Source organism: Ranitomeya variabilis, chromosome 2, assembly GCF_051348905.1.
Source record: "Ranitomeya variabilis isolate aRanVar5 chromosome 2, aRanVar5.hap1, whole genome shotgun sequence".
In the NCBI taxonomy this organism is placed as follows: domain Eukaryota; kingdom Metazoa; phylum Chordata; class Amphibia; order Anura; family Dendrobatidae; genus Ranitomeya; species Ranitomeya variabilis.
In genome coordinates, this window is record NC_135233.1 from 375,789,661 (window position 1) to 375,861,749 (window position 72,089).

Sequence of the window (72,089 nt, forward strand, 5' to 3'; positions counted from 1 at the left end):
GATAGGGGGTGAAATTTGTCTCCAAGTTATGGAGAGCATTTTGCAAGAAATTGGGGATTGATTTGTCATTTTCTTCTGCTTACTACGCTGGAAACAATGGTCAGACAGAAAGGACGAATTAGTCATTGGAACATATTTTAAGGTGTTTTGTTTCGGCTCAGTAGAAGGACTGGTCCTTATTTTTACCTCTTCCTGAGTTTGCCGTTAACCAATTTACTGGAACCTCACCTTTTTAAGTAATTATGGTATTCATCTCCATTTAGGTGAATTCTCCAGGATGAGCTCTGGGTGTCCTGGAGTAGAGGTTGCTATACTGAGACTTGGGGATGTCTGGAGGGAGGTTCAAAAGAATATTGGGGTGACTCAGCTTTGCCAGAAGTAGAAGGCCGATAGGAAACCTTTGGCTGGTCCCATGTTCAAAGTAAGTGATAAGGTTTGGTTGTCATAAAAAAAAAATTACATTGAAAGTGCCTTCAGTGAAGTTGGATGAGATTTTGGAGATAGTTAATACAGTGGCCTTTAGATGAAAACTCTCTCCATCTTATTGCATCCTGAATGTATTCCATATATCACTACTAAAGGAGTTTGTCCCTTTGGTTTTGCCTCCCTCATCCCCACCTTCTCTGGTTTCTGTCAAAGATGGTTTAGAGTACGAGGTACAAAAGATTGTTGATTCTTGGAGAGTCCATAATTCCCTCCAGTGGACCTGAGTAGAGATCCTGGGTGCCTTCTCGAGCATTGAAGGTCGATTGTCTGGTCAGAGCCTTCCATCGTAGGTTTCCTGAGAAGCCTGGGGGTCCTGTCGCCCCCTCAGAAGAGGGAGTACTGTCATGATTAAACCACTCACGGAGTCCTATGGATGATGTGAATGACAGCTCTGTCACCCTATGGGATCAAGGGCTGGCTGAGTTGTCACTATTGTGAGTGACAGCTCTACTGCCCAATCTGAGGCTGAAGTGCGAGTATTGTGATTGACAGCTCAGCCATCCTATCTGGCTGGGTCCGTGGGATCTTTTCCAGGTGTCATTTATTCTGGGAGATTACAGGGCTATTAAGCACTTTGACAATTGTCAGACCTTTGCCAATTGTAGCTTTCTCAAGTGGTGTGTGTGCGTATCTATTCTGTGCTCTGAGTTGTATAATGATCTCCATTGGCTACATTAGACTTACCCCTTTGTCTTGATCTGCTACCTTCCTGATACTCTGACCTCAGACTGTTACCTGACTACGCTTTTTTTGTCTTTTCCCTTTGTCGGTTACAAGCCCTCTTGGTACTGACCCTGGACCTCTAGACTATTCTGCCTAATGGTAAGTCTGTCAAAGTAAGGTTTTAATAATAGAGGTTTGGACCGTCCAAATTGGGAACACCTTGGCGTTGGTGGGATGGCTTTCATGCTTTTTTTTTTATAATCAAAAACCGTGTTTACTAAGCAGCCTATGTTATTTATATGCACTATTGCTTTTTGCTACTTACAGGAAGTTATATATTCATTTTGTTTTTAGCTTAGGTTTTGTTGAGTAGTAATAAGTCTGTTGTCTGTACACAATGCAGCATTTGTAATCGGGATTTATCAAATTCATAAAAACCCTTAAAGAGCATGTTAAATCTTAGGCCTTATTTATGCCCCAATGAAGACATGTGGTTGTCATAGAGGGGAAAAGTTTAGGTAGTGGTCTAAAATCAATTTCCAAATTTGCTCTTCCTCTGGGCATCATAGCTGATTGCCAAGGAAAGTCTTTTACACAGTCTTTTATACAGTAAAAATAAACGGCATATAGACACCTATCTACCAGATGGAAGTCGAAAGAAACACTTTTGCACTCCGTCTGGTTAATGGAACCTATGGGAACGTTACTGTCTACATCAGGAAAAGTTACCAAAGTATTCTGCATGCTAAATGTACAGATGCATTTTCACTTTGGGCATGTGCACGCAGCATCTTATAGTGTGTTTTTTACTGAATTTATCTTATCTTTTTGGTAAATTTTGCAGCATCTTTGCCATCAGCATCTTTTTTTTCTTTGTCTTTAATATTACATATAAATTAGTGGTGGCTTCCAATTGAAAGTTGTCTGAAGAATTGTCAGGTCACTTCTTTTAGCCTTCAAAGCATTAAATAGTTAAATAAAAAAGTTTAAAAAGATGGAAAAAAATGTATAGCAATTAGTTCTGTGCATAGGTTCATTATTTTCAATGTTTCTCTGAGCGCTTTTTCAGGCAGGTTTGAAAGGGTATCCACCTGAAAAAGTCATTTTTGGCACATATCCTTAGACTGATGGGAGGAGTGATCAGCCATCTATGAGAGCACTCGCTACCCCTGAATGTGCAGCACAAAGGTTAGACTAAAGAAAACAATGATTGCAGTATTACATGCAGAAGGCACAATAAGAACGAAGACACAAATTATTGCTTGATGTGATTGATGTTTTAATCAATCATGATTCTGATCCTGTCATTTATTGTATCGAATGTAAGATTTGCAATTTTAAAAATGTTGGAAGAACCAATAGAAAGCTTAAAAAAATGGCTGGGAGTGAGAGCAATGCCAAAAACCCTTTAGGAGTTTTATTTACCTTAAGTCAGGTATTTCATGTGGGCTTCCTCGGGGGCTGGGAGTCTGCATTGGGGCTGGGAGTCTGCAGTCACACTGGGATCCACTTGTAGGTAAGGACTACTCCTGAACCAGCTATTGTACTTTTGGCCTTTTAAAAGGCGTACTAACACATATTTTACCTGAGTATTTTTTTGGAACATGTTTCCCCGGATCCTCTTATTATAGTGTTATGTGTTGACTTCCAGACCCATTTTGCTGGAGTCCTTTACAATCTACCTGATGCCGTGTATTACTATTAATTCTGGGTGAAAAATATTTTATTAAATGTTGCTGTATTATGTGGTAATAAAAACTTTTGGACTTGCTATAGACAGGCTTTTTTACTCCATCTCCTTCAGTTTTTATGGGGGATGGGACAATACCTTCTCAAAGCCAAGTACAGATCGCAGGGGAAGACCAGAAATGAGACCATGGCAACCAAGTGGCAAAAAAGAGGTTGATTGTTGTAATCAGATTTGATCTCCTCCATGCGCATTACTGCATCAAGAGCTTTGACACACATTCATTTAAAAGGTAGTGGACACAGATTTTCAGAAACTACATATGAATTGCATTTGTAGTTATGATAAAGTATCTAATAAAGAATGACTTTTATCTATGAGATGATCTTGTAAATATAGAAAAGAAAGCTAGCACCAGTGCTATGTGAATATCTGTTTCACGTAAGGTACCGCAGTGGGTGTAAACATCACCCCATATATTGTAGGTGAGAAGTGTAGGCACTCACACTACATGTGAAGCATTGTGCAGATGGGATGGCTGATGAGCATCTCCAGGACAGTGAAGATTAATTAAGGTACATTTTATGCAATTTGTCGATGGTTCAGTACCATAAATTCTAAAATAAAGTGAGAATTTATGATCAGTAAATGAGTTTTGTACCAAATATCTGGGGAACGAGCTTGACCAAAATCATTATCCCACATCTGAATGAAATGGGGAGAGGAACTCTTCAGCCCTTTAGCTATTAACAAGCTGTAGACCAATCCTTCTGTTTTAAAGGGATCCTTTTTAAAGTTAATGTGTCATTAGAAATTGACTCATTATTTAAGTAAGGTTTTCTTGTTACATGTATTTAAAAGAGAAAAGTTGTCAATATTTTACTTTTCATATTACTATCTTTATTAAAAAAAACAAAATTCATAATCTTGCAATTTTCAAACTGGTCAAGGGGGCCCTTTTTGACTCATACTTCCAATTCTATTAGTATGAGTTTTATGCAATTTCCTTATAATCAGAGGCAGGATTATAATAGCAGGTAACACCTCTAAGCACAGCTCATACCACAGGTACCACTAATCACAATAGTCTCTGTTGCAGCTCACCTCCACCTGTACAATGTCTGATAATTCTATTCACAACTAATAACACAGAATCAACCATTCACAATTCCCTGTCTGACTTCACAATGAACTTTTCAGCTGCTCATTAGATGCTTCAATTAAAAAAATAGTCTGTGTCTGATCATTACTACTAATGTACATGTGCATTTCCTGAAACAAGAAATTGGTACAAAAAAGTTAAAGTGGCCAATGTGAAAATTGCAGGATTCATCATTTTCATTGTCACTAAATTTGTGATATAAAAATCATTGCCAAAAAATTGAAACAAAAATATGATAATAAATTTAATAAATTGGTCATTTTCTGATGACATATTCCCTGTAAAATAAACTGGTTATAGGATGTCTTACTACTGGGACCAGTAATCAGGTGTAAGCTATGGGAGAAACTTATGGGCTGATGTTGGGTGGATATGAAAGGAACTATTTGTAGATATTATTTGCTCTGGCTAACTGATGATATTGAATCCTCAACCCTAATTTCCAATACACAACACAGCATAACATATTTAGAAAAGTTTTTTTTCCCCATTTTTAGTGCCCCACTTTAAATAAGTTTTACAGCTGAAGGAGTTGACCATCATAATCTTGAAAGGAGTTCACCAGGACCTAGGATCTTTTTCAAAGCCCTTTTCACATCTTTATTCTTTAGGCTGTAGATTACTGGATTTAGCATAGGAACAGCAGCCGTGTTAAACAGAGCAAAAACTTTCTTGGACTCCAAAGTACTACTTAGGTTTGGTGTCAGATATTGTCCAAAAAGTGTTGTGTACAGCAATATGACCACTGCTAGGTGTGAGGAACATGTGTAGAAGGCCTTCAATCTTCCAGAGCTGGTACGTATCCTTAGTATAGCATGTATGATAAAAATGTAAGACACAAATGTTAGGAGAAATGGTGTCAGAATTATGGGAAAAAGTCCTTCTATGAAGAAGAGCATTTCAACAAATGTGGTGTCTTCACATGAAATTCTTATCACAGGGATTATATCACAGAAGAAGTGATTGATCTCAATGGAAAAATAGCAAGAAAAACTATAAATTGTCCCAGCAGGAGGAAGAACTTGCAAAAATCCCAAAATCCAACAGACGGCAGCCAAAATTCCGCACGTCCTAGAGTTCATAATCAACTGATATTGTAAAGGTTTACAGATGGCCACATAGCGGTCATAACTCATGGCTGTCAAGACTGCCAGCTCAAGACCTTGTAAGGACCCAAACATGTACATCTGAGCCATGCAAGCAAAGAAAGAAACTCTTTTATCCCCAACGATAAAATTTGTAAGGATCCTATGCAAGGAAACTGTAGAGCAACAGATATCTACTATGGACAAGTTGCCCAGGAAGAAATACATGGGGGTGTGGAGATGAGGGTCTCTGCAAGCAATGAGAATGGTCAAGTTCCCAGATATAGTGATGAGATAAATCAGGAGAACCAGTAAGAAGATCAAAAGCTCCAAATGCGGGTCATCCGATATGCCCTTAATGATGAAATATGTGACTGATGTCTGGTTTGTTTGCATTGTGGCCAAGCTCACGTCAAGTATCTGATGAATCAATATTTCATGTTTTTATTCTTGGATACTGCTGTTAGATCATGACATTAGAATTCCTCTGTTAATAATATTACCAAAGTATCTTTCATTTAATTTGTTTTCTGTCTATGTTATTATATTACGGTAAGTGAAAATTTTTGCTCAAATTACCAATAACTTAGCAATAGGCAGTAACCAGCAAGATCTAGTACCATTCAGCAAGGACGAAGCCACATCCTCTACTTACATCGGTCCAATCTGCTTTTTTCCTTTATTGGATATAGGGATATTTAGAATTCTGCGGCACCCCCTGTAGCCTCTTCTGTAGTCGCTGATCAAATAACCCAGATGCTTATAAATATCTGCCTACACTTATAGCATTTATTTTGTGATAATTACTCCCTGGCGTTTACTCATGATTAACCTTACACTAAGTCCTCAATGGGCAATTAAAACGTTACATGAATTTTAGATACAGTCCTTTTTCGTCTGCCATGATAAATATTCAGGTGTCTATTCTCTTGGGACTGTGACATTGCAGCAAAGAAAACCATCTGTAAATTACAACTGAAATCGTAATAAATATATATATTTTCACAATTTTGAATAGGTCAAATATTCTGTGTTAATCAATATACACTGCTCAAAAAAATGAAGGGAACACTAAAATCTCACATCCTAGATATCACTAAATGGAATATTACAGTTGTAAATCTTTATTCATTACATAGTGGAATGTGTTGAGAACAATAAAACCTAAAAATTATCAACGTAAATCACAACTAAAATACCATGGAGGTCTGGAGTTGGAATGATGCTCAAAATCACAGTGGAAAATGAAGTTACAGGCTGATCCAACTTTAGTGGAAATGCCTCAAGACAAGGAAATGATGCTCAGTAGTGTGTGTGGCCTCCATGTGCCTCTATAACCTCCCTACAACGCCTGGGCATGCTCCTGATGAGGCAGCGGATGGTCTCCTGAGGGATCTCTTACTAGCCCTGGACTAAAGCATCTGCCAACTCCTGGACATTCTGTGTTGCAATGTGACGTTGGTGGATGGTACGATACATGATGTCCCAGATGTGTTCAATCGGATTCAGGTCTGGCGAACGGGCGGGCCAGTCCATATCTTCAATGCCTTCATCTTGCAGGACCTGCTGACACACTCCAGCCACATGAGGTCTGGCATTGTCCTGCATTAGGAGGAACCCAGGGCAAACCACACTAGTATATGGTCTCACAAGGGGTCTGAGGATCTCATCTCGGTACCTAATGGCAGTCAGGCTACCTCTGGTGAGCACATGGAGGGCTGTGCGGCCCTCCAAAGAAATGCCACCCCACACCATTACTGACCTACTGCTAAACTGGTCATGCTGAAGGATGTTGCAGGAAGCAGATCTCTTTCCACGGCCTCTCCAGACTCTGTCACGTCTGTCACATGTGCTCAGTGTGACCCTGCTTTCATCTGTGAAGAGCACAGGGTGCCAGTGGTGAATTTGCCAATCCTGGTGTTCTGTGGCAAATGCCAAGCATCCAGCACGGTGTTGGGCTGTGAGCACAACCCCCATCTGTGGATGTCGGGCACTCAGACCATCCTCAAGGAGTCGGTTTCTAACCGTTTGTGCAGACACGTACATTTGTGGCCTGCTGGAGGTCATTTTGCAGGGCGCTGGCAGTGCTCCTCCTGTTCCTCCTTGCACAAAGTTTGAGGTAGCGGTCCTGTTGCTGGGTTGTTGCCCTCTTACGGCCCCCTCCACATCTCCTGGTGTACTGGCCTGTCTCCTGGTAGCGCCTCCAGCCTCTGGACACTACGCTGACAGGCACAGCAAACCTTCTTGCCACAGCTCGCATTGATGTGCCATCCTGGAGGAGATGCACTACCTGAGTCACTTATGTGGGTTGTAGAGTCCGTCTCATGCTACCACGAGTGTGAAAGCACAACCCACATTCAAAAGTAACCAAAACATTAGCCAGAAACAGTAGCGTAGCTACTAGGGGGTAGAGGGGGCAGTCGCCAAGGGCCCCGCGCTCTGATGGGGGCCCACACAGAGCTACGCTACTGCAACTGCATCGGCGCTCGCAGGGCGCCGTTACAGTTACATTCTGCGGCAGAGCAGGGAGAATCGATCTCCCTGCTTTGCTGCTATGGGGCCTCTGAGCAGGCGGGAGGGCCCGGTACCAGCAGTGAGCCCCCCGCCTGTCATCGCAAGGTGAGCTGTATCGGCATCTAGCCGATACAGCTCACCGCATTGATGAGAAAAGGAGCATTATGCTCCTCCCATCATCCCCCTGTCAGTGTCTGGCATCGCCGACACTGACAGCGGGTGCGATGACGTCACTGCCCGGCGCCCACTGTCAGGAGATGAGCAGGAGCGGGAGCTCAGAGCACCGCTGGAACAAGGAGGAAGAGAAGTGAGTATTTATTTATTGTTTTTTATGGCGGCTGCCTTATACTTACAGGGTCTGCCTATCGGGTACTGTCTTATAATTACCGGGTCTGCCTATAGGGGTACTGTCTTATACTTACAGGGTCTGCCTATAGGGTTTCTGTCTTATACTATAGGGTCTGCCTATGGGGTGCTGCCTTATACTTACAGGGTCTGCCTATAGGGGTACTGTCTTATACTACAGGGTCTGCCTATGGGGTGCTGCCTCATACTTACAGGGTCTGCCTATAGGGGTACTGTCTTATACTACAGGGTCTGCCTATGGGGGTACTGTCTTATATTACATGGTCTGCCTATGGGGGTACTGTGTTATACTACACGGTCTGCCTATGTGGTGCTGCCTTATACTTACAGGGTCTGCCTATAGGGGGACTGTCTTATACTACAGGGTCTGCCTATGTGGTGCTGCCTTATACTTACAGGGTCTGCCTACAGGGGTACTGTCTTATACTTCAGAGTCTGCCTATAGGGGTGCTGCCTTATATTGCAGGGTCTTCCTATAGGGTGCTGTCTTATTATAAAGGGTCTGCCTAAAGGGGTACTGTCTTATACTAAAGGGTCTGCCTATGGGGGTACTGTCTTATACTTACAGGGTCTGCCTATAGGAGTACTGTCTTATACTACAGGGTCTGCCTATAGGGGTGCTGCCTTATACTCCATGGTCTGCCTATGGGGTACTGTGTTAAACTACAGGGTCAGCCTATGTGGTGCTGCCTTATACTTACAGGGTCTGCCTATAGGGGGACTGTCTTATGCTATAGGGTCTGCCTATGGGGTGCTGTCTTATACTTACAGGGTCTGCCTATAGGGGTACTGTCTTATACTTCAGGGTCTGCCTATGGGGGTACTGTCTTATACTTACAGGGTCTGCCTATGGAGGTACTGTCTTATACTACAGGGTCTGCCTATAGGCGTGCTGCCTTATACTACAGGGTCTGCCTATAAGGGTGCTGCCTTATACTACAGGGTCTGCCTATAGGGGTGCTGCCTTATACTCCATGGTCTGCCTATGGGGTACTGTGTTATACTACAGGGTCAGCCTATGTGGTGCTGCCTTATACTTACAGGGTCTGCCTATAGGGGGACTGTCTTATGCTATAGGGTCTGCTTATGGGGTGCTGTCTTATACTTACAGATTACAGATTCTATGTCTTTAGTTAGATGGTGGAATTTTTGTATTATCTGCTGTGGATATTTTTAGGGTTTTAATACTGACCGCTTAGTATTCTGTCCTATCCTTTCCTATTTAGCTAGCATGGCCTCTTTTGCTAAATCCTGATTTCTGCCTGCGTTTGTCTTTCCTCTTATACTCACAGTCAATATTTGTGGGGTGCTGCCTATCCTTTGGGGTTCTGCTCTGAGGCAAGATAGAATTCCCATTTCCATCTATAGAGGTATTTAGTCCTCCGGCTGTGTCGAGGTGTCTAGGATGTGTTAGGTACACCCCACAGCTACTTCTAGTTGCGGTGTCAGTTTAGGGTTTGCGGTCAGTATAGGTTCCACCTTCTCCTGAGAAAGTCTCATGCGGCTCCAAGGTCATCCGATCATAACAATAGGGGTACTGTCTTATACTTCAGGGTCTGCCTATTGGGGTAATGTCTTATACTTACAGGGTCTGCCTATGGAGGTACTGTCTTATACTACAGGGTCTGCCTATAGGCGTGCTGCCTTATACTACAGGGTCTGCCTATAAGGGTGCTGCCTTATACTACAGGGTCTGCCTATAGGGGTGCTGTCTTATACTACAGGGTCTGCCTATAGGGGTGCTGCCTTATACTACAGGGTCTGCCTATAGGAGTGCTGCCTTATACTACAGGGTCTGCCTATAGGGGTGCTGCCTTATACTACAGGGTCTGCCTATAGGGGTGCTGCCTTATACTACAGGGTCTGCCTATAGGGGTGCTGTCTTATACTACAGGGTCTGCCTATAGGGGTGCTGTCATACTACAGGGTCTGCCTATAGGGGTGCTGCCTTATACTACAGGGTCTGCCTATAGGGGTGCTGTCTTGAACTATAGGGTCTGTCTATGGGGGTACTGTCTTATACTACAGGGTCTGCCTATGGGGGTGCTGCCTTGTGTTATATTAAGGACTATCTGGCACAATTTATTATATGAAGGCTATCTAGGTTGCCATCATACAGTGTGGGGATTACAGTGAGGTGGCTATCATACAGTGTGGGGATTACAGTGCAGGGGCTATCATACAGTGTTGGAGCCATCAAACAATTTGGAAGCTACTAAGGGGTCAGTATACTGTGTGGGTGGTACTATACAGTGAGTGGGCATTGTACTGTGTATAAGAGAGCATCATGCTGTGTATAGGGGAGCTGTACAGGGGGAGACTCGGGACATTATTCAATGTAAAGTGGGCACTTATTGTTATAGGGGATCTCAGGTTACTGTGACTATTAAAGGGGCACACAGGGCATTATTACTTTCTAGGGGCAGTGTTTTCTAGGGCACTTGCGCCCAGCATTACTATATTTTAGATGGTTGCTTTAGAATATAGAGGGCACAGAGAACCACACAGCAGGTGCAGTAATAGGGGCACATACGGCAGCAGCGGCTCAGTATTGGGGTATCAGGAGCAGTAATAGGGACACATACGGCAGCAGCGGCTCAGTATTGGGATATCAGGTGCAGTAATAGGGACACATACCGCAGCAGCGGCTCAGTATTGGGGTATCAGGTGCAGTAATAGGGACACATACGGCAGCAGTGGCTCAGTATTGGGGTATCAGCAGGATGAGGAGTTTGTGCAGGTTGGGAATAGATGGTGATGGGGCTGGAATATGAGAAGTGAAGCGTGTCTTTGCGGCATCCTCTGCAGCCGAGTCCTTGGTGGAAGAAGTTGTCATGTTGGTCTGGGCCAGATGGAAAAGACGGGAAAAGTGAACGATTCCATCAGAAAGGACTTCAGCGGTAAGACATTATCTGTAACTGTGCTGTGATCTCTTATATGTTTTTTAGGACTGGTGTCTACCACTGACCATATGGCGGTAATATCAATATTGGTCTTTATATAGAGATTATCTTCAGTAACAGCGCGGTCATCTGCTGATGTTCTCCACTATTAGGGTGCGTCACCCAGTTGTAATAAAGGTTACCTGGTTAGGGGCCCACTCAGAAGTTTTGTCCCCCCGTGAACAAAACCCTAGCTACGCCTCTGGCCAGAAAGCATTGGTACTGAGATGTGGTCTGTGGTCCCCACCTGCACCCCACTCCACTCTTTTATTGAGGGTGTCTTGATAATTGTCAATAACACTGGTCAGCGCAATTTTACTGGCCAAAGGTTTTAAAACATATTTTAAGGCAATTTTGGCTGCTGATTACAAATATGATCTCCGTTTTTGGCTATCACATCAGGATTTCGAGATATTTTCAATTTTTGATGAAAATTACTCCTAATGTTTTATGATAAAAACACATGATTTTCGGTACTAGATTTTGTATATGTTTAATCAAGGAATAACAAAGATTACAAAGTCTATGTACAGCAAATCAAATATACTTACAGAATTAAACTACAAAATATAAAGACACATATATATGACACACAGATGAATGGCAAATGGCAGTTATTTGAACTTTCTTTTCTTGGCTGATCTGTGATGTACAGCTTCAGGGTTGTCTTTCATCAAGCTCCAGCAATAGTCAGCCATCATTTGTGAGTCCCACCGGCCTTAATACCGTTCTTCCATTGTTTTAATGTCCTGATGAAAACGCTCCCCTTGTTCCTCGCTCACATCCCCAAGGTTCTCTGGAAAAAAGTCCAAATGGCTGTGTAAATAGTGAATCTTGATACTCATTCTACATCGAAGATTTCGCAGACTCATTAGTAGCTCTTCCACAATATCTTCATAGTTGTCTGCTTTCTTATTCCCTAGAAATTTCTGCTCCACATTACAAAATGCATTCCAAGCTCTTTCTTCTTTCTCATTCATTGATGTGATAAAATTTGGGTCTCTCATAAGTGTTCTTATTTGAGGTCCATCAAATATTCCAACCTTTTTCTTCTCTTCACTAAGACCAGGAAAAGTTTAACATGTATAGTTAAAGCATTCTCCACTGTGATTGAGAGCTTTGACGAACTGCTTCATCAATCCATGTTTTATGTGTAAGGGAGGAAAGACAATATCCTTCCTATCCACTAGAGGATCATGGATGACATTCATATCGCCAGATACCAAACTCTGTCGCTGAGGCCATTCAGTTTTCACCCAATGCTCTGCTGTAGCTCTACTGTCCCAGTAGCACAGAAAACAAGGGTGTTATCATAACAAATGGGAATTATGCATGTTCCAAGAAAACAAAGATATTCACACATTTATTGGGAGACTAAATGAAAACTAAATTTACCTTAGTGAACCGTATAAACCGGCACTTTTCATACACTACTTATATTTATCATGGAATTCATGAAAATGGGCTATATACCTATAGCACAAAAACGTGATGCGATAGAGAAATTATAAGATCAGATTTGAATTCAGCACCCTCAAATTAGTCTAAAACTGTTCTTAAAGTCCATGCCAGAAACTTTTTTTTGTAGACCAGTGTAATTTCCATCTGCTGTCTATTCCATTTGCACAACAGCATGTGAAATTGATTGTCAAACAGTGTTGCTTCCTGAGTGGACAGTTTGATTTCACAGAAGTTTGATTTACTTGGAGTTATATTCTGTAGCTTAAGTGTTCCCTTCAGAGCTCTGTTTTTCTGATAATGAATCCCAAATTTTATTGAGTTACCAGCATACTGACTGCCGGCAGCCTCTGCGAGGTTCTAAATCTTAGCTTCCCTTCCACCCCTCGAAATAAGCACATAATTCCCAACAGTTCCATTTTTCGTAAGACTGTCCCATAAATTGAATTATATAACCATGAAAGGGGGTATGTTTTTTGAAGTTTTCTTTAAAGGGGGACCTGACCCCTGGTTATTTATTTATTTTACTTGCTTGTACAGCACCATTAATTCCACAGCACTTTACAGACATCATTGCTGTCCCCAATGGGTCTCACAATCTAAGTTTCCTTTCACTATTTCTTTGGCGTGTCGGAGAAAAGTAGAGGAAACCCACACAAGTACTGGAAGAACATACAAACTCCTTGCAGATGTTGTCGTTGGTGAGCCATGACTCAAGGATCTCACTGTTGCAAAGAAACAGTACTAACAACTGAGCCACCATGCCATCTGTGGTTTGACTAGAGTTATAAGTATCCAATCAGTTGGAATTCAAGATGATTAAGTTGGTTCAAGGTGAATTCAATTTGCCTCAAACTTTAGAGAGAATTCTGATTCACCCTAATACAAAATTTTTCTGTGATTCTCTTAGTTTGAAACGAGCTAAATGACAACTGTCTGGCCATCATATTGCGAGATTGTAGAGGGCCAGGAAAGACAGACAACGTCTCCTTATGCATTTTCCTACACTCTGCGCTGGCTCTTCCTACACTGATGAAGGTTCTTATGACACATGTTGTGGAGTAGCTACATCTTCATACAAGCTGTTATTCTGCCGCCACTGTCTTTGCTAAAGCATGGTGCATGCTATCGCTTCTATTCCAACTCTTGTTGGTCCAGGTGACATCATTTTTTTTTTCGTCTTTTCCCTTTGTCTGTTACAAGCCCTCTTGGTACTGACCCTCGACCTCTAGACTATTCTGTCTCATAGCAAATCCGTGACTAGGGACTAGTGCCACAGTAAGGTTTTAGTACTAGAGGTTTGGACCGTCCCAATTGGGAACACCTTGGCGTTGGTGCGATGGCTTTAATGCCTTTTTATCAAAAACAATGTTTACTAAGCACCCTATGTTATTTATATGCACTATTGCTTTTTGCTACTTACAGCAGGGCATATGTTCACTTTGTTTCTATCTTAAGGTTTTGTTGAGTAACTAGTAATAAGTCTGTTGTCGGTAAGCCATGCAACATTTCTATTCGGGATATATCAAATTTATACAAATCCTTAAAGAGTATGTTAAACCTCATTGTGGCAGGCCCTAGGTATGCCCCAATGAAGACATGTGGATGCCATAGAGAGGAAAAGTTTAGGTAGTGGTCTAAAATTAATTTTGCGCTTCCTCTGCGGATCATAGCTGATTGCCAAGGAAAGTCTTTTCCTATACAGTAAAAATAAACGGCATACAGATGCCTATCTACCAGATGGAAGCCGAAAGAAACACTTTTGCCCTCTGTCTGGTTAATGAAACCTATGGAACGTTACTGTCTGCATCAGGAAAAGTTACCAAAGTATTCTGTCTGCTAAATGTACAGATGCATTTACACTTTGGGCATGTGCACGCAGCATCTTATAGTGTTTTTACTGATTTTTGTCCTTTTTTTTGGTAATTTTTGCAGCATCTTTGCCATCCCATCGTCATCTTTTTTTTAAAATATTACATACAAATTAGTAGCTGATTCCAAGTTAAAGCTGCTTGAAGAATGGCTCAGGTCATTCTTTTAGATTTCAAAGCCTTAAATACTGTACTTAAGAATTTTTTTAAAAAAGGTGGAACAAATGTATAGCAAGTAGTTCTAACATTTCTGTGCATAGATTCATTATTTTCAACGTTTCTCTGAGCGTTTTTTCAGGCAGGTTCGAAAGGGTCTCGGCCCGAAAAAGACCTTCTGGGCACATATCCTTAGACTGATGGGAGGATCTATGAAGGCACTTGCTACCTTTGAATGGTCAGACTAAAGATAACAATGATTGCAGTATTAGCCTAAGTTCACACGTTTTTGTGATGCATTTTTTATGCTAATTTTCAGCTGCGTTTTCAAGTACCTGGTGCAGTGCATACAAAGTCTATAAGATTTCAGAAATCTTATGCACGCACATCAGTTTTTTTGTCATCACCAGTATTTTGCACTTTGCATGTTTTTTTTGACGTAGAGCATGTCACTTCTTTCAGCGTTTTTTTTTTTCAACTTTTTTTACCCATTGAAAGTAATGGGTAATGAAAAAAAGCAAGTACAACAGTATATGAAACCCATTTATTTTTGTGAGTTTTCCAGGTTTACATCTTCTCTTGATCACCTGAGAAAGCAGTTTGGATTAGTACAGTTTAATTACATTAGTGATGTATACAAAGTGAACATTGGCCAACAAAGGTGTGAGACTGAACAATGCCCGTGGCTGACCAAGGTGTGAGATTGCACAATGCTTGAGCAACTCAATGGCAGACCAAAGTGTGAAAGTTAAACAGTGTCCTACAAACTCTGTGCACTGCCAGTGTCTTAGGTAAATTATTCCAGACCAGTTCACCTCCCAAGGCTGTTATATTTGTAGGTGTATTTTTTAATGAATATATGTCTTCGTTACCTGTGTTCATGCTGCTGTGGTGGAAGCAAAGCTGAACTTTGAGATCATGAAAAATGTACCAAAAACTGCTTCTTTTCTGCTGCTTCTTTTCTGCCAAGAGTGCAGGTTTTGCTGCAGAAAAAAAGCAGCAAAAATGCCTAGTGTGAACTTAGCCTGACATGCAGAAGGCACAATAAGAGCAAAGAAGGAGAGATGGGTAAAACACACATGATTTTTTCAGATAAAAGCAATATGGTGACTTTCAGTACTTGCCGGCAGCATAAGGAAATGAAGACTATTGTAATGTGTGTTACCACAAATTATCGCTTGATCGTTTTTATCAATCAATCATGATCCTGATCATTTATTGTATCGAATGTAATATTTGCGATATGAAAAATGTTGGATGAAGCAATATGAAGCTTAAAAAAGAAAAAAAAAGGTATAGCAGAACATCTCCAGAACATTAATAGTAAGAAAAATAGAACATTCTCCAGTGCGGTAAAACACATTGTACATGAACATGATGGCAGTACAGCTAGTCTGATTTCTTTTAAAACGTGTTTCTTTAAACATATTTTACTGTGATACCTTCTATACTCTATGGTTAGGAGTGACAGTAATTCCAGAAACGCGTTAGAAGTAGTGATGAGCAAATATACTCGTTACTCGAGATTTCTCGAGCACACTCGGGGGTCCTCCGAGTATTTTTTAGTGCTCTGAGATTTCGTTTTTATTGCTGCAGCTGAATGATTTACATCTCTTAGCCATCTTGATTACATGTGGGGATTCCCTAGCAACCAGGCAACCCCCACATGTACTTATATACACAGGAGAACATAGAGTTTTTACTGAATACATAATTTATTAAATTCCAAATACATGAAAAAAATATCAAATTTACATAGTAAAAGATGGATAATATGTATCAAATGTAACAAGTGAACTACCCAGGTGAGTATAAATGACCTATGGGCCACACAAAAAGCCACAATAACACCTGCTAATAACAAGAATTACTGACATTCCAACATTAAATATAGCTAGTGTGCCTGGACCTCACACCTGTGCTGCAGCATATTGCTGGTGGGCCATTATTGACAACACTGCCATCTCATTAATTACCCTGGTTAATGTCAATGAATGAACAGGTTAAGTTCTCTCAATATTTACCCATGTGGTCTCTGTACGCTTCCTGTGTGGGCCTCAGTCACCCCAACGCGCGTTTCGCGTGCTAAAAATAGCCTCGCTTCCTCAGGGGGCGTGGCTTAATCCTAATCCTAGTCCCATTTAAATAGTGTGCCGTGCCAGTCACCTGTCCCTACGACCTCCAATCAGTGATAATCTAAAGTGCGCATGCGTTTGTATGGTGTTCTATTACCATGGTAACCCATGGTCACCCATGGTTTAATTTACCACCCCTGTGTTGATATATATATATCTCTCCCTTGTCAGCAACTATCTAACGCGGTGAGTTACCGTTTTGGAGACAATCATCAGTGTTTCTCCGCCCAAGTTAAAAGTAATTATTAAACACCGATCCTATATGTCTCCGCAACTTCACCTAACACACCGCAACTCCACCCCCCTAGGTCACGTGTGCAAGCCAAATATACAACCATATCTACAGAGATCCACCATGGAGCGCTGATCTTGCCTGCCTCCGCATTCTCACTCCACACGTCGTAACCACGCCCCTCAAGGTCACGTGAGCGAGTCGACGTCAGACTAGCAACACGCCCCCAGAAGGACAGGGATTCATAACATGCGAAGAGACCAGCGGTTGGAAAAAAAAAGGTATAGCAGAACATCTCCAGAACATTAATAGTAAGAAAAATAGAATTTTGTGCTAAAAATCTCATGTGTTTTTTCATAAATTTCCCAAGCCATTATGCTGTTCACATTTCATGTATTGCACATTTCCTTGCTTTAGCACAATAAACTTGAGTGCAGCCATTATCTATTTGCTATGTAAGACTTTTTGGTTATGCACCAGTTCAGACTAGATGGCTGTTCAGTCAGTTTTTCTATATTTACTATGTATTGCTTTTTCTGACTTGAACGCCCCGCCCTTCACCATGCTGTGATTTTAACTACATCCAAACACAGTTGGTTCCAACCTCCTCTATAAATACAGGCTTTACCATTTTATTAGCCATAGGTAAGTGTTCACACTAGGCAGACAGGTTAGTTACCCATTCGATCTGAGATTACCTTGACGTTTGGTGAATGGGCTCACAATATTTGGCCAAATTTTGTGCTAAAAATCTCATGTGTTTTTTCATAAATTTCATAAGCCATTATGCTGTTCACATTTCATGTATTGCACATTTCCTTGCTTTAGCACAATAAACTTGAGTGCAGCCATTATCTATTTGCTATGTAAGACTTTTTGGTTATGCACCAGTTCAGACTAGATGGCTGTTCAGTCAGTTTTTCTATATTTACTAGGTACCTAATGGCAGTCAGGCTACCTCTGGTGAGCACATGGAGGGCTGTGCGGCCCTCCAAAGAAATGCCACCCCACACCATTACTGACCTACTGCTAAACTGGTCAAGCTGAAGGATGTTGCAGGAAGCAGATCTCTTTCCACGGCCTCTCCAGACTCTGTCACGTCTGTCACATGTGCTCAGTGTGACCCTGCTTTCATCTGTGAAGAGCACAGGGTGCCAGTGGTGAATTTGCCAATCCTGGTGTTCTGTGGCAAATGCCAAGCATCCAGCACGGTGTTGGGCTGTGAGCACAACCCCCATCTGTGGATGTCGGGCACTCAGACCATCCTCAAGGAGTCGGTTTCTAACCGTTTGTGCAGACACATGTACATTTGTGGCCTGCTGGAGGTCATTTTGCAGGGCGCTGGCAGTGCTCCTCTTGTTCCTCCTTGCACAAAGTTTGAGGTAGCGGTCCTGTTGCTGGGTTGTTGCCCTCTTACGGCCCCCTCCACATCTCCTGGTGTACTGGCCTGTCTCCTGGTAGCGCCTCCAGCTTCTGGACACTACGCTGACAGGCACAGCAAACCTTCTTGCCACAGCTCGCATTGATGTGCCATCCTGGAGGAGATGCACTACCTGAGTCACTTTTGTCGGTTGTAGAGTCCGTCTCATGCTACCACGAGTGTGAAAGCACAACACACATTCAAAAGTAACCAAAACATTAGCCAGAAACAGTAGCGTAGCTACTGGGGGGTAGAGGGGGCAGTCGCCAAGGGCCCCGCGCTCTGATGGGGGCCCACACAGAGCTACGCTACTGCAACTGCATCGGCGCTCGCAGGGCGCCGTTACAGTTACATTCTGCGGCAGAGCAGGGAGAATCGATCTCCCTGCTTTGCTGCTATGGGGCCTCTGAGCAGGCGGAAGGGCCCGGTACCAGCAGTGAGCCCCCCGCCTGTCATCGCAAGGTGAGCTGTATCGGCATCTAGCCGATACAGCTCACCGCATTGATGAGAAAAGGAGCATTATGCTCCTCCCATCATCCCCCTGTCAGTGTCTGGCATCGCCACTGTCAGGAGATGAGCAGGAGCGGGAGCTCAGAGCACCGCTGGAACAAGGAGGAAGAGAAGTGAGTATTTATTTATTGTTTTTTATGGCGGCTGCCTTATACTTACAGGGTCTGCCTATCGGGTACTGTCTTATAATTACCGGGTCTGCCTATAGGGGTACTGTCTTATACTTACAGGGTCTGCCTATAGGGTTTCTGTCTTATACTATAGGGTCTGCCTATGGGGTGCTGCCTTATACTTACAGGGTCTGCCTATAGGGGTACTGTCTTATACTACAGGGTCTGCCTATGGGGTGCTGCCTCATACTTACAGGGTCTGCCTATAGGGGTACTGTCTTATACTACAGGGTCTGCCTATGGGGGTACTGTCTTATATTACATGGTCTGCCTATGGGGGTACTGTGTTATACTACACGGTCTGCCTATGTGGTGCTGCCTTATACTTACAGGGTCTGCCTATAGGGGGACTGTCTTATACTACAGGGTCTGCCTATGTGGTGCTGCCTTATACTTACAGGGTCTGCCTACAGGGGTACTGCCTTATATTGCAGGGTCTGCCTATAGGGTGCTGTCTTATACTAAAGGGTCTGCCTATGGGGGTATTGTCTTATACTTACAGGGTCTGCCTATAGGAGTACTGTCTTATACTACAGGGTCTGCCTATAGGGGTGCGGCCTTATACTCTATGGTCTGCCTATGGGGTACTGTGTTATACTACAGGGTCAGCCTATGTGGTGCTGCCTTATACTTACAGGGTCTGCCTACAGGGGTACTGCCTTATATTGCAGGGTCTGCCTATAGGGTGCTGTCTTATTATAAAGGGTCTGCCTATAGGGGTACTGTCTTATACTAAAGGGTCTGCCTATGGGGGTATTGTCTTATACTTACAGGGTCTGCCTATAGGAGTACTGTCTTATACTACAGGGTCTGCCTATAGGGGTGCGGCCTTATACTCTATGGTCTGCCTATGGGGTACTGTGTTATACTACAGGGTCAGCCTATGTGGTGCTGCCTTATACTTACAGGGTCTGCCTATAGGGGGACTGTCTTATGCTATAGGGTCTGCCTATGGGGTGCTGTCTTATACTTACAGGGTCTGCCTATAGGAGTACTGTCTTATAATTCAGGGTCTGCCTATGGGGGTACTGTCTTATACTTACAGGGTCTGCCTATGGAGGTACTGTCTTATACTACAGGGTCTGCCTATAGGCGTGCTGCCTTATACAACAGGGTCTGCCTATAAGGGTGCTGCCTTATACTACAGGGTCTGCCTATAGGGGTGCTGCCTTATACTCCATGGTCTGCCTATGGGGTACTGTGTTATATTACAGGGTCAGCCTATGTGGTGCTGCCTTATACTTACATGGTCTGCCTATAGGGGGACTGTCTTATGCTATAGGGTCTGCTTATGGGGTGCTGTCTTATACTTACAGGGTCTGCCTATAGAGTGTTGTGAATTTTGCTCTTGGGTTCCCCCCGGTGGTTGCTGGTGGTAATGCAGTTGTCCCTGGGTTGCAATCCTGGGCAGGTGTTCCTGTTGATTGCAGCTCTGACTGGGGTATTTAGGTGTGCAGGATTCATTAGCCCTTGCCAGTTGTCCATTGTTCTTGGAGGTTATGCATCTCTGTCTGGTTCCTCCTGCCCTGCTGCCAACTCAGCCAAGATAAGTGTCTGGTTTTGTTTCTGCTGCACACATGCGGTGTGCTTTACAATTCAGTGCTATTCATTGTTTTTTCTTGTCCAGCTTAGACTGTGTTTGGATATTTTCAGTCTAGTTGGATTCTCAGGAGATGCAGAGATACATTCTATGTCTTTAGTTAGATGGTGGAATTTTTGTATTATCTGCTGTGGATATTTTTAGGGTTTTAATACTGACCGCTTAGTATTCTGTCCTATCCTTTCCTATTTAGCTAGCATGGCCTCTTTTGCTAAATTCTGATTTCTGCCTGCGTTTGTCTTTCCTCTTATACTCACAGTCAATATTTGTGGGGGGCTGCCTATCCTTTGGGGTTCTGCTCTGAGGCAAGATAGAATTCCCATTTCCATCTATAGGGGTATTTAGTCCTCCGGCTGTGTCGAGGTGTCTAGGATGTGTTAGGTACACCCCACGGCTACTTCTAGTTGCGGTGTCAGTTTAGGGTTTGCGGTCAGTACAGGTTCCACCTTCTCCTGAGAAAGTCTCATGCGGCTCCAAGGTCACCCGATCATAACAGTACAACTGGCCAACAATGAGTTAAATGCATCTCAGAAGAAGGGAAGAAAGGTGTTGAGCCATTTTTTTTCTGTAGTCTGCTTGGTCTCTTCTTCCCTCTTTTTCTCTGGGTGGCTGAGGAGTCTTGTGCTAGCATGGATGTTCAGGGATTGGCTTCTCGTGTGGACCAGCTTGCTGCTAGGGTACAGGATATTTCTGATTATATTATTCAGACTCCAGTTTTGGAGCCTAGGATTCCTACTCCTGATTTGTTTTTTGGGGACAGGTCCAAGTTTTTGAGTTTTAAAAACAACTGTAAACTGTTTTTTTGCTCTGAAACCTCGATCCTCTGGTGATTCCATTCAGCAGGTTAAAATTGTCATCTCCCTGCTGCGTGGCGATCCTCAGGATTGGGCATTTTCCCTGGAATCTGGGAATCCGGCCTTGCTTAATGTAGACGCCTTTTTTCAGGCTTTAGGATTATTATATGATGAACCAAATTCGGTGGATCAAGCGGAGAAGACCTTGTTGGCCCTGGTTCAGGGTCAAGAAGCAGCAGAGTTGTATTGTCAGAAATTTAGAAAATGGTCTGTGTTGACTAAATGGAATGATGATGCTTTGGCGGCAATTTTCAGAAAGGGTCTTTCTGAATCCGTCAAAGATGTTATGATGGTGGTGGTTTCCCACGCCTTCCGGTCTGAATGATTCTATGTCTTTGGCCATTCAGATTGATCGGCGCTTGCGGGAGCGCAGAACTGTGCGCGCTGTGGCGTCCTCAGAGCAGATGCCTGAGCCAATGCAGTGTGATAGGATTCTGTCTAGAACGGAACAACATGGATTCAGATGTCAGAATAGGTCGTGTTTTTATTGTGGTGATGCATCTCATTGCATTTCAGTCTGCCCTAAGCGTACCAAGAGGATCGCTACTTCATTTACCATCAGTACTGTACAACCTAAATTTCTGTTATCTGTGTCCTTGATATGCTCATTGTCATCATTTTCTGTCATGGCGTTTGTGGATTCAGGCGCCGCCTTGAACTTAATGGACTTTGAGTTTGCCAGGCGTTGTGGATTTCCCTTGCAGTCTTTGCAGAACCCTATTCCTTTAAGGGGCATTGATGCTACACCTTTGGCTAAAAATAAGCCCCAGTTCTGGACACAGGTGACCATGTGCATGGCGCCAGCCCATCAGGAAGATTGTCGATTTCTGGTGTTGCATAATTTGCATGATGCTAGTGCAGCACCCCAGAGTCCTGGTTGTTGCAGTGCTGTGGCTCCGCCACTACGGGGAGCTATGGTGCGTCTGATTGCACTAGGGAGTTTCTCTGATCAGGTACACTCACACCACACTTCACACTCCGGCCACCAGGGGGGGTGGTCCTATCTAGTAGGCCACTCCTCACAACTCTGGTAAAACTGGGGGTTGGACAGGAAGACAGGGAGAAGTAGCTGGGAAGAGCTAGTGAGAGGACCTGTCAGGGATGGGATCCTGGCAGACTCCTCAGAGCAGAACTAACCAGTAAACAACGGGAATACAGAAAAGGAGAAATACCAGAAGGGGTCTTGCTGTTAGACCGAGGCAACATCCTTCTGAGGCGCAAACAGTCGGTGGCCGGAACGCCGAGCAAGTAAGAGACTTTAAGTACATTGCAAACCACGGCAGGGCAGCTAACTACAGGTTGGCTGTCTCACTTAACACCTAAGCAGACAACGGAGGCAGCTGTGGGAGAGGGGCGACTCTAGGGTCCCGGAAGAACTCCAGGCCTACCCCGTCATACGGGTGCGTCCTACCATATCAACTGGAGGACGGAGAAGGAACAGTAGAGACAGAAAGAAACAGTTGTGAGGACTATCCCGGGAGCTCAGCAGGGAAGAACTACAACACACAGCGCTAGAAGGTAGATACTGATTCCCACCTGTAAAGAGAGCTCCTGATGTGTCGTTGGACCGGCCGGTCTCTAAAAACCCAGTTAACAGCGCTCTGGACTGAGGTCTCCCACATCTTCAGTAAAGAGGTAAAGAGACTGCAACCTGGTGTCCTCGTTATTTACCGCGACCTGCACCCCACAACTGCACCGCTATACCACCGTTAACAGCACCTATTTGCAACGGACGTCCCCCACTGACAGACAGGGCCACGGACCGGGTCTAGCCACCGTGACAACCCCAGGACTGAGATCCCAGAGGCCCGGCTCCGGGTACCCCTCGGCCCTGCGGCGGTGTGGGGGCGCTCCGCAACTTGGCGTCACGAACAGGATCTACTTAAGCCTGAAGAATCAGGTCATGTGTGCCTAGAGACTGTGATTTGTCGTGCTTGAACTGTACTTTATTGAGAGAACTGTGTGCTACTGCTTGCCGCGGAAAGTTACCGCCAAAATTCGCCATTGCCGCGCGCGGAGGGAGGAGCCTTAGCTACGTGGGCGGGATCGGCCAAAAGAAGCGCGGAACGGAAAGCGCGGTGAGACGCCAATCCCGGAAGAGGAACTCCGACCTCCAGCAGGTTAGTGGGAGGAAGGGACGGCCATGTCCGAGTCGGGAGGAGAGGAGGTGGCGGTCGCAGCCGCGGACGCAGGGGCAGCTCCGGTCCCCGCAGCGGGCGAAGCCGCGGCCCTAATACCGCCACTGGCTGCCGCAGAGCCCGCTGCCCCCATCAGCCAGTTGGACACCGCCGCTAACGCAAAAGCCATAATGCCCTTCTCCATGCCCTACCTGCCCGGAGCGACCTGGCTCCCACGATACTCTGGGGAGGCGCATACATTCACTGACTTTAAAGAAGGGCTCTGCAGCCTACTCGAGTTCTATCCCCTAACCGAGCCTCAGAAGGTCCATATGATAACCGGTCAACTCTTTGGGGCGGCTCTGAGAGAAGTGAAATCCTGGCCCGCTGAGGATAAAGGAACTGCACAACAGATTTTTGCCAAGCTTAAAGCCACCTTTGATACTCGCACTGCCACAGAGATTAAACTGACTTTCTATGGATGCAAACAGAGGTCGCAGGATAGCTTACGGGACTATGCCCTTAATCTCCAGGAAGCGATGCGGGCCATTAAGCAGAGTGACCCCGGCAGCATGCAGGATGAGGATAAAATCCTGAAGGAGCGGTTCATCGAGGGGCTCCTGTGCAGTCACCAGCGGGGCCAATTGCACTTCCTGGCCATGCAAAATCCAGACTTGACTTTTGCGCAGTTTAAAGATAAAGCTATCCAGGCATTGCAGGAGCGGCAGCCCAGCCGCGTAGTGCCACCCAGGCGCCCCGCTCTCACCTACCACCAGGAGGTGGCATCGGATACCCCAGTTGCCGCGGAGGCCGACGCCCAGAGCTTCGAGGACGACTCCCCTGCAGGACTCCGTCTCCAGATGCAAGAGCTAACCAAGAGCGTTGCTGCCCTGGCCCGGACGGTGCAGTCCCTACAGGAGGCCCCCAAAGAGAAGATCCAGTTGGCTTCCAGCCCGGAGGATGTCCCTTGGATGCGACGGAGGAGGACTCCGCCGACCAGGAGCCGGCCCGACGATCGCTTCCACCAGGATGGACGACCCATCTGCCGCCGCTGTCATCAGGTGGGCCATCTTGCAAGGTACTGTCCTTTAAACGAGCAACCCCTGGGGCAAAGGGCCAACCCCCAGGAGTAGGACGGTCAGGCCCGCAGCATTGGAGAACCAAGTATATTGGAGGACGACCAGTTCTCCCTGTAGTGATTGATGGAATCCCCTTGAATGCTTTGCTGGACACCGGTTCTCAGGTGACGACTATACCTTACGTGCTCTACAAACGGTATTGGGAGGACGCTGATATTACTCGTGGCCCTGACGATGATTTCACCATAATCGCCAGTAATGGTCAGCCGTTGCCACAAGTGGGGTATAAGGAGGTCACCATCAAAGTGGGGCGGGTGGAATTGAAAGCCCAAGGGATTGTGATTGTAGATATTGATCGTCGAGAATGTAATCCCATGATGACTCTTGGTACTAATGTTATAGAAAATTGTCTTGCAGAAGTGATTGTTTTGTTGCAACAGGTGGCAGAAAACGCTGGCCACAGTGAGCAACGTGCCCTGCAGAAGGAAATCAGAGCTCTGATGCAGAGACAGCAGGTAGAGCTGACTGGTGGTGAGATTGGTCGTGTCACTGTAAGTGATTCAAACCCCATCGCAATACCTCCCAAGAGTGAAATGTTAATATGGTGTCGAGCAGCCATAGGCCTCAGGGGTAAGGACTACCAGGCCTTGGTGGAACCTGTATATTCAGACAATAGGCCTACTGTTCTGACAGCCCGGGGGGTGGTTGACGTCCGACAGGGGAGAGTGCCCGTACGTGTCCTCAATTGTGGGGAGGAAGAGGTCCACCTAACCAAGTATACCACGCTCGCCAAATTGTTCACTGTCAATAATAGTGTAATACAGACACCTGAACCCTTGGTCCCGTCAAACGTGGCGGAGAACAAAGGTTCTGCAGAGCACTCGAAAGACTGGTGTCGGGAACTGCATGTGGGCACTGACTCCACCCCGTCTCATCAAATACAGGGGGCTTACAGGGTGGTACACGAGTACGAGCAGGTATTCAGCAAACACCCCTCAGATTTTGGGCAGGTGAAAGGGATCCAACATCACATCCCCACGGGAGATCATCGACCCATAAAAGAGAGATATCGCCCTGTACCCCCAGCTCATTACCAGTGTGCCAAGGACATGTTGCGGGAAATGAAGGAGGCTGGGGTGGTGAGAGACAGCTGTAGCCCCTGGGCAGCTCCGTTAGTCCTCGTTAAAAAGAAAGATGGTACAATGAGGATGTGTGTTGATTACAGGCAGTTGAATCGCATTACACATAAGGACGCATACCCACTGCCCAGGATAGAGGAATCTCTGGCTGCTTTAAAATCTGCTAACTACTTCTCTACCTTAGATCTCACCAGTGGGTACTGGCAGGTTCCTGTAGCGGAGGCGGACAAGGAGAAGACGGCCTTCACGACACCAATGGGTCTCTGCGAGTTCAACTACATGCCCTTCGGACTGTGCAATGCTCCAGGAACGTTCCAGAGGATGATGGAGTGCTGCCTAGGACACATGAACTTTGAAACTGTGCTGCTGTATTTGGATGATGTCATTGTCTTCTCTAAGACCTACGAAGACCATCTGAAGCACCTGGCCGAGGTGTTCGAAGCCCTGTCCAAATTCGGCTTAAAGGTGAAACCGTCCAAGTGTCATCTGCTCAAACCCAAAGTGCAGTACCTGGGCCATGTGGTGAGCGCTGAAGGAGTGGCCCCAGACCCCGACAAGGTCACAGTGATCAAGGACTGGCCAAAGCCTAGTGACCTCCACGAAGTCCGGCAGTTCCTCGGGTTGGTAGGTTACTATCGGAGATTCATTAAGGATTTCACCAAGAAGGCCGCACCCTTGCAAAATCTGCTGGTGGGCCAACCAAAGAAGACCAAGGGGAGGAAAACCCCCTTTGATTGGAACGAAGAGCTGGAGGAATCCTTCACCTGTTTGAAGTCGGCACTGACGGGAGAAGAGATACTGGCTTACCCCGAATACGATCAACCGTTTGTGCTGTACACAGATGCCAGTAATGTGGGATTAGGAGCCGTGCTGTCCCAGGTTCAGAACGGCAAAGAAAGGGTGATCGCTTACGCCAGCAGGAAACTCCGTCCTATGGAAAGGAACCCTGACAACTATAGTTCCTTTAAGCTGGAATTCCTGGCCCTCGTCTGGGCAGTGACAGAGAGGTTTAAGCACTACCTGGCCTCCGCGAAATTCACCGTCTTCACGGACAACAATCCGCTAACGCATCTGGGTACTGCCAAACTCGGGGCTTTGGAACAGCGGTGGATGGCCCGGCTGTCCAACTATGATTTCACCATCAAATATCGGGCAGGACACCAGAATGCCAATGCCGATGCTCTGTCCCGAATGCCCAATCTACCAGAAGTGGGAGAAGACCCGGAGGCACTTGAAGAGGTGGAGCTGCCTGCCTTCCATCGCCCCAAAGCCACTCAGAACTCTCACCATGTGAAGAACAGGCACAAGAACCAACCGGATGCCACGCTGAATCCCCTGCCCCACCACGGATGGGCAGAAACCCAGGATAGTGACCCCGCGGTCCGTCAGGTGAAGGAACTCTTGACGCAGGCTGGGTTGCACCCTGGCCCAGATGATCCACAAGAAACTCAACAGCTGTGGAAGGGGAGAAGCAAACTGTTTATCCATGATGGCAAGTTGTGCAGGAGGAGCATCGACCCACGTACTCATGAATTGGTGTGGCAGATAGTGGTGCCAAGGCGAGATGCGCCCATGGTTCTGGGAGCCTACCATGATGGAGCCGGACACTTCGGATGGAGGAAGCTGGAGAAGCTGCTCCGAGGGAGGTTCTATTGGATTGGCATGAAGAGAACCATTGAGAAGTGGTGTCGAGAGTGTGGTCCGTGTAGTCTGCGAAGGAAGGACCGTGACAGTCAACGGGCTCCCCTGCGGCCTATCATCACCAAACGGCCGCTCGAACTGGTCGCGCTGGATCATGTGAAGCTGACGCCTAGCCGGTCGGGCTATATCTACGCCCTTACCATCGTGGACCACTACTCCAGGTTTTTGGTGGTTGTGCCTGTCAAGGATCTAACAGCTAGGACTGCCACCAGGGCCTTCCAGCAGCACTTTTGTAGACCCCATGGCTACCCAGAGAAAGTACTGACCGATCAGGGGCCTGCATTCGAAGCGGAAGTGTTCCAAGAATTCTGCCAGTTGTATGGGTGTAAGAAGATCAGAACTACACCGTACCACCCCCAAACCAACGGGATGTGCGAGAAGATGAACCAGGTAGTAATCGATTTATTGAAGACCTTGCCTGTGGAGGAACGGAACCTGTGGCCGACAAAGTTGCCTGACTTGGTGGATATGTACAACCACATCCCAGTAAGTTCCACCAACTGTACTCCAGCGTACCTGATGCGAGGAAGGTCTAGTCGGTTACCCGTTGATCTGGACATGGGGGTCCTAGTACCCGAAGATACCTCGCCGGAGGCAGATTGGGATACAGAAAGGCAGCGAAGATACCGCGAAGTACAGGAGTGTGTGGAGAGAAGTCTCGCCCAGGCTAGACAGAAACAAGAAAGGGACTACAATCAACACGCTCCTGCGATTCCCCTGTCACCTGGTGAGCAAGTGCTTAAACGAAAGAGGAGGTTACACAAGCTTGATGACCAATGGGAAGCGGAACCGTATACCATCTTGCCATCCGACTTCGACAACACTAAGGTCTGTCTCATCAGCAAGGACAGAGGGGAGACCTCGACAGCGGTATCCAGGGATCACCTTAAGGTCTGCCCCGATAAGTTGAAAGAGAGGGGCCCGGCCCCAGAAATCTCCCCGCCGGTGGAAAAGGAGAAGATGTTCCATACTGTCCTTGGTGACTTTCCCCAGTCCTGGACTCAGATAAATCAGGCCATCGCGGTACCTGTTCTAACGTTTCCACAGCCGGACCCACCAGAAACAATGGTGGTACCAGATCATCCGGTCCCGCAACCTCAACAAGCCTTGCCTGAAGAAGCCATGCCAACCGTTGAACCGGCAAATCCTCCCTCTGTTATCAGTGAGCCTGCCGTACCCACTGTTGATAGCAGCAGCTCTGAGAGCCCCAACCTGCCAGTGCTACCCAGACTCACTAGAAGTGTAGTTAGAAAACAGCGCACTACACCAGCGGTAGCAAGCATAGCGGGCCCTGTTAGACCAATAGCAACCCCTGCGCTGCGAAGGTCCACACGCAGCACTCAAAATCAAACTCCCCTCCGCTACAAAACTTGGAGGTATTGATAGGGCTGCTATGTAATTGAAAATGTTTGTATGCATATCCTTTTGTTACAGGTTTTTAAATGGACACTAGAGTAATGGACGGTGAATTGCTCAAAAACTTCCACAAGGGGGGCCCCTTTGTTTACCCGGGGTCCCCGCTGTTTCAACCACTGAACTGAGAGTCATAAACTGTGCATGACCAAACTTTCGCAACGTTCAAGAATCCTCACCTCCCGTAAAGGGAAGCTCTGTTATGTTCAATTGTTATGCTATTTCAAAAATTTGTGTGTTTTCTGTTAACATGTATTATTGTTCTTGTTTTCCCAGTCCCGGAGTACTGGATTTAACCGGGGGGGAGTGCAGCACCCCAGAGTCCTGGTTGTTGCAGTGCTGTGGCTCCGCCACTACGGGGAGCTATGGTGCGTCTGATTGCACTAGGGAGTTTCTCTGATCAGGTACACTCACACCACACTTCACACTCCGGCCACCAGGGGGGGTGGTCCTATCTAGTAGGCCACTCCTCACAACTCTGGTAAAACTGGGGGTTGGACAGGAAGACAGGGAGAAGTAGCTGGGAAGAGCTAGTGAGAGGACCTGTCAGGGATGGGATCCTGGCAGACTCCTCAGAGCAGAACTAACCAGTAAACAACGGGAATACAGAAAAGGAGAAATACCAGAAGGGGTCTTGCTGTTAGACCGAGGCAACATCCTTCTGAGGCGCAAACAGTCGGTGGCCGGAACGCCGAGCAAGTAAGAGACTTTAAGTACATTGCAAACCACGGCAGGGCAGCTAACTACAGGTTGGCTGTCTCACTTAACACCTAAGCAGACAACGGAGGCAGCTGTGGGAGAGGGGCGACTCTAGGGTCCCGGAAGAACTCCAGGCCTACCCCGTCATACGGGTGCGTCCTACCATATCAACTGGAGGACGGAGAAGGAACAGTAGAGACAGAAAGAAACAGTTGTGAGGACTATCCCGGGAGCTCAGCAGGGAAGAACTACAACACACAGCGCTAGAAGGTAGATACTGATTCCCACCTGTAAAGAGAGCTCCTGATGTGTCGTTGGACCGGCCGGTCTCTAAAAACCCAGTTAACAGCGCTCTGGACTGAGGTCTCCCACATCTTCAGTAAAGAGGTAAAGAGACTGCAACCTGGTGTCCTCGTTATTTACCGCGACCTGCACCCCACAACTGCACCGCTATACCACCGTTAACAGCACCTATTTGCAACGGACGTCCCCCACTGACAGACAGGGCCACGGACCGGGTCTAGCCACCGTGACAACCCCAGGACTGAGATCCCAGAGGCCCGGCTCCGGGTACCCCTCGGCCCTGCGGCGGTGTGGGGGCGCTCCGCACTATCGTGCTGGGTTTTCCGTGGTTGCAGGTACATAATCCTGTGTTGGATTGGAAGTCTATGTCTGTGACTAGTTGGGGATGTCAGGGGGTTCATAATGATGTTCCTTTGATGTCAATCTCCTCTTCTTCCTCTTCTGAAATTCCAGAGTTTTTGTCTGATTTTCAGGATGTATTCGATGAGCCCAGGTCCAGTTCCCTCCCACCGCATAGGGACTGTGATTGTGCGATTGACTTGATTCCAGGCTGTAAGTTTCCTAAGGGCCGACTTTTCAACCTGTCTGTGCCTGAACATACCGCCATGCGGAGTTATGTTAAGGAGTCTTTGGAGAAAGGGCATATTCGGCAACATCTTCTTCACCGTTGGGAGCGGGGGTTTTTTTTGTTGCTAAGAAGGATGGCTCCTTGAGACCCTGTATTGATTATCGCCTCTTGAATAAGATCATGGTCAAGTTTCAATACCCTTTACCTCTGCTTTCTGATTTGTTTGCTAGGATTAAGGGGGCTATTTGGTTTACGAAGATTGACCTTCGGGGGCATATAATCTTGTTCGTATTAAGCAGGGTGATGAATGGAAAACTGCGTTTAATACGCCCGAAGGCCATTTTGAATACCTTGTGATGCCATTCGGGCTCTCTAATGCTCCATCTGTTTTTCAGTCCTTCATGCACAATATCTTCCGGACTTATCTTGATAAATTCATGATTGTATATTTGGATGACATTTTAATTTTTTCCGATGATTGGGAGTCCCATGTGGAACAGGTCAGGATGGTATTTCAGATCCTTCGTGATAATGCCTTGTTTGTGAAGGGGTCTAAGTGTCTCTTTGGAGTGCAGAAGGTTTCTTTTTTGGGCTTCATTTTTTCTCCCTCATCTATAGAGATGGATCCGGTTAAGGTTCAGGCCATTCATGATTGGATTCAACCCACATCCGTGAAGAGCCTTCAGAAATTTTTGGGCTTTGCTAATTTTTATCGCCGTTTCATTGCTAACTTCTCCAGTGTGGTTAAACCCTTGACCGATTTGACGAAGAAACGCGCTGATGTGACGAATTGGTCCTCTGCGGCTGTCTCTGCCTTTCAGGAGCTTAAACGCCGATTTACTTCTGCCCCGGTGTTGCATCAACCGGATGTTTCTCTTCCGTTTCAGGTTGAGGTTGACGCTTCTGAGATTGGGGCAGGGGCCATTTTGTCTCAGAGGGATCCTGTTGGTTCCTCGATGAAACCGTGTGCATTCTTTTCCCGTAAATTTTCGCCTGCTGAACGCAATTATGATGTCGGCAATCGGGAGTTGTTGGCTATGAAGTGGGCTTTTGAGGAGTGGCGACATTGGCTTGAGGGAGCTAAGCATCGTATTGTGGTCTTGACTGATCATAAAAATTTGATTTACCTCGAGTCTGCCAAGCGGCTGAATCCTAGACAGGCTTGATGGTCTTTGTTTTTTTCCCGTTTTGATTTCGTGGTCTCGTATCCTCCGGGTTCTAAGAACATTAAGGCTGATGCCCTCTCTAGGAGTTTTTTGCCCGATTCTCCTGAGGTCCTTGAACCGGTCGGCATTCTGAAAGAAGGGGTGGTTCTTTCTGCCATTTCCCCTGATTTACGACGGGTTCTTCAGAAATTTCAGGCTGACAAACCTGACCACTGTCCAGCAGGGAAACTGTTTGTTCCTGATAGATGGACTAGTAGAGTGATTTCTGAGGTTCATTGTTCTGTGCTGGCTGGCCATCCTGGTATTTTTGGTACCAGAGATTTGGTGGGTAGGTCCTTTTGGTGGCCTTCTTTGTCACGTGATGTGCGTTCTTTTGTGCAGTCCTGTGGGACTTGTGCGCAGGCCAAGCCTTGTTGTTCCCGTGCTAGCGGGTTGCTTTTGCCTTTGCCGGTCCCTGAGAGGCCTTGGATGCATATTTCGATGGATTTTATTTCTGATCTTCCGGTTTCCCAGAGGATGTCTGTTATCTGGGTTGTTTGTGACCGGTTCTCTAAGATGGTTCATTTGGTGCCTTTGCCTAAATTGCCTTCCTCTTCTGATTTGGTTCCGTTGTTTTGTCAGCATGTGGTTCGTTTGCATGGTATTCCGGAGAATATTGTGTCTGACAGAGGTTCCCAGTTTGTTTCCAGGTTTTGGCGGGCCTTTTGTGCTTGGCTGGGCATTGATTTGTCTTTTTCTTCTGCATTTCATCCTCAGACAAATGGCCAGACCGAGCGAAGTAGTCAGACTTTGGAAACTTATTTGAGATGCTTTGTGTCTGCTGATCAGGATGATTGGGTGGCTTTCTTGCCATTGGCCGAGTTTGCCCTTAATAATTGGGCTAGTTTGGCTACCTTGGTTTCGCCCTTCTTTTGTAATTTTGGTTTTCATCCTCGTTTTTCTTCGGGGCAGGTTAAGCTTTCGGACTGTCCTGGTGTGGATTCTGTGGTTGACAGGTTGCAGCAGATTTGGGCTTATGTGGTGGACAATTTGGTGTTGTCCCAGGAGGAGGCTCAACGTTTTGCTAACCGTCGTCGGTGTGTTGGTTCCCGGCTTCGGGTGGGGGATCTGGTTTGGTTGTCTTCCCGTCATGTTCCTATGAAGGTTTCTTCCCCTAAGTTTAAGCCTCGGTTTATTGGTCCTTATAGGATTTCTGAGATTATTAATCCGGTGTCTTTCGATTGGCCCTTCCGGCCTCTTTTGCTATCCATAATGTCTTCCATAGATCCTGATTGCGGAAATATGTGGTGCCCGTTGTTCCCTCTGTTGATCCTCCGGCCCCTGTGTTGGTTGATGGGGAGTTGGAGTATGTGGTTGAGAAAATTTTGGATTCTCGCTTTTCGAGGCGGAGGCTTCAGTACCTTGGTCCGTGCCTTTCATCTGGCTCGTCCTGATCGGCTTGGGGGCTCTGGTGAAGGTTCGGTGACCCCTCCTCAAGGGGGGGTACTGTTGTGAATTCTGCTCTTGGATTCCCCCCGGTGGTTGCTGGTGGTAATGCAGTTGTCCCTGGGTTGCAATCCTGGGCAGGTGTTCCTGCTGATTGCAGCTCTAACTGGGGTATTTAGGTGTGCAGGATTCATTAGCCCTTGCCAGTTGTCCATTGTTCTTGGAGGTTATGCATCTCTGTCTGGTTCCTCCTGCCCTGTTGCCAAATCAGCCAAGATAAGTGTCTGGTTTTGTTTCTGCTGCACACATGCGGTGTGCTTTACAATTCAGTGCTATTCATTGTTTTTTTTTGTCCAGCTTAGACTGTGTTTGGATATTTTCAGTCTAGTTGGATTCTCAGGAGATGCAGAGATAGATTCTATGTCTTTAGTTAGATGGTGGAATTTTTGTATTATCTGCTGTGGATATTTTTAGGGTTTTAATACTGACCGCTTAGTATTCTGTCCTATCCTTTCCTATTTAGCTAGCATGGCCTCTTTTGCTAAATCCTGATTTCTGCCTGCATTTGTCTTTCCTCTTATACTCACAGTCAATATTTGTGGGGTGCTGCCTATCCTTTGGGGTTCTGCTCTGAGGCAAGATAGAATTCCCATTTCCATCTGTCTTATACTTCAGGGTCTGCCTATAGGGGTAATGTCTTATACTTACAGGGTCTGCCTATGGAGGTACTGTCTTATACTACAGGGTCTGCCTATAGGCGTGCTGCCTTATACTACAGGGTCTGCCTATAAGGGTGCTGCCTTATACTACAGGGTCTGCCTATAGGGGTGCTGTTTTATACTACAGGGTCTGCCTATAGGGGTGCTGTTTTATACTACAGGGTCTGCCTATGTGGAGCTGCCTTATACTTACGGGTCTGCCTATGGGGGTACTATCTTATACTTCATGGTCTGTCTATAGGGGGTACTGTCTTATACTTACAGGGTCTGCCTATGGAGGTACTGTCTTATACTACAGGGTCTGCCTATAGGGGTGCTGCCTTATACTACAGGGTCTGCCTATAGGGGTGCTGCCTTATACTACAGGGTCTGCCTATAGGGGTGCTGCCTTATACTACAGGGTCTGCCTATAGGGGTGCTGCCTTATACTACAGGGTCTGCCTATAGGGGTGCTGCCTTATACTACAGGGTCTGCCTATAAAGGTGCTGTCTTATACTACAGGGTCTGCCTATGGGGGTGCTGTCTTATACTACAGGGTCTGCCTATAGGGGTGCTGCCTTATACTACAGGGTCTGCCTATAGGAGTGCCGCCTTATACTACAGGGTCTGCCTATAGGGGTGCTGCCTTATACTACAGGGTCTGCCTATAGGGGTGCTGCCTTATACTACAGGGTCTGCCTATAGGGGTACTGTCTTATACTACAGGGTCTGCCTCTAGGGGTGCTGTCTTATACTACAGGGTCTGCCTATAGGGGTGCTGCGTTATACTACAGGGTCTGCCTATAGGGGTGCTGTCTTGAACTATAGGGTCTGTCTATGGGGGTACTGTCTTATACTACAGGGTCTTCCTATGAGGGTGCTGCCTTGTGTTATATTAAGGACTATCTGGCACATTATATTATATGAAGGCTATCTAGGTTGCCATCATACAGTGTGGGGATTACAGTTAGGTGGCTATCATACAGTGTGGGGATTACAGTGAAGGGGCTATCATACAGTGTTGGAGCCATCAAACAATTTGGGAGCTACTAAGGGGTCAGTATACTGTGTGGGTGGTACTATACAGTGAGTGGGCATTGTACTGTGTATAAGAGAGCATCATGCTGTGTATAGGGGAGCTGTACAGGGGGAGACTCGGGACATTATTCAATGTAAAGTGGGCACTTATTGTTATAGGGGATCTCAGGTTACTGTGACTATTAAAGGGGCACACAGGGCATTATTACTTTCTAGGGGGCAAAATATGAGCAGTGTTTTCTAGGGCACTTGCGCCCAGCATTACTATATTATAGATGGTTGCTTTAGAATATAGAGGGCACAGAGAACCACACAGCAGGTGCAGTAATAGGGGCACATACGGCAGCAGCGGCTCAGTATTGGGGTATCAGGTGCAGTAATAGGGACACACGGCAGCAGCGGCTCAGAATTTGGGGTATCAGCAGGATGAGGAGTTTGTACAGGTTGGGAATAGATGGTGATGGGGCTGGAATATGAGAAGTGAAGCGTGTCTTTGCGGCATCCTCTGCAGCCGAGTCCTGGGTGGAAAAAGTTGTCATGTTGGTCTGGGCCAGATGGAAAAGACGGGAAAAGTGAACGATTCCATCAGAAAGGACGTCAGCGGTAAGACATTATCTGTAACTGTGCTGTGATCTCTTATATGTTTTTTAGGACTGGTGTCTACCACTGACCATATGGCGGTAATATCAATATTGGTCTTTATATAGAGATTATCTTCAGTAACAGCGCGGTCATCTGCTGATGTTCTCCACTATTAGGGTGCGTCACCCAGTTGTAATAAAGGTTACCTGGTTAGGGGCCCACTCAGAAGTTTTGTCCCCCCGTGAACAAAATCCTAGCTACGCATCTGGCCAGAAAGCATTGGTACTGAGATGTGGTCTGTGGTCCCCACTTGCACCCCACTCCACTCTTTTATTGAGGGTGTCTTGATAATTGTCAATAACACTGGTCACTCAGCGCAATTTTACTGGCAAAAGGTTTTAAAACATATTTTAAGGCAATTTTGGCTGCTGATTACAAATATGATCTCCGTTTTTGGCTATCACATCAGGATTTCGAGATATTTTCAATTTTTGATGAAAATTACTCCTAATGTTTTATGATAAAAACACATGATTTTTGGTACTAGATTTTGTATATGTTTAATCAAGGAATAACAAAGATTACAAAGTCTATGTACAGCAAATCAAATATACTTACAGAATTAAACTACAAAATATAAAGACACATATATATGGCACACAGATGAATGACAAATGGCAGTTATTTGAACTTTCTTTTCTTGGCTGATCTGTGATGTACAGCTTCAGGGTTGTCTCTCATCAAGCTCCAGCAATAGTCAGCCATCATTTGTGAGTCCCACCGGCCTTAATACCGTTCTTCCATTGTTTTAATGTCCTGATGAAAACGCTCCCCTTGTTCCTCGCTCACATCCCCAAGGTTCTCTGGAAAAAAGTCCAAATGGCTGTGTAAATAGTGAATCTTGATACTCATTCTACATCGAAGATTTCGCAGACTCATTAGTAGCTCTTCCACAATCTCTTCATAGTTGTCTGCTTTCTTATTCCCTAGAAAATTCTGCTCCACATTACAAAATGCATTCCAAGCTCTTTCTTCTTTCTCATTCATTGATGTGATAAAATTTGGGTCTCTCATAAGTGTTCTTATTCGAGGTCCATCAAATATTCCAGCCTTTTTCTTCTCTTCACTAAGACCAGGAAAAGTTTAACATGTATAGTTAAAGCATTCTCCACTGTGATTGAGAGCTTTGACGAACTGCTTCATCAATCCATGTTTTATGTGTAAGGGAGGAAAGACAATATCCTTCCTATCCACTAGAGGATCATGGATGACATTCATATCGCCAGATACCAAACTCTGTCGCTGAGGCCATTCAGTTTTCACCCAATGCTCTGCTGTAGCTCTACTGTCCCAGTAGCACAGAAAACAAGGGTGTTATCATAACAAATGGGAATTATGCATGTTCCAAGAAAACAAAGATATTCACACATTTATTGGGAGACTAAATGAAAACTAAATTTACCTTAGTGAACCGTATAAACCGACACTTTTCATACACTACTTATATTTATCATGGAATTCATGAAAATGGGCTATATACCTATAGCACAAAAACGTGATGCGATAGAGAAATTATAAGATCAGATTTGAATTCAGCACCCTCAAATTAGTCTATAACTGTTCTTAAAGTCCATGCCAGAAACTTTTTTTTTGTAGACCAGTGTAATTTCCATCTGTTGTCTATTCCATTTGCACAACAGCATGTGAAATTGATTGTCAAACAGTGTTGCTTCCTGAGTGGACAGTTTGATTTCACAGAAGTTTGATTTACTTGGAGTTATATTCTGTAGTTTAAGTGTTCCCTTCAGAGCTCTGTTTTTCTGATAATGAATCCCAAATTTTATTGAGTTACCAGCATACTGACTGCCGGCAGCCTCTGCGAGGTTCTAATTCTTAGCTTCCCTTCCACCCCTCGAAATAAGCACATAATTCCCAACAGTTCCATTTTTCGTAAGACTGTCCCATAAATTGAATTATATAACCGTGAAAGGGGTTATGTTTTTTGAAGTTTTCTTTAAAGGGGGACCTGACCCCTGGTTATTTATTTATTTTACTTGCTTGTACAGCACCATTAATTCCACAGCACTGTACAGACATCATTGCTGTCCCCAATGGGTCTCACAATCTAAGTTTCCTTTCACTATTTCTTTGGCGCGTCGGAGAAAACTAGAGGAAACCCACACAAGTACTGGAAGAACATACAAACTCCTTGCAGATGTTGTCGTTGGTGAGCCATGACTCAAGGATCTCACTGTTGCAAAGAAACAGTACTAACAACTGAGCCATCATGCTGTCTGTGGTTTGACTAGAGTTATAAGTATCCAATCAGTTGGAATTCAAGATGATTAAGTTGGTTCAAGGTGAATTCAATTTGCCTCAAACTTTAGAGAGAATTCTGATTCACCCTAATACAAAATTTTTCTGTGATTCTCTTAGTTTGAAACGAGCTAAATGACAACTGTCTGGCCATCATATTGCGAGATTGTAGAGGGCCAGGAAAGACAGACAACGTCTCCTTATGCATTTTCCTACACTCTGCGCTGGCTCTTCCTACACTGATGAAGGTTCTTATGACACATGTTGTGGAGTAGCTACATCTTCATACAAGCTGTTATTCTGCCGCCACTGTCTTTGCTAAAGCATGGTGCATGATATCGCCTCTATTCCAACTCTTGTTGGTCCAGGTGACATCATTTTTTTCTTCGTCTTTTCCCTTTGTCTGTTACAAGCCCTCTTGGTACTGACCCTCGACCTCTAGACTATTCTGTCTCATAGCAAATCCGTGACTAGGGACTAGTGCCACAGTAAGGTTTTAGTACTAGAGGTTTGGACCATCCCAATTGGGAACACCTTGGCGTTGGTGCAATGGCTTTAATGCCTTTTTATAAAAAACAATGTTTACTAAGCACCCTATGTTATTTATATGCACTATTGCTTTTTGCTACTTACAGCAGGGCATATGTTCACTTTGTTTCTATCTTAAGGTTTTGTTGAGTAACTAGTAATAAGTCTGTTGTCGGTAAGCCATGCAACATTTCTATTCGGGATATATCAAATTTATACAAATCCTTAAAGAGTATGTTAAACCTCATTGTGGCAGGCCCTAGGTATGCCCCAATGAAGACATGTGGATGTCATAGAGGGGAAAAGTTTAGGTAGTGGTCTAAAATTAATTTTGCGCTTCCTCTGCGGATCATAGCTGATTGCCAAGGAAAGTCTTTTCCTATACAGTAAAAATAAACGGCATACAGATGCCTATCTACCAGATGGAAGCCGAAAGAAACACTTTTGCCCTCTGTCTGGTTAATGAAACCTATGGAACGTTACTGTCTGCATCAGGGAAAGTTACCAAAGTATTCTGTCTGCTAAATGTACAGATGCATTTACACTTTGGGCCAGGGCTGCCACTAGGAATTTCAGGGCCCCATACTGGCAAAATTTTCAGGGCCCCCTTAAGACTCCGCCCAGGCTCCACCCCTGCCCCGCCTCCACCCCTCGAACTGTCCATAGCCCCACCGCTGTCTCTTGGCAAAACTCCACTTCTCACAAATCACACATTAACAGTTCCCATCACCAGATCAAAGACATAGTTTTGTTTGTTTTGGCCAAAAGGTTTTTTTTAATCTAAGACGACAACAAGGTAGACTCTTTTGGCAGGGCCCTACTCTACTCTAACCTATTAGACATTTGTTAAAATATGCAATACAATTTAGGTGTATTTTTATTTATTTTTCAATTTTTCAAATGACCAATAATGCCACATACAAGGGACAAATACCACAACACCATGACCAGACACCATATTATCACCACATAGTGACCTATAATACTATCTACAAGGAACAAATACCGCCACACCATGTGCAGACCACATTGACCGAACAATATCACATACAAGGGACAAATACCACCGCAGCATGTCCAGACCACATATTGCCATCACATGGTGACCAACTACATACAAGGAACAAATACCAACACAACATGAACAGACCACATATTACCACCACACTGTGACCGAATAATAGCACATACAAGGAACAAATACCGCTACACCATGGCCGGACAACATATTACCACCACATTGTGACTGAATAGTACAATACTGATCATTAATTTAAAAAAAATACTATCACCATAAGTGCCATTATACACAGGAGATCTGTACTTAGTATGCAGTGTGTGTACAGGTAATACAGTGGTCACTTGAGCTCTTATATATAGTGTCAGTGTACAGGTAATACAGGGATCACCAGTGACTTTATACACAGGAGCTCTGTATATAGGGTACAGTGTACATGTAATACAGCGATCACTAGTGACATTATACACAGGAGCTCTGTATATAGTGTATAGTGTACAGCTAATATAGTGATCACCAGTGACATTATACACAGGAGCTCTGTATATAGTATACAGTGTATGGTGTCAGTGTACAGGTAACATACTCACCAGTGACGTATCTAGCTAAAGTCCTTCATCTTTGCGTTTCTTTTTAATCCAGCGCAGACCGCTATCACTTCTTTCTGCCAGGACTCGTCTCTGCATAAAATAACACAGTTATCTAGAGCACCGCTTCCAGAGCACATTCCCCATTTTTTCCCTTTCTTCTACACTACACATCTGACTACAGACGTTCACCCACCATTAATATATACTGTAATTGGTTATTATGCAACCCACCATTCCAAATATAAATTATTGTTCAAAATGTTTTTATTCAACAAGAAGGAGAAATATACAAACATTGTAACAGTAACCATTAATAATAATGTCAACATTTTACTCCCCTCTTCCCCATCTGTAGCTCCACCACCTTCCAAATATAAATTATAATCCGCCACTGTGCCCCCACTATCTGTATATAGCCACTTTCCCCATGTAATATATAAATTAATTAACACCTGTATTCTTTCTCCCAATTTATTACCAGTCACTTTATCCTCAACGATCCCACTATTTACCTCCCGCTCTAACCCTTACCCCAATTCATTATAGTTACATGCCCCTTCTGCCTCAATTCATTGCCATGTCTTCTCTCTCTCCCACCCTCTATTCATTATGAATTGCTCTTCCCCACCCTCAAAATTCATTATTTGCTCTCCCTACCTTCAATACACCATTGGCTCTCCCCAACCCCACCTTCAATTCAATTGCTGTCCACGTTCCTCACACTCACTTCATGTGCAGTCCCCATCACCCCCACTTCATCATTTAGTCCCCTATCATCATTTAGTCCCCTATCCCCCCGTCACTTCATCTGCAGTCCCCCTTACTTCATCATTTGAAGCCCCCTATCATTTCATCATGTGCAGAACCCCCTCAAACACACTTCATCATCTGCAGTCCCTATCACTCCCACATCATTTCCTGTCCCCATCACCCCCACATCATTTGCAGTCCCCATCACCCCCACATCATTTGCAGTCCCAATCACCCCCCACATCATTTGCAGTCCCCATCACCCCCACATCATCATTTGCAGTCCCCATCACCCCCACATCATCATTTGCAGTCCCCATCACCCCCACATCATCATTTGCAGTCCCCATCACCCCCACATCATCATTTGCAGTCCCCATCACCCCCACATCATTTGTAATCCCCATCACCCCCACATCATCATTTGCAGTCCCCATCACCCCCACATCATTTGCAGTCCCCATCACCCCCACATCATCATTTGCAGTCCACATCACCCCCACATCATCATTTGCAGTCCCCATCACCCCCACATCATCATTTGCAGTCCCCATCACCCCCACATCATCATTTGCAGTCCACATCACCCCCACATCATGATTTGCAGTCCCCCCACATCATTTGCAGTCCCCATCACCCCCACATCATTTGCAGTCCCCACCACCCCCACATCATCATTTGCAGTCCCCATCACCCCCACATCATCATTTGCAGTCCCCATCACCCCCACATCATCATTTGCAGTCCCCATCACCCCCACATCATTTGTAGTCCCCATCACCCCCACATCATCATTTGCAGTCCCCATCACCCCCACATCATTTGCAGTCCCCATCACCCCCACATCATCATTTGCAGTCCCCATCACCCCCACATCATCATTTGCAGTCCCCATCACCCCCACATCATCATTTGCAGTCCACATCACTCCCACATCATCATTTGCAGTCCCCCCACATCATTTGCAGTCCCCATCACCCCCACATCATTTGCAGTCCCCATCACCCCCACATCATCATTTGCAGTCCCCATCACCCCCACATCATCATTTGCAGTCCCCATCACCCCCACATCATTTGTAGTCCCCATCACCCCCACATTATCATTTGCAGTCCCCTATCCCCCTTTCACTTCATCTGCAGTCCCCCCCACTTCATCATCTGCAGACCCTATCATTTCATGTGCACAGTACTCCCTAAAACACACTTCATCATCTGCAGTCTCACTTCTCCCCCACCTCACCCATGTTTTTTATACTTACCTCAGTCGTTCCGGCCGTCTAGTGTTTCCAGCAGTGAAGCAGCAGCTAGAATGTATGGGCTGCTGAGAGGACCTGACAGGAGCCCATACATTCTACCACATTCACTACTGAGATTGCTAGAATGGATGGGCTGTAGTCAGGACCTGCAGGGAGCCCATACATTCTAGCTACAGCCGGGCAGGAGCTGCGCAGCCGACTAGGTGAGACGGCCGTGCACAGCTCCAAAACGGCTCCCGGGCCCCAGCGCCGACCCACACGCCGCAGTTTACAGTATTTTAGTGCATGATGGGGCCCGGTCAGTAGAAGAAGCACAACAGTGGGGCGCCAGATCTGCGGGCCCCTCTGTGTACTGCTGCTGACCGGGCCCCATACAGCAGTAATGGCTGTCATGCCCTGATGGCGGCCCTGCTTTGGGCATGTGCACGCAGCATCTTATAGTGTTTTTACTGATTTTTGTCTTTTTTTTGGTAATTTTTGCAGCATTTTTGCCATCGTCATCTTTTTTTTTAAATATTACATACAAATTAGTAGCTGATTCCAAGTTAAAGCTGCTTGAAGAATGGCTCAGGTCACTTCTTTTAGATTTCAAAGCCTTAAATACTGTACTTAAGAATTTTTTTAAAAAAGGTGGAACAAATGTATAGCAAGTAGTTCTAACATTTCTGTGCATAGATTCATTATTTTCAACGTTTCTCTGAGCGTTTTTTCAGGCAGGTTCGAAAGGGTCTCGGCCCGAAAAAGACCTTCTGGGCACATATCCTTAGACTGATGGGAGGATCTATGAAGGCACTTGCTACCTTTGAATGGTCAGACTAAAGATAACAATTCAAACGAACAAAGGAAACAATAGACCTCTGCACTGCTGTTTTTTTAGGCTAGACTCTGTTATTTTTATCACCCTTTATCAGTGAGCCGATATTATATCCTTTTTATACAACGGGGTGCGACTTGCGAAGTAATACATGACAGTCCATGAAAAGATAAAAAAGTGCACTTACCAAGGCTGAGGCACGAAACGATCGTTGTCCGCATTTTTTCTACACTCTCCCTGGCTGTTATTGTAATGTTGTCCGAATAAAGTTGTGACTTTTTACATACACGGGTAAGTGCACTTTTTTATCTTTTCATGGACTAAAGATAACAATGATTGCAGTATTAGCCTAAGTTCACACGTTTTTGTGATGCATTTTTTATGCTAATTTTCAGCTGCGTTTTCAAGTACCTGGTGCAGTGCATACAAAGTCTATAAGATTTCAGAAATCTCATGCACGCACATCAGTTTTTTTGTCATCAGTACTTTGCACTTTGCATGGTTTTTTTGACGTAGAGCATGTCACTTCTTTCAGCGTTTTTTTTTTTCAACTTTTTTTACCCATTGAAAGTAATGGGTAATGAAAAAAAGCAAGTACAACAGTATATGAAACCCATTTATTTTTGTAAGTTTTCCAGGTTTACATCTTGTCTTGGTCACCTGAGAAAGCAGTTTGGATTAGTACAGTTTAATTACATTAGTGATGTATACAAAGTGAACATTGGTCAACAAAGGTGTAAAGGCCCCGTCTCACATAGCGAGATCGCTAGCGAGATCGCTGCTGAGTCACAAGTTTTGTGACGCAACAGCGACCTCCATAGCGATCTCGCTATGTGTGACACGTACCAGCGATCAGGCCCCTGCTGCAAGATCGCTGGTCGTGTCGGAATGGCCTGGACCTTTTTTTGGTCGTTGAGGCCCCGCTGACATTGCTGAATCGGTGTGTGTGACACCGATCCAGCGATGTCTTCACTGGTAACCAGGGTAAACATCGGGTTACTAAGCGCAGGGCCGCGCTTAGTAACCCGATGTTTACCCTGGTTACCAGCGTAAATGTAAAAAAAAACAAACCGTACATACTCGCCTTTCGGTGTCCAGGTCCCTTGCCGTCTGCTTCCTGCTCTCACTGACTGCCGCCGTACAGCGAGAGCGCAGCGGTGACGTCACCGCTGCGCTCTGCTCTCACTGTACGGCCGGATCTCAGTCAGAGCAGGAAGCAGACGGCAAGGGACCTGGACACCGAAAGGCGAGTATGTACTGTTTGTTTTTTTTGGTAACCAGGGTAAACATCGGGTTACTAAGCGCGGCCCTGCGCTTAGTAACCCGATGTTTACCCTGGTTACCCGGGTGCTGCAGGGGGACTTCGGCATCGTTGAAGACAGTTTCAACGATGCCGAAGTCGTTCCCCTGATCGTTGGTCGCTGGAGAGAGCGGTCTGTGTGACAGCTCCCCAGCGACCACACAGCGACTTACCAACGATCACGGCCAGGTCATATCGCTGGTCGTGATCGTTGGTAAATCGCTTAGTGAGACGGGGCCTTAAGACTGAACAATGCCCGTGGCTGACCAAGGTGTGAGATTGCACAATGCTTGAGCAATCAATGGCAGACCAAAGTGTGAAAGTTAAACAGTGTCCTACAAACTCTGTGCACTGCCAGTGTCTTAGGTAAATTATTCCAGGCCAGTTCACCTCCCAAGGCTGTTATATTTGTAGGTGTATTTTTTAATGAATATATGTCTTGGTGACCTGTGTTCATGCTGCTGTGGTGGAAGCAAAGCTGAACTTTGAGATCATGAAAAACGTACCAAAAACTGCTTCTTTTCTGCTGCTTCTTTTCTGCCAAGAGTGCAGGTTTTGCTGCAGAAAAAAAGCAGCAAAAATGCCTAGTGTGAACTCAGCCTGACATGCAGAAGGCACAATAAGAGCAAAGAAGGAGAGATGGGTAAAACACACATGATTTTTTCAGATAAAAGCAACATGGTGACTTTCAGTACTTGCCAGCAGCATAAGGAAATGAAGACTATTGTAATGTGTGTTACCACAAATTATCGCTTGATCGTTTTTATCAATCAATCATGATCCTGATCATTTATTGTATCGAATGTAATATTTGCGATATGAAAAATGTTGGATGAAGCAATATAAAGCTTAAAAAAGAAAAAAAAAGGTATAGCAGAACATCTCCAGAACATTAATAGTAAGAAAAATAGAACATTCTCCAGTGCGGTACAACACATTGTACATGAACTTGATAGCAGTACAGCTAGTCTGATTTTCGGTGTTTGAAAGGTTAAAAGCCCAAATAAAAGAGGAAATTGGCAAAAAGAAAAAACCTTAGAGACATTCTGGATTCTTAGACTGGAAACGAAACAACCAAAAGGCAGAAATTATGGGAAAGACTATTTATTGAATCATATTATAGATATGAATTGATGATTGCTGTTCGAAACACGTTGGGTACGAGCAGTCACAAGTGTTTTTATGGCTCTTTTTTATTGCTGCACATGTGAAAATAAGGAAGAAAGTACCTACATTTTTATATTTTTTTCACCACATAGATATAAGTAATAAAATCTTTGATTCATTATTTTTTCTATTTGTTGTATTGCCCCACGTGATTGTTTCATGTTTCTTTTAAAACGTGTTTCTTTAAACATATTTTACTGTGATACCTTCTATACTCTATGGTTAGGAGTGACAGTAATTCCAGAAACGCGTTAGAAGTAGTGATGAGCAAATATACTCGTTACTCGAGATTTCTCGGGCACACTCAGGGGTCCTCCAAGTATTTTTTAGTGCTCTGAGATTTCGTTTTTATTGCTGCAGCTGAATGATTTACATCTCTTAGCCATCTTGATTACATGTGGGGATTCCCTAGCAACCAGGCAACCCCCACATGTACTTATGCTGGCTAACAGATGTAAATCATTCAGCTACGAGTATATTCGCTCATCACTAGTTAGAAGTTTTGTTTACCTGAATAATGTCTCCTTTTTATACATTTTTTTAGAAGATAATTGTGCCTATATTCTTTGTTTTTCACTTTACATGATATAAATTGCTATAGCAACTTCACGCAAGCAGGTCATTCCATCACTGTCGTCTTGTGAAGGTGAAGTGAATGATTGTCTGTCTTCCACCTTAGTGGTTGACGTTGCCCACAATATTAGGCATAAGTATTTTGGCTGAAACACATACTATCCTCAGAGGAGTTGTGCCTTTATGAACTTATGAGCAACCTATTGGGCACCCTGTTTCTCATCTTGAGGAGTTATTGTGTAGACTCCTGACATACTACTTTTGGACCCCACTTTTTGTCTCCTGATGAACCCTTAATCTTTCTTGGAGAAAATGCATCAGGGTAAGGGAAATAATATTTGATATAAATATACGTCAAGGCTGGGTAGACTTGTCGATTTACACGTGTGTGAATTATCCCTGATAGAGTAAGATAAGGAAGAAGGTTCATGTCTTCAGTTCTGCCAAATCTCAGTTATTGTCTACTTGTTCTCACAATAACAATAGAACATAGACCTGAAGAGGGTTGTGACTACGCTGGATGGCCACGGAAGGTGTCTTTTACATATAACACAGCTATGAATTAATTTGCTATTATGTATGAACCATCTCAATTTATGTATGGAGCGTTTATATTCATGAATCATGAAACCTAAAAATATACGAACATTCCAGGTGTAAGCTATGGAAGAAATCTATGGGATGTTGGTGGCTGGATATGAAAGGCACCTAAATTTAGAGGACCTATTTGTAGATATAATTCACTCTGGCTAACTGATGAAGGTCTTGAATCCTCAACCCTAATTTCCAATGCACAACATAACATATTTACAAAAGTTTTTTCCTAATTTTAGCACGCCACTTAAAGAAGTTTTCTAGTTGAAGGAGTTGACCATCTCAGTCTTGAAATGAGTTCACCGGGACCTAGGCTCTTTTTCAAAGCCCTTTTCACATCTTTATTCTTTAGGCTATAGATCATTGGATTTAGCATAGGAACTGCAGCCGTGTTAAACAGAGCAAAAATTTTCTTGGACTCCAAAGTGCTACTTAGGTTTGGTGTCAGATATTGTCCGAAAAGTGTTGTGTACAGCAATATGACCACCGTTAGGTGTGAGGAACATGCATAGAAGGCCTTCAGTCTTCCAGAGCTGGTACGTATCCTTAGTATGGCATGTATGATAAATATGTAAGATACAAACGTTAGGAGAAATGGTGTCAGGATTATGGGAAATAGTCCTTCTATAAAGAAGAGCATTTCAACAAATGTGGTGTCTTCACATGAAATTCTTATCACAGGGATTATATCACAGAAGAAGTGATTGATCTCAATGGAGAAATAGCAAGAAAAACTATAAACCGTCCCAACAGGAGGAAGAACTTGCAAAAATCCCAAAATCCAACAGATGGCAGCCAAAATTCCGAACGTCCTAGAGTTCATAATCAAGTGATATTGTAAAGGTTTACAGATGGCTACATAGCGGTCATAACTCATGGCTGTCAAGACTGCAAGCTCAAGACCTTGTAAGGACCCAAACATGTACATCTGAGCCATGCAAGCAAAGAAAGAAACCCTTTTATCCCCAACGATGAAATTTGTAAGGATCTTATGCAAAGAAACTGTAGAACAACCGATATCTACTATGGACAAGTTGCCCAGGAAGAAGTACATGGGGGTGTGGAGATGAGGGTCTCTGCAAGCAATGAGAATGGTCAAGTTCCCTGATAGAGTGATTAGATAAATCAGGAGAACCAGTAAGAAGATCAAAAGCTCCAAATGCGGGTCATCCGATATGCCCTTAATGATGAAATATGTGACTGATGTCTGGTTTATTTGCATTGTGGCCAAGCTCAAGTCAGGTATCTGAAGAATCAGTATTTCGTGTTTTTATTCGTGGACACTGGCATTTGATCATGACATTAGAATACCTTCTGTTAATAATATTACCAAAGTATCTTTCATTTTCATTTAATTCGTTTTCTGCCTATGTAATTATATTACGGTAAGTGTCCATTTTTGCTAAACTTAACAATAACTTAACAATTTGCAGTAACTAGCAAGATCTAGTACCATTCAGCAAGGACAAAGCCACATCCTCTACTTACATCGGTCCAATCTGCTTTTTTCCTTTATTGGATATAGGGATATTTTGAATTCTGCAGCGCCCCCTGTAGCCTCTTCTGTAGTCGCTGACCATATAAGCCAGATGCTTATAAATATCTGCCTACACTTATAGCCTTTATTTTATAATGAATCCCTTGGAGTTTACTCATAATTAACCTTACACTAAGTCCTCAATGGGCAATTAAGGAAAGGTTTACATTAATTTTAGATTCTTTTTCGTCTGCCATGATAAATATTCAGGTGTCTATTCTCTTGGGTCTGTGACATTGCAGCAAATAAAACCATCTGTAAATTACAACTGAAGTCGTAAAAAAAAAATATATTTTTCTAATTTTGAATAGGTCAAATATTCTGTGCTGATCAACATATATTCTTGTAGGATTCAGAGATCTAATTTTCTGATAATGAATCCATAATTCTGTTGAGTTACCGGCATACTGACTGCTGGCAGCCTTTGGTTTATGATGCAATAAACCACCCAGAGTCTTTAACCAAAAGTGGTTCTGTGTCTACTTCGAGGAGCAGCTAAGGGTGTCAATCCCTCACACCACACAAGTACTGGAAGAACATATAAACTCCTTGCAGATGTTGTCTTTGGTGAGACATGACTCAAGGATCCCACTGTTGCAAAGAAACAGTACTAACAACTGAGCCACCATGCCGTCTGTGGCTTGACTAGAGTTGTAAGTATCCAATCAGTTGGAATTCGAGATGACTGCATTGGTTCAAGGTGAATCAAATTTGCCTCAAATTTTTACAGAAAATTCTGATTCACCCTAATACAAAATTTTTCTGTGATTCTCTTTCTTCGAAACAAGCTAAATGACAACTGTCTGGCCATCATATTGCGAGATTGTAGAGGGCCAGGAAAGACAGACAACGTCTCCTTATGCAACGTCTCCATCCTACACTCTGCGCTGGCACTCCTGCACTGATGAAGTCTCAGATGACACATGTCGTAGAGTAGCTACAACTTCATACAAGCTGTCATTCTGCCTCCCTTGTCTTTGCTAAAGCATGGTGCGTGGTGTTGTCTCTATTCCAACTCTTGAGTCTGGGTAACATCATTCACAATGAACAACATTAGGCATGAGCAATTTGGCTGGGACATATGCTAAATGGAACAGACAACAGGTAGTCTGACTGTCATTAGGTACCGGGATGAAATCCTCAGACCCATTGTTACCATATGCAGGTGCAGTGGGCCCTGGGTTCCTTCTGATGCGCAGCAATGCTATGCCTCATGTGGCTGAAGTGTGTCAGCAGTTAGTGCATGATGAAGGCATGGATGCCATGGACTGGCCTGCCCGTTTCCCAGACCAGAATCCAATCGAGCACATCTGGGACATAATCCATCAATCCAGGTCTGGGAGGAGATCCCTCAGAAAAACATCTTCCGCTTTATCAGGAGCATGCCCAAGCATTGTAGGGAGGTCATAGAGGCACATGGAGGCCACACACACTACTGAGCATCATTTCCTTGCCATGAGGCATTTCCACTAAAGTTGCATCAACCTGCATTTTGATTTTGCACTTTGATTTTGAGCATCATTCTAAATCTAGACCTCCATGGGATATTAATTTTGATTTTACATTGATCATTTTGATGTTTTATTGTTCTCAACACATTCCACTATGTAATGAATAAAGATTTGCAACTGGAATATTTTATTTAGTGATACCATGGTTGTGGATTTTAGGGAGGGTTCCCTTTATTTTTTCGAGCAGGTATTACAAACCTAGGAAGACTTGATTTACACCTGCATTTCCATTGTGAATAACCTGTTAGAGTAAGAAATAAACTGATAAACCTCATGAGTGTGGTGTGCTAGTTTTTGCATGAACTCTTGAACAAAGAACTGAGTATGGTTGTGACCAAGTTGGGTGGATACAGAGTGACTTTTACTTATTATGCAGCTATTTATTTTGCCATTTGATATTATGCATTAACCGCCTAATTTTATGTGTAGATCACCTTTATTCACGAAGCCTATAAATATACAAACACCCTTTGAAGCCCCTGGAGATTGTTGGAAATCACACACGTTTATTTCTTCTATTCTCACCTGCCACAATCTGAATCCTTTATACTTATAAATTGGAGTCATTCCCATAGACTTGTTTACTGGATTGCATACCTGGCCACCTGCTGTATATATGTGGTTCCTAGGTAGTCACTGTTCCAGAGGTGAGTTGGAGGGTAAATTTCTGGGACTCTTCAGAGGCTGGACAGACATCTGTCTGAGATGGTTTATTGAATCCTGCATTGAGCAGGGGTTGGACATGATGACCGTGGAGGTCCCTTCGAACATTCAATGATCCTGTAATTCTATGATTCTCTAGCCATTTTGTTCAGACTGTCTCCTACCTACAAAAGCAAGCTGAAAACATACCTTAAAAAAGCTAAATACTACTGAAACCTTATTACTACAACACTGCCATATAATCATATTCTGTGCACTCTATTTTCCTTTCCTCTTCTTGTAATTTGTAATCCCTCGCGGGCAGGATGTTCTCTCCCTGCATACCAGGCTGTACCTAATTTAGTTAATTTTGCTTGTTTTTCTTTTTTTACCTTATGTTTTACTTATTTATGTACAGTAATCCCTGTCTGCACTTTTTTAACTATTCAATGGCATGGAAGTAAAGTACTTTAAAATACTTAATACTACAATTATTATTACTCCAATTTCTACTACTGCTAATAATTAAAATGAGCCATAGTGTTTAATCAATAAGAAGAATATCAAATTGTGTTTAAATCACATATTCTGCTCATTTCCAGATCAGTAACCCAGTAATCAATATCATGTTTCTTGGGTAAAGCCCATGTTGTTTTTATTGGTATTGAATTTTTCGGTTTCACAATTTTTGCACTGAAAACTATAAGTAACGCAAATAGCAACATCATGATAACATCTAATGAAATAAGACAGCAGTATAAACAACTCAACAGTGGTTGACCAAATGATAAAACTGTCACAAAATATTAAATACAAATATCCAGTCAATATGTTGATATGGTAATATGCTGATATAGGTCAAAATTGTGTATTCCTTTGGCAGCAATTAAATTATGTACAAATTTGAAGAAGAAAAAATGGGGGAGATCTTAAAAAGAGGTAAAGCACACCAAGATTTACGAGGAAGATGGGACAGTACTGTCTGATAGCCAAGTATTGATCACAGGGGAAACCCTGAAATGCGACCATGAAAGCTAAGTGGTAAAAAAAGGAGGTTGATAGATTGTTGTCATTAGGTTTTTTCTCCTCCATGAATTTTATAGCATCAAGTTCTTCATCCCACATTAATTTATAGGGAAGTGTCATAGATTTCCAGAACCTAGATACGATTTGCATTGCAGCTATGACAAAGTATCTAAGAAAGCTTTTCTTTAGCTTCAAGATGGAGCTTGGAAACATGTATAAGAAAGCCAGCTATGGTGTCATGATAATATCTGTTTCACATGAGGTACTGTAGTGGGTGAAAACATCACGCCATATACTGTAGGTGAGACATGTTTTTGTTGGTACTTCCACCACGTGTGAAGCATTTTACTGATGCCTGAAGAGCATTTTCACCACAGAGATGAATTAGAGAACATTTTATGCACTTTGTCAGGGGTTCTATATGTCTTAGTCTACAAGAAAATGTGAGTTTTGAGTCAGTATAAGGGTTTTACTCCAGGTATCTGGGGCAAGAGATTGACTCAAATCCCTCTCCCACAACTAAATGAGAGCAGGAGAGAAGCCATCCACCTCTCTGAATATTAACAAGATGTGCACCAATCCTTTTAGTTTGAAGGTTCTGAGTTAAAGGGACTGTGTCATTAGAAAATGATCTATTGTTTAAACCAGATTTTTGTTTCATGTCAGGTTTTTTCCCCCATTTTAAAATAAAGAACCGTATGCACTATCAAGTGAGGGTGCTCGGGTAGGGTCCCACACCATATAACTGTAAAATAAACCCGGCACTCAACTTAGGGTGAATCTCATGGGATTTAATAAAGAAACGTTTCGGCCTATCTGGCCTTCTTCAGTCAACTATGTACAAAATTCAGAAAATATAATGAGTTAACATCACTCAAAAAGGACAAAATAAAGTATATACACAGAACAAAATATAAGAGTCATTAAGAGAACATCATGATATAATATAACAAGAGACATCCAATTATTACACAATGAATTGCAATCTCTATCTAGGAGGGTACCACTAACGGTCTTAAGTTATGCTAATATATAAGCTATGGTAATGAGACAGTATAATGTGTGTCATAGTGAGCTATGGGACATACCGTGCTGCCTGCAAAGGCTTGTAGAAAGTGGGGCAATATACCCTGCAAATGCTGGTAATCTATATGGAAGATGAAATAATGCCTAAAATTAGAGAGGCAGTGAGGTGCAGAGATGCCCATCTATGTAGCTAAAGAAAATCCATACCATAGAATGTCACTATGAGTGAACTCGCTGCGTCCGGCTCAATAGAGCAAAGTATAGGTCATCGGACTTCCGGGAGGCGGAGCTTGTGAATGGCCGCTTCTTACTAGAGCTCCTGGAACAAGGGCGCAGAACACCTATTTTAGCGCCAGCTTCTCTTGTTGTGACCAGGATAGGGACCGGACAAGGGATACTCACTGAAGTCCCGGCTCTCCGGACTCCCCGGGAGTCACCAGGTGCAATCAGCACCACACACCTCACTACACGCAGCGCCGCTCCTTTCTGGTGTCCAGAGGCCGGCAGCGGTGAAGAAACCGGAGGAGAAAAGGCGCTCTGCATATAGCAGCATTGTTCACCGCCAGGAGGAGGAGAGCGGGAGTTACTGGTGAGGATCCGAGGCGCCCCGGGATGGTAAGCGGCGTCACAGGTGTGCAGGAAGATCTGCGCGGGAAGAGGAGGTGAGCCGGCGCCATCTTGTCAGACAGCGTGCAGGTCCTCACTGCATGTCACACGCCGCTGGAGGGGAGAGGGAAGCCAAACTGCAACTGCCACCGCTGTGACAGGGTGAGCGGTACAAGTGACACTTATAAAACCCAGGCATTGGGGAGGTGGGAGACGGCTGCAGGACCCAGATTAGCCCTATACACTACAGGCAACACTTCTTTGGAGACCCTCTGGAGGACATAGTGCCAGTGCAGGAGAAGGAGAGTAGCATCCCTGATCCCAGATAATCATAACACCGGCGGGGGTGTGAAGCGTGGGGAGAGACATTTATACAAGCTTATAGAAAGCACACCTGGTATCGGTAACAGTCTGCTGGGATCCCTGCACAAATACGCAGCTGGGGCTCTGTACTGGCTCAAACCACAGCTTTATATTGTCTGAAGTGTTCATGCAACATCTTTGTGAAAGGCACTTTTAATTCTTCTGGTATAATTAATGCAAAGTCATGAGTGAAAGCCCACTTAGGGCAATAACCTAAAGATATCCAAATTTATCCCCAGATGTAATTACTACTAGGGTTGAGCGACTTTCATTTTTTTAAGATCGAGTAGGGTTTTGGGAAACCCGATTTTGTCCAGAGTCGAGTCGAGTGCAGTCGGCCGATTATCGCTAAAAGTCGGGGATCGACCGAAACACGAAACCCAATGCAAGTCAATGGGGAAGCATAGTCGGCAGTGAGTGGAGGCCAGGAAAACACCTACAGTGCCCATTTTAATGCCAAAAACATCCATTCTTGTTTCTGAAGCTTGCCAATCTTAATTAACTGTATAATAATAGTTGGGCATAGGGAATTGGGGGAAAGTTGTGGGGGGAGTAGGGCTGGCTCAAGTTTTTCGTGGGCCCAGGAAATGCGGACTACGTCACGGCGGTGTTGCAGGGAAAGGTAAGTATTTAAACGTTGCAAGTGCTGTGATCCTGAGCAAGCAGGGGGGGGCCCACTCGTTCGCATTGCCACTGGCACAGGGCCCCTCAAAGTACGGCGGTGTGTTTGCATGGCGGGGGCGCCTCCCACCAGCAGCGACACTTTTGCGTACTCTGAGGGGCCCTGTGCCAGTGACGTCGCCAACGAGTATGCCCCCCCACCTGATGAAGGAACCTGCACTTTCATCTACACCTTCCTCTTTGTCCCTGTGTAAGGTGGTATAACATGCGGGAAGGGGAACCTTACTTTCAGCAGGGTCAGATTCTGGCTGTGTAGAGTACAAGGGGAATGTAGTGGTCTAGGTCAATGTACCAGCAGACTCATTTAGCAGTGGCTGGGCAATGGGCAGGATGAGGAGGAAACAGATATAGGGCCAAAGAATAAAGTAGGCTACATGCAGTTCAAAATTGGTAACAGGACTAAACAGGCGGCATTGCTTTGTTCAGTGGAGTAGCAAACCCAAGAGCAGCAGACACTGTTTCAAGGGCCTAACCACACTAGTAGGCCAAATGCAGTTTAATATCTGATAGTATAGGGCGAAAGCCAGAATGTGGAAGCTCAGCTTTGTTCAGTTGAGGACAACACCAGGGAGGGGCAGACACCTTTAGTAGGCCGGAAAAGCCTATTGCATTTTTTAAAATGGTAATTTGGAGCAGAAGGTTGAAGCTCAGCTTTATTTAGTTGAGGGCAACACCAGGCAGGGGCACACAGACAGACACCTTTAGTAGGCCGGAAAAGCCTATTGCATTTTTTAAAATGGTAATTTGGAGCAGAAGGTTGAAGCTCAGCTTTATTTAGTTGAGGACAACACCAGGCAGGGGCACACAGACAGACACCTTTAGTAGGCCGGAAAAGCCTATTGCATTTTTTAAAATGGTAATTTGGAGCAGAAGGTTGAAGCTCAGCTTTATTTAGTTGAGGACAACACCAGGCAGGGGCACACAGACAGACACCTTTAGTAGGCCGGAAAAGCCTATTGCATTTTTTAAAATGGTAATTTGGAGCAGAAGGTTGAAGCTCAGCTTCATTTAGTTGAGGACAACACCAGGCAGGGGCACACAGACAGACACCTTTAGTAGGCCGGAAAAGCCTATTGCATTTTTTAAAATGGTAATTTGGAGCAGAAGGTTGAAGCTCAGCTTTATTTAGTTGAGGACAACACCAGGCAGGGGCACACAGACAGACACCTTTAGTAGGCCGGAAAAGCCTATTGCATTTTTTAAAATGGTAATTTGGAGCAGAAGGTTGAAGCTCAGCTTTATTTAGTTGAGGGCAACACCAGGGAGGGGCAGAAGCCATTAGTAGGCCCTAACCAAAGTTGAAGGCCAAATGCAGTTTAATTTCTGATACTATAGGCCGAAAGCCAGAAGGTGGAAGCTCCGATTTAGACAGTGGAGGACAATTTGAATTAGGGACTGCAGACAGACTTAGTAGGCTGTCCCCTGTGGACCATGCATCCACCACATTAACCCATTGCGCCGTAATGGACACGTAATCTTCCGTGGCCATGCCTACAGGTCCATGCGTCTGTTGTCAGGTGCACCTTTGTACTCACAGATTGCCAGAGTGCATGGACAATGCGGTCTTCTACATGCTGGTGGAGGGTTGGGATGGCTTTTCTCGCAAAAGAAGTGTCGACTGGTTAGCTTGTAGCGTGGTACAGCGTAGTCCATCATGGTCTTATTAATAGTAAATAAAATATATAACTAGGCTCTATGAACTTTTAAATAGGTTCCAGGGGTACACGGGCAGCATTGGTGTGGTCAGTGGAGGAGTATTGCAAGTAGGGGCTGCAGACAGGCTATCAAAGGCCTAAAATAACAAACAGTAGGCAGTCATGGCAGTTTTACATCGGTTACATGGATACACAGGCAGGCACTCCAGGCAGCATTGTGGTCAGTGGAGGAGTATTGCAAGTAGGGGCCGCAGACAGGCTATCAAAGGCCTAAAATAACAAACAGTAGGCAGTCATGGCAGTTTTACATCGGTTACATGGATACACAGGCAGGCACTCCAGGCAGCATTGTGGTCAGTGGAGGAGTATTGCAAGTAGGGGCCGCAGACAGGCTATCAAAGGCCTAAAATAACAAACAGTAGGCAGTCATGGCAGTTTTACATCGGTTACATGGATACACAGGCAGGCACTCCAGGCAGCATTGTGGTCAGTGGAGGAGTATTGCAAGTAGGGGCCGCAGACAGGCTATCAAAGGCCTAAAATAACAAACAGTAGGCAGTCATGGCAGTTTTACATCGGTTACATGGATACACAGGCAGGCACTCCAGGCAGCATTGTGGTCAGTGGAGGAGTATTGCAAGTAGGGGCCGCAGACAGGCTATCAAAGGCCTAAAATAACAAACAGTAGGCAGTCATGGCAGTTTTACATCGGTTACATGGATACACAGGCAGGCACTCCAGGCAGCATTGTGGTCAGTGGAGGAGTATTGCAAGTAGGGGCCGCAGACAGGCTATCAAAGGCCTAAAATAACAAACAGTAGGCAGTCATGGCAGTTTTACATCGGTTACATGGATACACAGGCAGGCACTCCAGGCAGCATTGTGGTCAGTGGAGGAGTATTGCAAGTAGGGGCCGCAGACAGGCTATCAAAGGCCTAAAATAACAAACAGTAGGCAGTCATGGCAGTTTTACATCGGTTACATGGATACACAGGCAGGCACTCCAGGCAGCATTGTGGTCAGTGGAGGAGTATTGCAAGTAGGGGCCGCAGACAGGCTATCAAAGGCCTAAAATAACAAACAATAGGCTCATTGCAGTTTTACAGCGGTTACATGGATAGACGGGCAGGCAGCTTGGTGGTGAGTGGAGGAGTATTTAAAGTAGGGACCGCAGACAGGCTATCAAAGGCCTAACATAACAAACAATAGGCTCATGGCAGTTTTACAGCGGTTACATGGATACACGGGCAGGCAGCTTGGTGGTCAGTGGAGGAGTATTTAAAGTAGGGACCGCAGACAGGCTTCAAAGGCCTAACATAAGAAAATGGGCTGGCTGTAGGCACTTTATAATTGGTTCCAGGGGTACACGGGCAGCAGTGGTCTGGCCAGTGGAGGACTAGTGGAAGGAGGGACCGCAGACAGGCTTCAAAGGCCTAACATAAAAAAACGGGCTGGCTGTAGGCACTTTATAATTGGTTCCAGGGGTACACGGGCAGCAGTGGTCTGGTCAGTGGAGGACTAGTGGAAGGAGGGACCGCAGACAGGCTTCAAAGGCCTAACATAAAAAAATGGGCTGGCTGTAGGCACTTTATAATTGGTTCCAGGGGTACACGGGCAGCAGTGGTCTGGCCAGTGGAGGACTAGTGGAAGGAGGGACCGCAGACAGGCTTCAAAGGCCTAACATAAAAAAATGGGCTGGCTGTGGGCACTTTATAATTGGTTCCAGGGGTACACGGGCAGCAGTGGTCTGGCCAGTGGAGGACTAGTGGAAGGAGGGACCGCAGACAGGCTTCAAAGGCCTAACATAAAAAAATGGGCTGGCTGTAGGCACTTTATAATTGGTTCCAGGGGTACACGGGCAGCAGTGGTCTGGCCAGTGGAGGACTAGTGGAAGGAGGGACCGCAGACAGGCTTCAAAGGCCTAACATAAAAAAATGGGCTGGCTGTAGGCACTTTATAATTGGTTCCAGGGGTACACGGGCAGCAGTGGTCTGGCCAGTGGAGGACTAGTGGAAGGAGGGACCGCAGACAGGCTTCAAAGGCCTAACATAAAAAAATGGGCTGGCTGTAGGCACTTTATAATTGGTTCCAGGGGTACACGGGCAGCAGTGGTCTGGTCAGTGGAGGACTAGTGGAAGGAGGGACCGCAGACAGGCTTCAAAGGCCTAAAATAACAAACAATAGGCTCATGGCAGTTTTACAGCGGTTACATGGATACACGGGCAGCTTGGTGGTGAGTGGAGGAGTAGTGCAAGGAGTGTCTGTCCCAGTACTCCCAAAATATAAATAGATGTTAATGTCTCGCAAAACAACCAAAACAAAAAAAAAGGTGGCATACTTAGGTACAGGGGTGGGCTCATCTGCTGAGTTTCTGACATAGTAATTTGGCAGTAACTATTTAATGGTGCCAATATAGGACACAGACACAGACTACTTTAAGTTGCATCATAGATGTCTACAAATTTGTATTGTCAGTGCCAGACATTGAATGATGTCAGCGAATAGACTAAAGATTGGTGGAGCTGTGCGACATAATTTTGCATGTGGTAGAGCACATTTTGAGCTGGGGTAGGTAGGAACTCTCTAGAGGCCGGCGGGACCGCCCCAGGGCCCCTCATGTTACAACGGTGTGTCTGACGTTGGGTGCGCACCACCACCGCCAGAGACACTACATTGTACTATGAGGGACCCAGTAGCAATGCCGTCAACCAAAAGCGAGCACACCCACCTCTTCAGACAAACAGCAGTCTCACGGGTGCTTGCGCCAAGTCGCGATACCACGGCCCCGTGTGGGGAGTTTGGCCATTTAGGGAGGTGTAAACATGTCGTATGCTGTACAATCAGCTGCAGCAAATTAGACATTAGAAAAGTAATTCACAGGCAAGAGCCTTTCATAGGAAAGCTAGGTGTCGGCCGGGCAAGGTGGGGCAAAAGATTTCGAAATCCAGTTGTGGTTCATTTTAATGAATGTTAGATCGTCAACATTTTGGGTAGCCAGACGAGTCCTTTTTTCGGTTAATATTGAACCTGCAGCACTGAATACTCTTTCTGATAGGACACTTGCTGCCGGGCAAGCAAGCTCCTGCAATGCATATTCTGCCAATTCTGGCCAGGTGTCTAATTTGGAGGCCCAGTAATCAAATGGGAATGACGGTTGAGGGAGAACATCGATAAGGGATGAAAAATAGTTAGTAACCATACTGGACAAATGTTGTCTCCTGTCACTTTCAATTGATGCAGCAGTACCTGTCCTGTCTGCGGTCATAGCAAAATCACTCCACAACCTGGTCAGAAAACCCCTCTGTCCAACGCCACTTCTGATGTGTGCACCCCTAACACTCCTAGTCTGCTGCCCCCTGGAGCTCGTGTGAGAACGATCACGTGCGCTGTGTGCTGGGAATGCCTGAAGCAAACGGTCAACAAGAGTTGATTGTTTGGTTGCTAATATTAGTTCCAAGTTCTCATGTGGCATAATATTTTGCAATTTGCCTTTATAGCGTGGATCAAGGAGGCAGGCCAACCAGTAATCGTCATCGTTCATCATTTTCGTAATGCGTGTGTCCCTTTTTAGGATACGTAAGGCATAATCCGCCATGTGGGCCAAAGTTCCAGTTGTCAAATCTCCGGTTGTGATTGGTTGAGGGGCAGTTGCAGGCAAATCTACGTCACTTGTGTCCCTCAAAAAACCAGAACCCGGCCGTGACACGCAACCAATTTCCTGTGCCCCCGGGAAAGGTTCGGCATTAAAAATATACTCATCCCCATCATCCTCCTCGTCCTCCACCTCCTCTTCGCCCGCTACCTCGTCCTGTACACTGCCCTGACCAGACAATGGCTGACTGTCATCAAGGCTTTCCTCTTCCTCTGGTGCAGACGCCTGCTCCTTTATGTGCGTCAAACTTTGCATCAGCAGACGCATTAGGGGGATGCTCATGCTTATTACGGCGTTGTCTGCACTAACCAGCCGTGTGCATTCCTCAAAACACTGAAGGACTTGACACATGTCTTGTATCTTAGACCACTGCACACCTGACAACTCCATGTCTGCCATCCTACTGCCTGCCCGTGTATCCTCCCACAAATAAATAACAGCACGCCTCTGTTCGCACAGTCTCTGAAGCATGTGCAGTGTTGAGTTCCACCTTGTTGCAACGTCTATGATTAGGCGATGCTGGGGAAGGTTCAAAGACCGCTGATAGGTCTGCATACGGCTGGCGTGTACAGGCGAACGTCGGATATGTGAGCAAAGTGCACGCACTTTGAGGAGCAGGTCGGAGAACCCAGGATAAGTTTTCAATAAGCACTGCACCACCAGGTTTAAGGTGTGAGCCAGGCAAGGAATGTGTTTCAGTTGGGAAAGGGAGATGGCAGCCATGAAATTCCTTCCGTTATCACTCACTACCTTGCCTGCCTCAAGATCTACTGTGCCCAGCCACGACTGCGTTTCTTGTTGCAAGAACTCGGACAGAACTTCCGCGGTGTGTCTGTTGTCGCCCAAGCACTTCATAGCCAATACAGCCTGCTGACGCTTGGCAGTAGCTGGCCCATAATGGGACAACTGGTGTGCAACAGTGTCATCTGCCGATGGAGTGGTTGGCAGACTGCGTTCTGTGGAAGAGCTGTAGCTTCTGCAGGAGGACGAGGAGGAGGAGGGGGTGCGAACGCCTACAGCCAACTGTTTCCTAGACCGTGGGCTAGGCACAACTGTCCCTAAATTGATGTCGCCTGTGGACCCTGCATCCACCACATTCACCCAGTGTGCCGTGATGGACACATAACGTCCCTGGCCATGCCTACTGGTCCATGCATCTGTAGTCAGGTGCACCTTTGTACTCACAGATTGCCTGAGTGCATGGACGATGCGCTGTTTAACATGCTGGTGCAGGGCTGGGATGGCTTTTCTGGAAAAAAAGTGTCGACTGGGTAGCTCGTATCGTGGTTCAGCGTACTCCATCAGGGCTTTGAAAGCTTCGCTTTCAACTAACCGGTAGGGCATCATCTCTAACGAGATTAGTCTAGCTATGTGGGCGTTAAAACACTGTGTACGCGGATGCGAGGATAAGTACTTCCTTTTTCTAACCAGAGTCTCATGTAGGGTGAGCTGGACTGGAGAGCTGGAGATCGTGGAACTTTCGGGTGTGCCGGTGTACATGGCAGACTGAGAGACGGTTGGAGACGGTATTGTTTCCGCCGGTGCCCTAGATGCAATATTTCCTCCTACAAAACTGGTGATTCCCTGACTCTGACTGCTTTTGGCTGGCAAAGAAACCTGCACAGATACTGCCGGTGGTGCGGAAAATGGTGGCCTTACAGTGACGGAAGGGATGTTGCGTTGCTGACTAGCTTCATTGGCCGAGGGTGCTACAACCTTGAGGGACGTTTGGTAGTTAGTCCAGGCTTGAAAATGCATGGTGGTTAAGTGTCTATGCATGCAACTAGTATTTAGACTTTTCAGATTCTGACCTCTGCTTAAGCTAGTTGAACATTTTTGACAGATGACTTTGCGCTGATCAGTTGGATGTTGTTTAAAAAAATGCCAGACTGCACTCTTCCTAGACTCGGATCCCTTTTCAGGGATTGCAGACTGAGCTTTAACCGGATGGCAACGCTGTGCTCCAACAGGTTTTGGCTTTGACACGCGTTTTGGGCCAGATACGGGCCCGGCAGATGGAACCTGTTGCGATGTTGATGCCTGCTGCGGCCCCTCCTCCACCTCCGCTTCTGAACTACTGCCGCCTGCACCCTGTTCCCCCAATGGCTGCCAATCGGGGTCAATAACTGGGTCATCTATTACCTCCTCTTCGAGCTCGTGTGCAACTTCGTCTGTGTCACTGTGTCGGTCGGTGGTATAGCGTTCGTGGCGGGGCAACATAGTCTCATCAGGGTCTGATTGTGGATCTGTACCCTGAGAGGGCAATGTGGTGGTCTGAGTCAAAGGAGCAGCATAGTACTCTGGCTGTGGCTGTGCATCAGTGCACTCCATGTCAGAATATACTTGTAATGGGCATGGCCTGTTAAATGTTTCACTTTCTAAGCCAGGGACGGTATGTGTAAAGAGCTCCATGGAGTGACCCGTTGTGTCGCCTGCTGCATCCTTCTCTCTTGTTGTAGTTTTTGCTGAGGAGGACAAGGAAGCGACTTGTCCCTGACCGTGAACATCCACAAGCGACGCGCTGCTTTTACATTTACCAGTTTCGGAAGAGGAGGCAAAAGAGCTAGAGGCTGAGTCTGCAATGTAAGCCAAAACTTGCTGTTGCTGCTCCGCCTTTAAAAGCGGTTTTCCTACTCCCAGAAAAGAGAGCGTTCGAGGCGTTGTGTAGCCTGACGACGAAACTGGCTCCACAGCTCCAGACTTAGGTGGAATATTTTTATCCCCACGACCACCTGATGCTCCACTACCACTACCATCATTACCAGCTGACAATGAACGCCCACGACGACCTCTTGCACCAGACTTCCTCATTGTTTTAAAATCTTAACCAAAGTAACTTTATTTGTTGCTGTCAAACAACTTACACGGTGAGCTATAACTTCAGTATGATTTCAATATCCCTTAACAGGTTGGTGAGACCACAAGGAAAATCAGGCACAATGTTACACACTCTGTTTTCTGTGGCACAAAATCACAGAGATGACACACACGCAGGACTGTCACTCAAGCACTAATGTCAATATTAATCTCCCACCTAATTTATTTTTTTTTTTTTCTCAGGGAGACTTTAGAAACCAAATAATATTAAAAAAAAAAAAAAAAAAAAAAAGGCTTTCTATGGCCCACAATTAGAGAGAGAGAGGTGGCACACCCAGGAGTCAAGACTGGCGCACAAGCTGAAAGGGCAATATTACTCTCCCACTGTTTTTTTAAGTTTTTTTTTTATTTCAGGGAGACTTTAGAAACCAAATAATATTAAAAAAAAAAATAAATAAATAGGCTTTCTATAGCCCACTGAATGAGAGAGAGAGGTGGCACACCCAGGAGTCAAGACTGGCACACAAGCTGAAAGGGCAATATTACTCTCCCACTGTTTTTTTATTTATTTACTTTTTTTTTTCAGGGAGACTTTAGAAACCAAATAATAAGAAAAAAAATAAATAAATAAATAGGCTTTCTATAGCCCACTGAATGAGAGATAGCACACACAGCAGTGGCACACAAGCCCTGACTGAGGCCAATATTTTTCTCCCACTGATTGATGTAGTGTTTTTGTGTTGAGGTAGATTTTAGAACACAAATCAAGGAAAAAAAAAAAAATGCTTTCTATGGCCCACTGAATGAGAGAGAGGTGGCACACCCAGGAGTCAAGACTGGCACACAAGCTGAAAGGGCAATATTACTCTCCCACTGTTTTTTTATGTTTTTGTTTTTTTTTCAGGGAGACTTTAGAAACCAAATAATATTAAAAAAAGCAAAAAAATAAATAGGCTTTCTATGGCCCACAATTAGAGAGAGGTGGCACACCCAGGAGTCCAGACTGGCACACAAGCTGAAAGGGCAATGTTACTCTCCCACTGTTTTTTTATGTTTTTTTTTTTTTTTCAGGGAGACTTTAGAAACCAAATAATATTAAAAAAAACAAAAAAAAAAATAGCCTTTCTATGGCCCACTGAATGAGAGAGAGAGGTGGCACACCCAGGAGTCAAGACTGGCACACAAGCTGAAAGGGCAATATTACTCTCCCACTGTTTTTTTATGTATTTTTTGTTTTTTAAGGGAGACTTTAGAAACCCAATAATATTTAAAAAAATAAATAAATAGGCTTTCTATGGCCCACTGAATGAAAGGGAGAGAGGTGGCACACCCAGGAGTCAAGACTGGCACACAAGCTGAAAGGGCAATATTACTCTCCCACTGTTTTTTTATGTTTTTTTTTTTTTTTTCAGGGAGACTTTAGAAACCAAATAATATTAAAAAAAACAAAAAAAAAATAGCCTTTCTATGGCCCACTGAATGAGAGAGAGAGGTGGCACACCCAGGAGTCAAGACTGGCACACAAGCTGAAAGGGCAATATTACTCTCCCACTGTTTTTTTATGTATTTTTTGTTTTTTAAGGGAGACTTTAGAAACCCAATAATATTTAAAAAAAAAAATAAATAGGCTTTCTATGGCCCACTGAATGAGAGGGAGAGAGGTGGCACACCCAGGAGTCAAGACTGGCACACAAGCTGAAAGGGCAATATTACTCTCCCACTGTTTTTTTATGTTTTTTTTTTTTTTTTCAGGGAGACTTTAGAAACCAAATAATAAGAAAAAAAATAAATAAATAAATAGGCTTTCTATAGCCCACTGAATGAGAGATAGCACACACAGCAGTGGCACACAAGCCCTGACTGAGGCCAATATTTTTCTCCCACTGATTGATGTAGTGTTTTTGTGTTGAGGTAGATTTTAGAACACAAATCAAGGAAAAAAAAAAAAAATGCTTTCTATGGCCCACTGAATGAGAGAGAGGTGGCACACCCAGGAGTCAAGACTGGCACACAAGCTGAAAGGGCAATATTACTCTCCCACTGTTTTTTTATGTATTTTTTGTTTTTTAAGGGAGACTTTAGAAACCCAATAATATTTAAAAAAAAAAATAAATAGGCTTTCTATGGCCCACTGAATGAGAGGGAGAGAGGTGGCACACCCAGGAGTCAAGCCTGGCACACAAGCTGAAAGGGCAATATTACTCTCCCACTGTTTTTTTATGTATTTTTTGTTTTTTAAGGGAGACTTTAGAAACCCAATAATATTTAAAAAAAAAAAAAAATAGGCTTTCTATGGCCCACTGAATGAGAGGGAGAGAGGTGGCACACCCAGGAGTCAAGACTGGCACACAAGCTGAAAGGGCAATATTACTCTCCCACTGTTTTTTTATGTTTTTTTTTTTTTTCAGGGAGACTTTAGAAACCAAATAATATTAAAAAAAACAAAAAAAAAAAAAGCCTTTCTATGGCCCACTGAATGAGAGAGAGAGGTGGCACACCCAGGAGTCAAGACTGGCACACAAGCTGAAAGGGCAATATTACTCTCCCACTGTTTTTTTATGTATTTTTTGTTTTTTAAGGGAGACTTTAGAAACCCAATAATATTTAAAAAAAAAAATAAATAGGCTTTCTATGGCCCACTGAATGAGAGGGAGAGAGGTGGCACACCCAGGAGTCAAGCCTGGCACACAAGCTGAAAGGGCAATATTACTCTCCCACTGTTTTTTTATGTATTTTTTGTTTTTTAAGGGAGACTTTAGAAACCCAATAATATTAAAAAAAAAAAAAAATAGGCTTTCTATGGCCCACTGAATGAGAGGGAGAGAGGTGGCACACCCAGGAGTCAAGACTGGCACACAAGCTGAAAGGGCAATATTACTCTCCCACTGTTTTTTTATGTTTTTTTTTTTTTTTTCAGGGAGACTTTAGAAACCAAATAATATTAAAAAAAAAAAAAAAAAAAAATAGCCTTTCTATGGCCCACTGAATGAGAGAGAGAGGTGGCACACCCAGGAGTCAAGACTGGCACACAAGCTGAAAGGGCAATATTACTCTCCCACTGTTTTTTTATGTATTTTTTGTTTTTTAAGGGAGACTTTAGAAACCCAATAATATTTTTAAAAAAAAATAAATAGGCTTTCTATGGCCCACTGAATGAGAGGGAGAGAGGTGGCACACCCAGGAGTCAAGCCTGGCACACAAGCTGAAAGGGCAATATTACTCTCCCACTGTTTTTTTATGTATTTTTTGTTTTTTAAGGGAGACTTTAGAAACCCAATAATATTTAAAAAAAAAAAAAAAAATAGGCTTTCTATGGCCCACTGAATGAGAGAGAGAGAGGTGGCACACCCAGGAGTCAAGACTGGCACACAAGCTGAAAGGGCAATATTACTCTCCCACTGTTTTTTTATGTTTTTTTTTTTTTTTTCAGGGAGACTTTAGAAACCAAATAATATTAAAAAAAAACAAAAAAAAAAATAGCCTTTCTATGGCCCACTGAATGAGAGAGAGAGGTGGCACACCCAGGAGTCAAGACTGGCACACAAGCTGAAAGGGCAATATTACTCTCCCACTGTTTTTTTAGGTTTTTTTTTTTTTTTCAGGGAGACTTTAGAAACCAAATAATATTAAAAAAAAAAAAAAAAAAAAAATAGGCTTTCTATAGCCCACTGAATGAGAGATAGCACACACAGCAGTGGCACACAAGCCCTGACTGAGGCCAATATTTTTCTCCCACTGATTGATGTAGTGTTTTTGTGTTGAGGTAGAATTTAGAACACAAATCACGGAAAAAATAAATAGGCTTTCTATGGCCCACTCAGTGAGAGATGGCACACACAGGGATGGCACTGTAGCAGAAATGCCAATCTTAATCTCCCACAAAAAAAACAAAAAAAAAACAGGGACTGTCCTACAATTACTATCTCCCTGCAGTAATCTAAGCAAGGTATGGCAGGCAGCAATAGGAGTGGACTGATGCACAAATTAAATAAAAAGTGTGGACAAACAAAAAAGATAGCTGTGCAGAAAGGAAGGAACAAGAGGATATGTGCTTTGAAAAAAGCAGTTGGTTTCCACAGTGGCGTACACACAGCAATACAGCTATCACGGAGCCTTCTAGGGCAGCCCAATGAGCTACAGCGCTGAGGGAAAAAAAAAAAAAAATAGCTTCCACAGTCCCTGCACACCGAAGGTGGTGTTGGACAGTGGAAATCGCTGCAGCACAAGCGGTTTGGTGGTTAGTGGACCCTGCCTAACGCTCTCCCTGCTTCTGACGAAGCGGCAGCAACCTGTCCCTAAGCTCAGATCAGCAGCAGTAAGATGGCGGTCGGCGGGAACGCCCCTTTATAGCCCCTGTGACGCCGCAGACAGCAAGCCAATCACTGCAATGCCCTTCTCTAAGATGGTGGGGACCAGGATCTATGTCATCACGCTGCCCACACTCTGCGTTCACCTTCATTGGCTGAGAAATGGCGCTTTTCGCGTCATTGAAACGCGACTTTGGCGCGAAAGTCGCGTACCGCATGGCCGACAAGCACAGGGGTCGGATCGGGTTTCATGAGACGCCGACTTAGCCAAAAGTCGGCGACTTTTGAAAATGATCGACCCGTTTCGCTCAACCCTAATTACTACGTATAACGATATCACTGACAACTTTACTAACTACCTTAGGCATCCATCTCATCATGGACAAATTTGTGGGTAAAAATGCCAAGTCTGGCAGAAGCTCCACACGTAACCAAGCTGGCACATCGCCTGTGTCACAAAAAGATGATATCAATACAGAAAACCCACAGTCCATTGCAACTGCTATCATAGAACGGCTGATGCCTGAGATAGACAATCGCTTGGCAGCTTTTCAAACTTCATTGGACACAATAGTTTCACAAGTTAACACCCAGGGCGCACGCATAGCAGAAGTGGAACAAAGAATATCAGACCTGGAAGATTCTACCATGACCCTCAAAGACAAACTAGATGACAAAGAAAAGGTCATTTCGGATCCTCTGGACAAAGTAGATGACCTTGAAAATAGGTCTCGTCGCAATAATTTGAGACTTATAGGCCTCCCAGAGTCTATCCCCCCCTCGGAGCTAGTAAAAATTACATCTGAGTGGCTGCCTAAAGCTCTTGGGGTACTACCAGCTTCGGGCGTAATGGCTGTTGAGAGAGCACACAGGTTGGGACCACCGAGGGGAGGAGAGGGTGATAGACCACGTCCAGTCATCTTTAAAATCCTGGATTTTCAAGATAAAACCCGCATCTTGGCAGCATTCAGGAAACAACGCACCTTGCTGTTTGAGAATCACGAACTACTTTTGTTCCAAGATTACTCGGCCGCAATGGCGGCCAAACGTAAAGCCTTCAACCCTGCTTGTAAAATTTTGGTGGATAAAAACATTCGCTTTAGCCTGCAATACCCCTCGATTCTGCGCTTTGTCATGGAGGGTAAAAATCGGTCCTTTAGTGACCCAGGAAAGGCTCTGGAATTTCTTCAGGAAACACCCCGGGCTCATAATAACTCTGACAAATCCTGAATAAGAAGAGCTGCTCTAATATCCTGAATAAGAAGAGCTGCTCTAATTTGTCATTATTAAGTGATGTCGTGTTTATGCCATTACTCTTTTGCCCTCAGGCGGCATGTTTATTTTTTATGTTATGCTCACTCTTAGATTGAGTACAGCTGTTATAGTTATAAAGCTTAATTGGGGGGGGGAGTTGGGAGGTGGGGAGTTGGGAGGGGGGGAGGGGCTCTGCTTGCGCATACTTAATTCTCAGGTTCTGGGAGGTCTCGCGCTCACTCGCTGGGATGGGTGGGGATCTCAATTACAGCTTCTGCAGGTGGGTCTGGTGGTCACCCGAAAAGGGATAGGTTAATGACAGACCAGGCAGGTACTAAAGATACCACTATCCGCTCCTTACAATGGTGCTCATGGAATGTCAATGGACTGAACTCCCCAGTTAAAAGGAAAAAGGTCCTAAATTTTTTACAAAAACAAAACTTCCACATCATTTTCCTCCAAGAAACAAATTGGATCAGGGGTAATCACCCCTCTCTATTAAGTAGAAAATACACACTTTGTGCCGAGGCTTCATACACAAAAAAACAACGAGGAGTAGCTGTACTGATATACAATGGCCTTAATTACGAGATATTAGACACCTTAGAAGACCCTCAGGGCAGATTCCTCTTGGTTAAAATTATAATTGAGGGAATGAGTTTTAGTTTAGTCAACATCTATGCCCCAAACACGCCTGAGGTTCAGTTTCAGGTTAAACTGAGAGAGAGGTTGGCGGGGTGGGACACATCAAGGGTGATCATGGGAGGCGACTTTAACGAGGTAGCAGACATCTCCATGGATAGATCCAACCCCAAAGATACTTATAGACCGGTGCAGGGGAGCAGCATTCAATTATTAATAGATCACTTTGACTTGATTGACATATGGAGACTACAACACCCCTTGGAGAGAGACTATTCTCACTACTCCCACGTACATGACTCACACGCCAGGATTGATTGCTGGTTGTTACATGAGTCATTGGTGCCCCTAGTAACACAGTCTAATATACAAAATATTCATATTTCAGATCATGCCCCGGTGACGTTCCAATCTAAATTAACATTTCCAATCCATCAAGAGAGGAGGTGGCGCTTCCCTTCTTATCTATACCAATTAGACGATTTTAAAAAATATTTGCAGATGTCTTGGGGAGAATATAAAAACGATAATCAAGTTCATTGTGATAACGCACACCTGTTTTGGATGGCCTCTAAGGCCGTGCTGAGGGGTAAAATTATCTCTTATGTTAGCCATAAAAGAAAAGATATTACGAAAAGAGCAATGGAAACACAAAAATCAGTAACTCAAGCCTACAAAGATTTTAAACTGAATAACTCCCCACTGACAAAAGAAAAATTTTTGAGGGCAAAGGAGGAGGCGGTTACTCTGGCCCATGAGATGGCTATGTTCAACTTGGACTATCAAAAACAAAAATATTTTAAATGGGGTAACAGACCCGGGAAAGTGCTGGCGTCTCTTACAAAGCCATATAGGAAAGCAACGAAAATATATAAAATACAACAACGCAATGGTCACACTTTAACTAATAATGAAGAGATAGTGGATGAATTCCATTCCTTTTTCGGCGAGTTGTATAGGTCAGAGGCGAGAGGAGGAGGAGGGAGTGGGGAATTCCTTAAAAATCACCTTGCTCCGGCGCTCACGGAAGAAGAGAGGGAAACCATTAACTCCCCTATTACACCCTCAGAAATCTTACAGACTTTAACTAAACTTAAACTTTCCAAAGCACCAGGCCCAGACGGGTTCAGCAATGAACACTATAAGATCCTAGGAACACATATAGCTACCCATTTAAGTGAGTTATTTAACAATATAGTTGAATCGGGTCACTTACCAGACCGGTTCAATGAGGCGGTGGTTATTGTTCTCCCCAAACCAGGTAAAGACCACACTCAGGTTGAAGGATATAGATCTATCTCGTTATTAAATTCGGACTTTAACCCCTTCCTGACATCCGACGTACTATCCCGTCGAGGTGGGGTGGGCCCCCATGACCGCCGACGGGATAGTACGTCATAGCCGATCGGCCGCGCTCACGGGGGGAGCGCGGCCGATCGCGGCCGGGTGTCGGCTGCATATCGCAGCTGACATCCGGCACTATGTGCCAGGAGCGGTCACGGACCGCTCCCGGCACATTAACCCCCGGCACACCGCGATCAAACATGATCGCGATGTGCCGGCGGTGCAGGGAAGCATCGCGCAGGGAGGGGGCTCCCTGCGGGCTTCCCTGAGCCCCCCGCAGCAACGCGATGTGATCGCGTTGCTGCGAGGGTCTTACCTCCCTCCCTGCCTGCTCCAGACCCGGATCCAAGATGGCCGCGGATCCGGGTCCTGCAGGGAGGGAGGTGGCTTCACAGACGCCTGCTCAGAGCAGGCACTGTGAAGCAGCCTGCACCTCTCGCAGATCGGTGATCTGTCAGAGTGCTATGCAAACTGACAGATCACCGATCTGTATTGTCCCCCCCTGGGGCAAAGTAAAAAAGTAAAAAAAAAAATTTCCAAATGTGTAAAAAAAAATAAAAAAAAATATTCCAAAATAATGAAAAAAAAAATATATATATTATTCCCATAAATACATTTCTTTATCTAAATAAAAAAAAAAAACAATAAAAGTACACATGTTTAGTATCGCCGCGTCCGTAACGACCCCACCTATAAAACTGCCCCACTAGTTAACCCCTTCAGTAAACACCGTAAGAAAAAAAAAAAAAAAACGAGGCAAAAAACAACGCTTTATTACCATACCGCCGAACAAAAAGTGGAATAACACGCGATCAAAAAGACATATATAAATAACCATGGTACCACTGAAAACGTCATCTTGTCCTGCAAAAAACAAGCTGCCACACAGCATCATCAGCAAAAAAATAAAAAAGTTATAGTCCTGAGAATAAAGCGATACCAAAATAATTATTTTTTCTATAAAATAGTTTTTATCGTATAAAAGCGCCAAAACATAAAAAAATGATATAAATGAGATATCGCTGTAATCGTACTGACCCGACGAATAAAACTGCTTTATCAATTTTACCAAACGCGGAACGGTATAAACGCCTCTCCCAAAAGAAATTCAGGAATTGCTGGTTTTTGGTCATTCTGCCTCACAAAAATCGGAATAAAAAGCGATCAAAAACGGTCACGTGTCCGAAAATGTTACCAATAAAAACGTCAACTCGTCCCGCAAAAAACAAGACCTCACATGACTCTGTGGAGCAAAATGTGGAAAAATTATAGGTCTCAAAATGTGGAGACGCAAAAACTTTTTTGCTATAAAAAGCGTCGCTGGTTTCACACTTGCGTTTTTGTCTGCAGCGTTTTTTGCACAAAAAAACGCATGCGTTTTTTCCCTATATTTAACATTGAAAACGCATGCGTTTTTTTTGTACACGTTTGGTCGCGTTTTCAAACGCATGCGGTTTTTTCTGCATGCGTTAATTTTCAGAAATACAACCTGCAGTATTTTCTTGCGTTTTTAAGCACATGCGTTTGTTTGCGTTAAAAACGCATGCATTTTTATCGAAAAAAAAACAGAAAACACACTGAAAAGCCACCCACCACCATCAAGGTGATAAAGGGATCCAAACCCTAACCCTAACTCTACCCCTAACCTCACCCCTAACCGTTTAATGAACATTTTCTGACAGTCATAGTGCCACGTATTTCAGTGCCACATATTTCAGTGCCACGTATTTCAGTGCCACGTATTTCAGTACCACGTATTTCAGTGCCACGTATTTCAGTGCCATGTATTTCAGTGCCATGTATTTCAGGGCAACGTATCACATATTTCAGTGCCACGTGTTTCAGTGCCACGTATTTCAGTGCCACGTATCACGTATTTCAGTGCCACATATTTTAGTACCACGTATTTCAGTTGCACGTGTTTCAGTGCCACGTATTTCAGTGCCACGTATTTCAGTGCCACGTATTTCAGTGCCACGTATTTCAGTGCCATGTATCACGTATTTCAGTGCCACGTGTTTCAGTGCCACGTATTTAAGTGCCACGTATCACATATTTCAGTGCCACGTATTTCAGTGCCACGTATTTCAGTGCCACGTATTTCAGTGCCACGTATTTCAGTGCCACGTATTTAAGTGCCACGTATCACATATTTCAGTGCCACGTATTTCAGTGCCACGTATTTCAGTGCCACGTATTTCAGTGCCACGTATTTCAGTGCCACGTATCACGTATTTCAGTGCCACGTGTTTCAGTGCCACGTGTTTCAGTGCCACGTATTTAAGTGCCACGTATCACATATTTCAGTGCCACGTATTTAAGTGCCACGTATTTAAGTGCCACGTATTTCAGTGCCACGTATTTCAGTGCCACGTATTTCAGTGCCACGAATTTAAGTGCCACGTATTTCAGTGCCACGTATTTCAGTGCCACGTATTTCAGTGCCACGTATTTCAGTCACGTTTAGGGTTAGGGGTAGGGGTAGGGTTAGGGTTAGGGCTAGGGTTGGAGGTAAAGTTAGGGTTGGGGCTAAAGTTAGGGTTGGGGCTAAAGTTAAGGTTGGGGCTAAAGTTAGGGTTAGGGTTTGGATTACATTTACGTTTGGATTAGGGTTGGGATTAGAATTATGGGTGTGTCAGGGCTAGGGGTGTGGTTAGGGTTACCGTTGGGATTAGGGTTAGGGGTGTGTTTGGGTTAGGGTTTCAGGTAGAATTGGGGAGTTTCCACTGTCCAGGCACATCAGGGGCTCTCCAAGCGCGACATGGCGTCCAATCTCAATTCCAGCCAATTCTGCGTTGAAAAAGTAAACTGCTCCTCCTAAAAAAAGTGCTCCTTCCCTTCCGAGCTCTCCCGTGCGCCCAAAAAGGGGTTTACCCCA

The 72,089-nt window shown here is 44.7% G+C and overlaps 2 protein-coding genes across 2 annotated transcripts; both read right to left on the reverse strand.

Annotated features, from left to right (window-relative positions):
• Positions 1 to 4,537: 4,537 nt before the first annotated feature.
• On the reverse strand, positions 4,538 to 5,479 carry LOC143803796 (olfactory receptor 8D1-like). The gene has a single exon (XM_077281563.1). The coding sequence runs from the start codon at positions 5,477 to 5,479 to the stop codon at positions 4,538 to 4,540; it is 942 nt and encodes a 313-aa protein (XP_077137678.1).
• A 40,916-nt stretch (positions 5,480 to 46,395) lies between these two features.
• Positions 46,396 to 47,370, reverse strand: LOC143803797 (olfactory receptor 6C1-like). Its single transcript, XM_077281564.1, has one exon. The coding sequence runs from the start codon at positions 47,368 to 47,370 to the stop codon at positions 46,396 to 46,398; it is 975 nt and encodes a 324-aa protein (XP_077137679.1).
• Between the last annotated feature and the right edge of the window lie 24,719 nt (positions 47,371 to 72,089).

Bases quoted from the DNA above. Each gene is read 5' to 3' on its own strand.
- LOC143803796 (XM_077281563.1), bottom strand. From the start codon at position 5,479: ATGCAAACAAACCAGACATCAGTCACATATTTCATCATTAAGGGCATA.
- LOC143803797 (XM_077281564.1), bottom strand. From the start codon at position 47,370: ATGCAAATAAACCAGACATCAGTCACATATTTCATCATTAAGGGCATA.